Source organism: Pipistrellus kuhlii, unplaced genomic scaffold (assembly GCF_014108245.1).
Source record: "Pipistrellus kuhlii isolate mPipKuh1 unplaced genomic scaffold, mPipKuh1.p scaffold_m20_p_3, whole genome shotgun sequence".
NCBI classification, from domain to species: Eukaryota; Metazoa; Chordata; class Mammalia; order Chiroptera; family Vespertilionidae; genus Pipistrellus; species Pipistrellus kuhlii.
The window spans coordinates 2912552-2982151 of record NW_023425529.1 but is presented as its reverse complement, the minus strand read 5'-3'; the positions used below and the strand labels follow the sequence as shown (position 1 = coordinate 2982151).

The 69600-nt window shown below is 59.4% G+C and overlaps 1 protein-coding gene across 1 annotated transcript; it reads left to right on the top strand.

Annotated features, from left to right (window-relative positions):
- Positions 1 to 9572: 9572 nt before the first annotated feature.
- On the top strand, positions 9573 to 39918 carry CYTH4 (cytohesin 4). Its single transcript, XM_036457945.2, has 13 exons — positions 9573 to 9720; positions 19116 to 19198; positions 20928 to 20992; positions 22342 to 22408; positions 23738 to 23856; positions 25159 to 25239; positions 26648 to 26760; positions 27769 to 27917; positions 33633 to 33744; positions 35958 to 36034; positions 36401 to 36472; positions 36817 to 36971; positions 38161 to 39918. Exons 1-13 carry the CDS (start codon positions 9702 to 9704, stop codon positions 38231 to 38233), a joined length of 1185 nt encoding a protein of 394 aa, XP_036313838.1. The 5' UTR covers positions 9573 to 9701; the 3' UTR covers positions 38234 to 39918.
- The last annotated feature ends 29682 nt before the right edge of the window (positions 39919 to 69600 follow it).

Sequence of the window (69600 nt, the reverse complement as noted above, 5' to 3'; positions counted from 1 at the left end):
CGTGGCGAAGGCATTTTGGGCAAGCTCTGTAGTCACACTTTAGAGTAGGGGTGTCGAACTCAATCAGAGAAGGGGCCAAAATCTAAAATCCAGCCTAAATCGCGGGCCGAATGGTTTACTGAACAGTCATAAACTGTCATTGTGATGGAAATGCAGCGGAGTGCAGTGATGACAGCGCGGTGCGGGCCACATTGCAAGGCCTGGCGGGACGGAGTTGGCCCGCGGGCCTTGTGTTTGACACATGTGCTTTAGAGCAAATAAATGAGACTCCCCAGGAGCCCCAGCCTCACACCAGTCTGGATCCTGAGGTATCTGACCGCCGTCCTGGGAAGGACTGTGAACCCTAGCAGAGTGGCCGCAAGCTAGCCAGCCCCTGTCCCAGAAAGGTGACCCAGCATAACCACGGCCACGCAGAAGTCCGGCCGGAATCCCGGCAGCAGTGCCGGGAGCAGCCTGCCGCCTGCCAGGCCTCGGTTTCCTGCTCTGTGGAGTGGTGACCACCTTAATTTCTACCCGCCCTGGGCCTCCTCTCCTGCAGGGACCACTCCGTCTCTGATGCTGTGACTCAAGTCATGCCCTTTTTCTTCTTCTTTATGTTGTTACCTCTGCTTATTTTATTTCTTTATTTACGAGGGGCCCGGTGCACAGATTCGTGCACCTTGAAAGGAACTGTGAGCTGCAAGGCTGCAGTAGGCACAGCGGCAGGTCTCGGCCCATTCTCCACGCCCCTGCCTGGCCCCTCCCGCTATGGCCCACCCCTGGTCCCCTGTCTGCCTCACCTATTTCTTCCCTAGCAACTGATGGCGCAGAGCGATTGAGGCTGGTGCCAGCAGCGGGTGCGAGAGGCAGCTGCTGCCCTGATCGCCCCTCAGGGACAGGGGGAGGTGCAGAAGCCCTCAGGGGCAATTGGGGCCAGCAGCTGCCACACGCACCCACTGATGGAACTGAGTGATCAGGACTGGCACTGGGCACTGGCTGTGGGTGCGAGTGGAACCGTCTCTGGCAGTGGGTGTGAGCAGCAGCTCCAGAGCTGGCAGCAGGTGCAAGTGCCGGGCGGGACCGTGGCACACAGGAGCAAAGAATTTTCAGTAGCCACCAGAGGCTCACCCCAATGACAGCAGCCGGCACCCCGTCTTGGTCTGGCGCCCCTGCTCACCTGCTCCACCATCCTACCAAGGCCAATGCCCATCATGTTTTGCACATGCCCCCTGGTGGTCAGCACATGTCATAGCAACTGGTTGTTCAGTTGTTCTGCCATTTGGTCTATTTGCATTTTAGCCTTTTATTATATAGGATTTTTGAGGATATTTTTCATTGATTTTTATTTTTTTACACCTTTTTAAAAAATGTATTTTTATTGATTTCAGGAAGGAAGGGAGAAGGAGAGAGGGAAACATCAGCGATGAGAGAGAATCATTGATCAGCTGCCTCCTGCACAACCCCTACTGGGGATTGGGCCCACAACCTGGGCATGTGCCCTTGACCGGAATCGAACCCAGGACCCTTCAGTCCACAGGTCGACGCTCTATCCACTGAGCCACACTGGCTAGGGAGGTCACTTTGTCTTTAAAACACCCTCCTCAGCCTGCCCCACCCCCCTGACTCCAGTGGATCCCATCTCTGGTTTCTTCTCAGCACCTCCTTGTTGATGCCCCCACCTCACCACCTCCCACCCCCAGCGGCCCATTTGCTCCCACACTGGATGCTCAGAGACCTTCACCTCCCCACGAGGAGGCACCTCTGACCACACCTGGGCTTCCCCCTGTATCTCCGGCTGCTCCCTTGGTCCCTGTGGTGCCATCTCCCTTCAGGGCTCCACACGTTGTGTCTTGGTTCCTACCAGCAGCCCCTCCACCCCAGCTCCCTGTCTGGGGGAGCCCACCGCCCACCCGGATGGCGCCAAGGCCAGGCACACCGTTTCCCAGGATCCTTTGCATCCAGCTGTGAGCACGGATCTTGGACAAATGAGGTGAGCTCTGCCCAGGTGTGTCGTCAGATAATTCTGAGACGCCTGGCATCACACAGACACCTGGTGACCATGAGGGAGGTGTGGCCCAGGGAGGCACTGCCTCTGGCTTCTCGGACTCAGCCCTATCCCGAGCGATGGCCCAGCCCCCTGGACTCCCTGAAGACGCTGCTTCCTCCAGGCCCTGCCCGGCAAGCCTGGAGGAGGGAAGAGCCAGGAGCCAGCTCCTTCCGGCACATGATGCGCACAGAGGCGCTGGATGGGCAAGTGTGTATTTCTGTCCCCGCAGAAACCGCTGTTCCAGAACTACTGCTGCCGGGTTGGAAAGGGGAAGTGGGAGCCAGGGAACAGCTGAGTGAGTGTGGAGGCTCAGAAAGGGGGAGGGGAGCCGAAACTGGTTTGGCTCAGTGTATAGGGGTGTCGAACTCAATCAGAGAAGGGGCCAAAATCTAAAATCCAGCCTAAATCGCGGGCCGAATGGTTTACTGAACAGTCATAAACTGTCATTGTGATGGAAACGCAGCGGAGTGCAGTGATGACAAGCGCGGTGCGGGCCACATTGCAAGGCCTGGCGGGACGGATTTGGCCCGCGGGCCTTGTGTTTGACACATGTGGTATAGAGTGTTGGCCTGCGGACTGAAAGGTCCCGAGTTCGATTCCGGTCAAGGGCATGTACCTTGGTTGCAGGCACATCTCCAGTAGGGGGTGTGCAAGAGGCAGCTGATTGATGATTCTCTCTCATCGATGTTTCTAACTCTCTATCCCTCTCTCTTCTTCTCTGTGAAAAATCAATAAAATATATTTTTTAAAAGAAAGAAAGAAGAAAGAAAGAAAGAAAGAAAGAAAGAAAGAAAGAAAGAAAGAAGAAAGGAAGGAAGGAAGGAAGGAAGGAAGGAAGGAAGGAAGGAAGGAAGGAAGAAAGAAAGAAAGAAAGAAAGAAAGAAAGAAAGAAAGAAAGAAAGAAAGAAAGAAAGAAAGAAAGAGAAAGAAAGAAAGAAAGAAAGAAACGGGGAGGGGATGCAGGGTTGGGGGAGGGAGGCAGAGACCCCAGACAGAATGAAATCCAGGCCTGGGCTCGCCCCAGCCCCATCCTCTTTCCCTCGCAGCCTCAGAGGCCTTGCTCACGCCGCTTCCTCAGCCCGGAAGGCCCTGCCCTCCCTGCTCCAAAGCCAGACCGGCCGGCCCTTCCACGGATGCGTTCCTTCCCGTGTGGCCGGAGAGTCGAGCTCCCTGCAGTTCGCAGGAGGAGGTTCTTGCGTTCTCTTCGGGCAATGAACTTCCTGGGGTGCACACAGGCCTGGGCCATGGAGAGAGTGACATGAGCTGCATCTGCATGAGGTGGTTTCTCTGGTTCCGAAGTCCTGTCCCGTAAGGCAGCCCTGGAAGGGTCAGCTGGGTAAGGTGACCGGACGTCCCGCTTTGGGCTGGACAGTCCCAATTTTTAACTATTATATTTGTCCCGCGTCCCTCGGCGTTTAAAAAAAAAATGTCCTGATTTTTTTTTTTAAATCAGGACTTTTTTAAAATGCCGCGGGACGTGGGACACGGGACAAATTGTTAAAAATTGGGACTGTCCCGCCCAAAGCGGGACGTCCGGTCACCTTACCCAGCTGGGGTCCCCCAGAGCCGGACGCCAGGCTGGTCACCGTCCACTCACCCACGCGTGGCATCCAGCATGGCTGTGCCCGTGTCCCCGCCTCAGGAGAGCGGCGTCTGCACTTAGAAGTTTGAATATTCGTGCTTCCCGTGGCCGTGTCCATCCTGGCCACTAACTGTCCCCAGGTGTGACAGGCAGACAGCGAGGCACCTGTCCGCGTCACTCAGACCGACCCGGCTGTGTCTAAACGGCCTTTGTCCGGCCCATTCCCCCATGGATCAGCAGAGAACAGTCTTGGCGAGGTTAAACGCAGCTTTTTGGCAAAACTGTATACATGGCATGCCTACAGTGAGTCTTCCAGGGTTAACTTGCCTACATCTCACAGGAATAAGATGAGGTAGGCACTAATATTATGTCCATCTTACAGATGAGAAAACTGAGGCTCAGGGAGGTTATGTCAACTGCCCAAGACCATGGTAAGAAAGTGACAATGTTGGTGTTTGAACCCAGACAGTCTGGCTCCAGAGCCTGCCTCTGACCCCCTTGCTACAGACACATACACTCAGCTATCTGCAGAAAATAATTTTCCACATCACTAAACATAGTCTAGGGTTGCCAGTATAATAAAAACAAAGACAAAAACGTACCCCAAAATAACAAGAGTAGAGACCTGCTGTTTTTATCTGCCCAGTTTCCCTTCCTTTGAGGAGCTGCCCATCTCCTGGTGGATCTGGTGGGGCTGTCCACTCCCTCACCTCCCTTCTGACTTAGCATGTGACCCGGCCTGACCAACCATGGTATTCCTCCCATGCTGTTGCAGTGATTGGTCCAGAGATGGGCACATGTCCCAGGCCTAGCCAATCAAAGTCTTTCCCTGAGAATTTTTTTGATAGCCCTCTTTCTGAAGTCAAAGGTGATTTGATGTGAGCCTGGAGCTATCTGTGGCCAGCTTGACTGCCTACAGGGAAAGGCCATCTAAGCCAAAAAAAGAAACAACTAAGACAGATTGAAAGAAGACAAAAAAGAAAGGGATAGGGAAGGAGGGAGGGAGGGAGGAAGAGAGAGAGAGAGAGAGAGAGAGAGAGAGAGAGAGAGAGAGAGAGAGAGAAGAAGAAGAAGAAGAAGAAGAAGAAGAAGAAGAAGAAGAAGAAGAAGTAGAAGAAAGGAGGGGAGGGGAGGGGAGGGGAGGGGAGGGGAGGGGAGGGGAGGGGAGGGGAGAAGGACATTTCAGCCTCCTGTTTTCATATCCCCAAGGTTAACCCCATCCGTGACTCTCCAGGAACTGAGCCAGTAAACTCCAGTTTAAGCTAGACTGAGTTATGTTTACTTAACAGCAAAAGATGCTTGAATTCTACATCATCATTATTCTTTTTAATGGCTCACAGGGGCCCGGAGTCTGAATGCTGCATAATTTATTAACCTTCAGTCCCTGGTGAGCATTTGATTCTTCCCCAGTTCCCTGGTTATCAGCGATACTGGGAGGAGCAGCATCTCATTAGGAGCACGTTCTAAAGGTGAACAAACATCCAAGTGTGCAGCACCGCCCTCGACCCCCATCCCTGCCTTTGACATCCCGAATTACAGAGTCTCCCGGGCTAGCCTCCTCCGGCCCCTGTGCTGTAGGCTCTTGGTAAGTCTTGTGGCCGAACCTAGACGAGGAGGCAGGTGGCAGGGGGGCGGGGGGGGGGGCGGGGAGCGGGCACATTTGGAAAGCCCCTGGCTCCTGAAGCCCCGTTTGCTGCTCGGGGCCTGGTGGGGGGGGGGGGGGGGGCGATGCCAGAAAGCTCAGCAGTTCCAAGACAGAGAGTGGCTCCATCTGCCAGACCGAGGCTGTCTCCAGGTCTGAGTCATTAGGACAAATGAGAAATCAGGGAGAAGGATGAAAGAGAGGGACTCAGGTTCTTCATCCCAGACACACACCCTGCCCACACTGCTAGGTCCTACCCAGCTCATCCGATACAACCATGTGCCCCATGAGGGTCAAGGTTTTTGTCTGTCTTGTGCCAATGCCGAGAAGGGCACACACCACATAACAGGGCTTCAATAACTATCGACTGAACGGATGGGTGGGTGGGTGGATGGATGGATGGATGGATGGATGGATAATGGATATATATATATATGTAGGTATGGATGGATGGATAATGGATAGGTGGAAGGATGGATGGATGGATGGATGGATGGATGGATGGATGGATGGGTAATGCATATATGTATGTATGGATGGATGGATGGATGGATGGGCGGATGGATGGATAATGGATGGATGGATGGATGGATTGGTAATGGATGGATAAAGTACTCTAACAGTGCGGCCCAAACAGGCTCAAGGGCAGGTTCTGCCCCTTACTCACTCTGAGTCCCCTCTGTCCCCGGTAAAAGAAGGTCACTAAGTTAGACCACCTCTAAGCTCCTTCTCGCTCTCACCCTGGAGACAGCTGTGCCCGGTGAGGAACTCTGAGCTTCGGGGCAAACAGGAAGCATCACTCATACAGTGTTGCTACAACAGGATTCAGTGCTGGACCTTCCCCGTCTCCCTGGGGGTGGGCCGGCCGCTGGACTTCTTTCTCCGCGTTTCAAGTGAGACGGGCACAAAGGCAGACAGCACAGGGCTTGGGCCTGAGCTTTGCTCCTTCCTCTCTGACCTACCCTCTCTCACTTAGTGTCCACATCTATACAACAGGGCGAGTGCACTTTGTCTGGTTGTGGAAAGGAGTGAGATGTACCATCACTCAGCACCGCGCCTGGCGTGTAGCGAGTACTCCATCATGGCAGTGGTGGTTGGTCGGGGACCTCCCAGACCCGTATTTGGGAACGCTCTGTGCTGCCCCATTCCCAACTCTGAACCCCCCTGCAGGGCACAGGGGTAAAGCGGGGCCCCGTGTGGGAAGAAGGGCTGCCTGCAGGCCAGGAAGAGCCTCAGGAAGGTCCCAATAGCAGGAGCCCCTCACACCTCCATCCTTCCTCCCGCCTGGGATTCAGGCGCAATGGCTGGAGACAGGCAGCCACTTTGGCCCAGGAGGAGACCTGGAGGATGCAAGCAGGGAGTTAGAAGGAGCTTTGATCCCTGGTCACCGGGCTTCTATCACCCGCCTCAGGCTTCTTTATCATAAGAGACAAATATACCTCTGATTTTCTTAAACCCATTGTCACTTGGATTTTATGTTTCATATCAGCAAGCCCAATCTCTTCTGTTCCCATGTTGCAGGTGACAAAAAAAAAAAACAAGGCTCGGAGGGGAGACGTTCACACAACTAGCTAAGCCCGGATTTGCATCTGGGTCTCTCTGAGTCCCCTGCCACTGATCCTACCAAACCCTTTGCCACCCACAGTGGGAGTGTCCCTCCCACCCAGGCTGCCTGCACAAGAGCTGCCAGACAGGACCAGGGCTTATGGGGCCGGGGGGAAGGGAGGTATAATCACGGAAGGCTTCACAGAGGAGGTGGCATTTGAGTCGACTCTTAGAGAATGAGTTACTCACACTCACCAACCCATTCGGACAAAAAGGGACATCCCGGATGCCAAACCGTGGCCCCGGGGACAGCATTAGGGCATGTGTTGGGGTCCCCAAGACCAGGTTCAGCAAGTCACCAGGGGGATTCACACAACCCAACATGCAGTCTTCTCCATCACAGCGGAAAGGATGCAAAGCAAAATAAGAAAAAATAAATAAAATAAAAGCCTGGGTGACAGCCAGAGGGATCCAGGCGTGAGCGTGGTCCTGTCCCGTGGAGTCACACAGAAAGCTCTTCATTTCACAGCAACAAACTGTGAAAACACGTGTGAGGCACTGTCAGCCAGGGATGTGCGCAGAGACCCAGTGCCCCCCGGCTCGCATTGGGGGGTCAGCTACGTGGGCCATGCTCCTCCCCAGACCCCAGACTCCCGGAAGGAAAGCAGATGTCCAGAACAGAGCACCCTGTTTGCACACACAGCCTGGCCACAGCGAGCCCCTTACCCGGGGTGGCAGGAGCCCTCCCCAGGTCCATGCTCCCAGAGGCCGGCGAGGGCCGGACTTGCAAGCAGGGCCCGGTCAGACCTGCTGTTCCGTCGCCTTTCTGCATGGGGAGTCACACCTCTCCCCCGCTTTCTCTTTTGGAAGTGACCTGGGAAATGTCTGTTTGTACCTCACACCCGGATTTGTTGAGAAGAATTTGGTTTGCCACTGAGATCGTTTCAACACGTTTCCTAGAAAATAGCCTTGAGGTATGCAAGAGCCAAGGAGCAGGCTGGTTTGGGGAGTCCAGCGAGCACCCCGCTGAGAGTGCTGAGCTGCCCACGGACTCCAGGTTCAGCTCGGCCCAGCCTGTGCCAGAAACGAGGCTTGGTTTTCTCTTCGGTGAAAGGAAGGCACGGACTTCCTCTGTAGCAGTGAGCTTTTGCCGCGTAACAAAAGTCTGTGGCTTGACACAGTTTCGTATTTCCCACAGTTCCGTGGGATAGCCATCTGGGGTGGGCTCAGCTTAGCAGCTCTTCTTCTCGTGTTGCCTGAGCTCACGCGTGGGGCTGCCACCAGGTGGCACTGAGAACAGCTGGGCCTTCCCCCAGGTGGCCTCCCACCCCCACCTGACTAGCCCAGGCCGGGTCCCCTTGCAGCTGGGCAGGGGTCCAAGGACAAGCGGGGAGCTACCAAACTTCTTATGGCCCAGTCTCAAAAGTCATGCAACGTCACATTCTCATGGTCCAAGAAAGACACGGCCCAGGCCAGATTCAAGGGGAGGAGAACTAGCCCTCACATCTTGATGGGAGCAGTGGCAGTGTAAGGGGTGTGGCTACAGGGAGGGGTGGAAATTATAGCTAAATTCTGCATTAAGCATTCCATTTCCCCTGTGCTCCTTTCACTCATTTCTCCTCTCCTCCTCCTCCTCTTCCTCCTGCTTCTCTTTCTTCTCTTCCTCCTCCTCCTCTTCCTCCTCCTCTTCTTCCTCCTCCTTCTCTTTCTTCTCTTCCTCCTCCTCTTCTTCCTCCTTCTCTTCCTCCTCCTTCTCTTCTCTTCCTCCTCCTCCTTCTCCTCCTCCTCCTCTTCCTTCTCCTCCTTCTTCTTCTCTTCCTCCTCTTTCTTCTTCTTCTTCTTCTTCTTCTTCTTCTTCTTCTTCTTCTTCTCCTCCTCCTTCTTCACTTACCCTCGATGTCCCCAACATTTGCCAGACACAAAGAGCATTTATTTTATAGATATTTATTTACACCATGCTTTCAACCCCCCACAAACGATTTGAATCAACAGAGAAGGTACAAGCAGTAAAAATGTGAATTTTAACCACAGAAGGAAACCAAAACTAAAAGAGGAAAGAAGATCATTTTTTTTTTATTGAGCCTCTTAGGCACCTTATCTCCCTCCATCTTTTCCACGACCCTGTTTGTTACAGGTAAGCAAACGGATGCTCATTGCAGGTAAGTGACTTGCCCAAGTTCACACCAGGCTGAGCGGCAGAGCTGAAAGTTACATGCTGAGTTTGGCCCCCAGATCTGAAGGCTATATTAGAACAGATTTGACTGTGAGTTTCCTAGCACCCTAAGGGAAAAGGGAAATTGAACATGTTGCCCAACTGGTCACTAGACAGGGAAAAAGCCAGACACTTCACTGCGGGGAAGCAAAGCCCGTCCTAGCACGGAGTTAACTTTTATCTCCTCCAGAGGGAACTGATGAAAGAGCTGGTGGGGTAGGGTCTGGGGCTCAGCTTGGACTCCAAGAGGAGCGACCCTGCATTTTAGATGTGAGGGGGTTACTGAGGGCATGCTCCCTGTCCCTGGAGAAGGCTCTGCCTTCCCGTGACCATCTTCGTGTGTGTGTGTGTGTGTGTGTGTGTGTGTGTGTGTGTGTGTGTCTTGCTTTTCCTCCCTACCCATCCCCCCCCCTTTCGTCTCTTTGGCCTCTATCCCTCCCTTGTTCACACCCGAAACGGAGAGAGAGCCTGCTGCTTGAAACTCCGTTTTTTTAGGAAGCGCTACGTCAGGGGCCCACGCACAGCCCCTGCGAGGACAGGACTTCCTCCCCACACGGGCTGGGCGGGGCGGGGCGAGCAGCGGGAAGGGGCCTGCTGCGGCCGAGGTGACACATCTCTGCCTGCCGGGCCAGCAGCAGCGGGGCCAGCAGTTCGAGGGGCACCCACGGGCCACGGTTCCCCACGAGGCTTCGGAATGGACCTGTGCCACCCAGGTGAGCACTGGGGACGGCCTCTCTGGGCCTCGGTGTCCTCTCTGTAGAACGGGGACAATGCACCTGTCGGGGTCCCGGCAGGAATGGGTGTGTGAGCAGCGGTAACACAGGTGGGAATGCAGAAGCTCAGCCCGTGGGCCGGGCTCAGGCCCGCTGCCAAGCTGGGCCCCGGGAGCCGGGAACACAGGCACCAGAGCGGGCGTGTCCCTGCCCCCCGGAACTTGCTTTCCACAGGAGAGACAGACAGGAAGTGCACTCGCGTCAGGTAGCAACCAGCGGAATGAGGGACAGGCAAGCAGGAGGAGGAGGATGGATGGGACAGGTATTGGAGAGGCCCCCCGGGCAGACCTGAAGGAGGACGGGACAGATGGTGCACAGGCCCGGAGGGGGGCTGAGAAAGGTGGTCTGCTGGTCGCTGTGAGCCTGTCTGCGTGTACAAAGGCCCTGAGGCCCCCGTTTGGCCTTTGGGAGGTGAAGGTGGCCTTTGGGGAGCAGGGCACCGTGGAGGGGCAGGACCAGGCAGCAGAGGACGGTGGCGGAGACCATCCCCAGGAAGCAGGACCCTGTGTCCGAGGGAAAGAGGAAGGGAGAGGAACGGGCTGCGCGTTTCGCCGGGACGGAGGAGCGGGGCCGATCCCTGCGCCCGCGTCTGGAGTGCCCGGCGCTGCCCGGACGTCCTGAAGGCCAGGGCTGCAGAAGCCGCCCGGGGCCCCAGGCCCAGAGGTGCCACGCTGGCAGCAGCACAACCCTTTCTGCAAGGAAATCCTAACATGAGGCAGCCCCTCGCCCCACAGACAGGGAACCACAGGTCCATTTCAACAGCCCCAGTGACAGAGGGAGCAGAGGAGGCCTGAGCGGGGGACAGGCCTGCGGGTCACTCCCTGCCTCCTGCCTCCCGGCCGGTGGGCTCTCCCCACCTGGCTTTCCCGGGGGCCAGGGAGCAGGGGCTCACGGACAGTCCGGGCTCAGGGAGCACATATTGGTAAGGTGACCAGATGTCCCGCTTTTGGCAGGACAGTCCCGATTTTTAACAATGTGTCCCAAGTCCCGCAGCGTTTTTAAACAGTCTCGATTCTTTCCAAAAATCGGGACTGTTTTAAATGCCGTGGGACGCGGGACAAATGGTTAAAAAGCGGGACTGTCCCGCCAAAAGCGGGACATCTGGTCACCTTAATATTGGGCAAGAGGAGACCAGTGAGGATCGGCGGGCGCCTGACTCAGGGCCACCCGGCGGATGCGAGGGGCGGAAGAGACAGGGGTCCCCCACAGGCCCGTCTTTCCGTCATTATCACTCTGTTCTTTGGGGTCCTCACCTGCGGGGTCCTTAGGAATGGAGAGGTTGTCCCCAGGATGCGAGGGCGGAAAAGGGCTCCCCAGAAGAAGCTGGCGGCCAGTAAGTGGCAGAATAGGGCCAGGCCTCTGAGCGGAGAGAGAGCCCAGGTTCCCTGGGGCTGGTGTGGGGGCGGGGCAGGGAGGCCAGAGGGGGGTCGAGGCTTTGCTTTAGGCCGGCCCAGGAGGAATGGATTCAACGGGGTCTACAGGAGCCGTCTGTTGGAAGATACGAGGTCTTCGTTGATCGCTTCTTCTATTCTCTCATTCATCCTATCCATGGTCCGCCCTGTGCTGTGCAATGCTGGGACGGCAGACCCTGGTCCAGCCCAGGGGAGCGGCTGGTCTGCAATATGGGGGAGAAGGGAACATATCTGCAGGGCAGTGGCCCAGGACAGGTGTGCAAACGGGCTTAGACCTGGTGCGTGGCAAGAAGCCACTCTTTCCACATGAGCAGGGGAGATCTGGGAAGACTTCCTGGAGGAAGCAGAAGGAGAATGGGACAAGCATTCCTCTGTTGCTCAGACTGGGTCTTTTTTTTTTTTTTTAAATATATTTTATTGATTTTTTTTTTACAGAGAGGAAGGGAGAGGGATAGAGTTAGAAACACTGATGAAAGAGAAACATTGATCAGCTGCCTCCTGCATACCCTCTACTGGGGATGTGTCCGCAACCAAGGTACCTGCCCTTGACCGGAATCGAACCTGGGACCTTTCCGTCCCCAGGCCGGCGCTCTATCCACTGAGCCAAACCGGTTAGGGCCAGACAGGGTCTTAATCACCCCACGGCGAGGTGACTACTCCTCTGAGCTCCAATTTGTCACCTAACGTGGCACCATCCTCCTTGCCTGCCCTAAACTAAATGAGGACTTAGAGTCAGCCAGACCTGGCTCAGTCCCAACAGCTCTGTACCAACCCGCCAGGGGCTAGGATGGGCCTCAGTTTTCCCACCTGTACAATGGGCAGGTCAATGGTATAGGTCCCCCAGGGCTGCCGTCCCTCCTCTAGCCATGGGTGTGCGACGTCAGAAGCAGGCCAGGCCCTCTTCCCTGGGGCCTGCCGGGAAGGTGAGGGGCCCAGGCAACGAACCCCAGCATGACCCGTGGCCGTGCCGGGAGGGGGCGGGAGGCAGGTGCAGTTAAAAATGGAGCGGAGGCAGCTCCGTGGTGGGTAGGAAGCCACACGCGGCCGCTGCTCGGTGCTCACACCCGCGGGGCAGGCTGGGGCGGGAGCTCCCCCAGACAGGCCTCGGCCCAGCGGCCCTCCCACCGCCTCTCCGGAGCCCGAGCTGCTGCCGTGGGGCGCAGGACAGCACCTCCGGGTGCCCTGGAAAAGAGGAACCGGGCCCGCTGCCCTGGGAGCAGGGTGCAAGCAGGACGGGTGCTAAAATTACGCTGGGAAAGAGGAAGGACAAAGGGGAAGTGGGGAGGAGCGGGGCAGATGGCCGGGCTGCACCGGCCACAGGCGGCCGCCTGCCAGGGCAGAGGGCAGCCCCGCGCGGGCCGGGTGTGGCCGGTGTCAGGGTGCCTCTGGGAGGTGTGAAAGGCAGAGCCAAGTGCGGAATCAACAGAGCTCTTGGGGATTGTTATTACCATGCTGGGCTTTTCGTGTTTTACTACTGTCTATTGTTATTGTTATTGTTGTTGTTGTTGTTGTTGTTGTTAAAAACCTACCCCTATGAGCCACGCCAGTGCCTGAAACAGGCTTGGAATGAGAAGCAGACCCTCTCTGCCCATGTCCTTCTCACACTCCCTGAGCTCAGAGTCCTCAAGTCTGAAGTGGGGCGGCTGGGGAGAGAAACCCCCACTTTTTAACCAGTAGGTGAAGGTCAGAAGGGCCTACGTACCACGTGGTGGGGCAGCTGTCTGGGGGCTGTCAGACTGTCCTGCGGGGTCCAATGCACGTGGCCGGTTGCCCCCTGCTGGGTAAGGGCCCCAACAGAGGGACAGTGGGGCCAGAGGACCCATGAATCGACCTGTCAGACCACAAAGGAGCCGAAGTGAGAGAGAGGCAAGCAGCCCCAGGCCCCCTGAGCAGCCCACGCTCCCGGGAGAACCGCTTCCATCCCCGCCCGTGCCTCAGTGTCCCCGCTGCATGCTGCTGGCTTTGCTTTATCTCTCACCCTAACGGGACAGGGGCTGGGACTGCAGGCTTTATCTCTCACCCTAACGAGACAGGGGCTGGGACTGCAGACTTTATTATCCTGCATCTGTCTCCAGTCTCAGTCGCGCAGCCAGGGCCGGCATCCCCGAGTCAGAGGGCCCGGTGCGAGCATCTGAGTGGGTTCCGATGGTCTGAGTGTCGCTCTGGCTTCGAATGACTAACACCAGCGTCAAGGCCTGGGTGCGCCAGAGGGACCCGGGTGCGAATCGCGGCCCCACCACCTGCCAGCTGTGTCCCCGGGGGCAGGTCCCGTCCCCCCTCTGAGCCTCAGGCGTCTTGTCTACACAGTGAGATTAGAAACACCTGTGGTATCCTACCGCTGCCGTGTGGATCACACGAGGCAGCGGATGGGAAGAGCCCAGAGCAGCGGTCGGCAATCGGCGGCTCGCGAGCCACATGCGGCTCTTTGGCCCCTTGCGTGTTGTAACGCCACTTCTTCAAAATAGACTCGCCCAGGTCGAAAACAGACTTCGGCGCATGGGCCACGGAGTTTCAATCGCACTGTACGTACGTGTGTGTGTGTGTGTGTGTGTGTGTGTGTGTGTGTGGTGTGTGTGCCCGCACGTGGTATTTTGTGGAAGAGCCACACTCAAGGGGCCAAAGAGCTGCATGTGGCTCGCGAGCCGCGGTTTGCCGACCACCGGCCTAGAGCACACAGGGCCTGGCACATAGTAGGTGCGCAACTAGCACCCCTTTCCTTCACCAGCGGCGTGGCGAGGTTACGGAGCCACACGATCCCAGGCCTGCTGCAGTGAGCGGGAAGGAGGAGCACAGAGGCACCGAGGACCTGGAGAGGAAGGAGAGGCGCTCCTGCAGGGGGGAAGGAGGGTTATTCCAGGCTCGGGGAACAGCACATGCAAAGGCCTGTGGGAAAGAGCACACGAGAGCAAGTGAAGGGCGGCCAGGGAGGCCTCGAGTCCAGGGCCGGGGGCGGGGCACGGAGTGTGGTGAGGTCCGGGCTGCACCAGCAGGACGGCTGGGCCCAGTAAGATTTGGAGTCTTTATCCCCAGGACAAGGGGACGCCACGGGAGCCGGGTTGGAAGGGCAGAGTGGAGGCAGGGGGCCATGGGGAGGCTCTGCATGGGCCAGGCAGGAGCCGGTGGTCGGGTGGGGGGGAGGGAAGGGGAGGGGGCTCTGCAAACAAAGAAGATGGATGGGGCTTGGTGAGAGAGGAGACTGGAGGGTGAGAGGGAGGCGAGGGTCCAAGTGCCTCCTGGGGCCGTGGCCGGGGTGTCTCAGGGACCATCCTGGAGCCCAGGGGACTCAGGAAGAATTGAGGGGAAATTCTAGGACTTTTGTTTTGGTCCAAATGGCAAACAAGAAGACAGCCCGTGCCCAGAGGGGCAGCAGGGTCTGAAACCCAGGGAGCAGCTGGAGCGGAGAGGCTGTGTGTTTGGTTCTTTGGCCCAAGAGAGATGAGGAAAGCGAAGAGACAGTGGGGGAGGAGAAGGCAGCCTCGGCCCGGGTCTCGGGAGCCCATGGCCCCCCTTTGGCCTTCCACCGCGGGGACTGTGCAGGCTGGCCTCTCTCCAGCCTCTTGAGCATCCACGTGGCCTCCCCCAGCAGGGGTACCCCGGCCAGAGCCCTCCTCAAAACCCAGGCCCTCAGCCAACAGGAAAGCAACAGGAAGTAAACAAGCAAAACAAAGAGTCTGATCTGTCACCCGCGGTCAACTAGGGGTGACTGGGGCTTTCCACGACAGCGCTCAGCCCCGCCCCTCCCCCGCTCCCACAGGAGCTCCCCCTGCCACGCCCTTGCTCCTGACTCCACACGGACGGCCCCTGCCTTCCACCCCCACGTGTCCCCACGGCTGCAGAATCCTGAGACACAGTCTTGGGGACCTGCACACCAGGGTTCTGATCCCAGCACTGCCACTTCTTGGCTGTGTGACTTAGGGCAAGTCACTTGGCCTCTCTGAGCCTCGGTGTCTTAAACTAACAAAGACCCACTTTGCAGAGTGGTCAGGATGAAGTGACAAGTTATATGAAGCTACCGGCATGGAGTGGGTGTGTGGGCCGCCTCCCCCACCTCCTGGAAACCAGGAACTCCAGGCCAGCGGAGCTCAGAGTTGCAGACACAGAAAGGAAAACTCCCCAGTGAGTCACTAGGGGGAGGTAGTGGAGCCCCTCCCCCTCCTCCTCCTCCTCCTACTCCTCCTCTTCCTCCTCCTTCTCCTCCTCCTCCCCCTCGTTCCTGGATCTGTGTAGGTTACAGACTGGGGGACAAAGCACCCCTTAGCGGCCACTGGTACAAAGGATAGTGCCCATCCAAGCAGGATATGGTCTCCAGGCCGACACCGCCCCTGCACCTTCAAGAGGCTCATTGCTCAGGCATCTGCCAGGCCAGCACACCCCCAGCAACTGGTGGGGGAACATGGAGAGGACCCATGGCCACAGGCTCCGCCCACACTTCCTTTCCTGTAAAGAGGGTCCCTCGGTCTAATGTGATGTCATGCGGTGTCCTGTGTCGGAGGATCACACCCTCTGGGAGCCCGTGGGTGCCGACTCTGGCCGAAGGTTTGTGGGCAGAAAAGGCCACACACACGCAGAACATGTGTGAATTCTGGTCAGGAGAGATTGCTGGTCTCTGCAGAAGAGAAGGGACCCTGCGTGATCCACTTGCTGCCGAGTTGCCAGTTGGGTTTCTCAGGAAACAGCGGGTTGCTATTGCTCGCAAGCAGGCATGTCAGCAGCCTGGGAAGCCTGGGCGAGTGGGTCTACCCATAGTCCCTGCCCAGGCCACATGGCTACTTCATGCATGTGCCATCGTACCAGCGCTGGGCTGGCCAGAGACTGGCTGATGTCAACTGGCCAAGTCTCACTGTTCCGTGATGGGTGCATGCTGGGAAACATAAGCGTGCCTTATGTCTTCCCACTCTGCGCCCACTCCCGCAGGCCATCGACTTGCCTCTTCCCCCGATGTCTCTGCTCCCAGCCTTCTAATCCTTCTTGTTAGCCTCCGACCAAGCAGGCAAGCTACTCTCCACTGCCCATGACTGCATGTATGCTCTTACTCCCCAACACTTCTCTTTCCGCATGAGGAGGTTGACCAGGTGCCCCGTCCAAAGCCCTGTCCATTGGGAGGACTCCTCACCACTGTCTCCACAACCCCTTGGAGCAGGGCTCTCGTTCAATCGCTGTCCGGTTTGGACTTGTACCCAAACCCCGAGCCACACGTCCTGGAGCCCAGCTCAGGCATCTCCCTCCTTTGTCAGGAGATCACAAGGGACCCGCCCACGCAGCCCTGGTGTGAGCTGAGGGACAAGCCTTGGTGCCGCAGCAGAGGATGGTATGGGGGTCTGGGCCATGCATCCAGGAGGCTGGTTGGAGCCTCCTGGTTCTGCTCATGTGTGCTGCTAGGTGAACCACTTCCAATGAATGGCTATTGGGCTCTCTTGACTTTACGACTTGAAGGGTCAGACCAACCCATCTTGGCTAGTTGGCCAAGGGAATTCTGACCATATACCCCACTTGCCACAGTGCTACAAGACCCTTCCTTCTGCGGACACAGCATCTTCTTCAGTCCATAGATTTTGGGTTTGATAGCTGGCTCAGGTCCAGAAATGAGGCAAGGGGTCTTGACATTTTGTGCTGAGGCTGCCCTATTGGAGGGACATATCCTTAGGTGAAGCAGCTGCATCTGGCTAAGGTAGTTTCCTGGGGAGGGACTCAGCATTGAGTGACCAGCAGGGTGACACGCCCACCCCCACCCCCAGCAGCTGAGCGCATGGGCACCTTGGTCCTGAAGAAAAGAGCTGCATGGCACAGCCGAGCATCCATTATACACATGTTGGACCCTTACCATACGCCAGGTACTTGCTGGGTGTTGAGCAAAATTCAGCTCTTTTCATCCTGACAACCACACTCTAGGTGAGGGTTAGGGTTCGTGATTCCCAGGTCAGGTCACGGCATTGGTTGAGTTTCAGGTTTGACTGCTGTTAGCAAAAGAGACTCGGAATAACAGGAACAGACACATTCCCAGAACTGATTTCCCTCACACTGAAAAGTCCACATGGGTAGCTGCTGGTGAGGTGAATACGGTGACTTTTCTCCCCACGGTTGCCCAGGGCCCAGTCTCCTTCTAGCTTGCTGTCCTGCCATCTCAATACCCAGCTTCCATCTCAAAGTCCAAGATGGCCGCTCCGTCAACAGGAGGGAGAAGTAGGGAAATGGAGGACTTGATATTCTCTGCATTCGTATCTGTCCTTGTAAAACCGTTAAGAAACGTGAGCAGGCACTTCCCAAAGCTGGGCCCTGACAGTCAGGAAGGGTTTGGAGAGGCAAACAGGACAAGGCATGCGGTGGAGGAACTGCATCGGCAAAGGCCGAGGAGTAAGACAGAGAGTTAGACAGCACAGGGCAGTGAGGAGCTGGCAGGCCAGACTGCCAGGCTGTGGTTGAGAATGGTGGGGAGAAGGCTGGCTGGAGAGGCCAGGGAGACTGGGGAGGACCAGGATGAGGGCTTTTCCTTCCAGTAATGGGGAGTCTACACTGAGTGGCCAGATTATTATGATCTCTGAACGCTTAATAATCTGGCCACTCAGTGTATATCCTATATAATAAAAGGCTAATATGCAAGTTGTCCCCTCAATCAAGATTTCAACCAGCAGGCAGGCCAGCCAACTGCCCATGTCCCCTCCCCCTGGCCAGGCTGGACAGACCCCACCCATGCACAAATTTATGCACCAGGGTATATATATACTGAGTAGCCAGATTATTATGTATTAAAGATCATAATAATCTGGCCACTCAGAGTATGAAGATTTTGACCAGGAGAGTGTTGTGGATGGAACAGGAAGCACCACTGGGGAGTAGAAGCAAGCCAGCTGACCCGGGTATGGGAGTCATCCCAGCACCCTGCACAGAATTCTCGCCAACACACACTCCTCTCCTTTAATTCATTTCCAGATGAAGTGGGAAAAGCTTGGGAGTCATCCCAATCAATCCAAGGTCAGCCCTGGCTCAGCCTTTCACCCCTTAGGCCCTTAGCCAGGTCAGCTCACTGCTCTGAGCTTCAGATGTCCCCCAAAATCCAGTCGCCACACCTCATATAGTAAGGACCATCCTATTACAGGCTCATTTCCCAGCCTCCCTTGCAGCTATGCATGGCCATGTGACTACATCTGGCCAATAGGGTATGAAGCAAAATGATACACCACTTCCTGGTTGTGCAAATAAATAAGCGAATAAATGAGAGGCATGTGGTTTACTAAAAGAGTAAACCGGTTTGGCTCAGTGGATAGAGCGTCGGCCTGTGGACTAAAAGGTTCCAGGTTCGATTCCAGTCAAGGGCATGTACCTTGATTGCGGGCACATCCCCAATGGGGAGTGTGCAGGAGGCAGCTGATTGATGTTTCTCTCTCATCAATGTTTCTAACTCTCTATCCCTCTCTCTTTCTCTCTGTAAAAAATCAATAATATATATATATATATATATATATATATATATATATATATATATATATATATTTTTTTTTTTTTTTAAGAGTAAACTAACGTTCCAGGGAAAAAGGAATGGCTTCCGATGGTATTTTGTTGAGTACCCGCATATCTGGCTCTTCCTAGCTGCTGAGGATGCTCAGTGAACAAAATAATGAGTGTAACGAATGCAGTAGAAAACATGCGAGTACATGAGATAACTTCAGGGCACCTGTAGGAGGGGGGGGTAGAAGGAACAGGAAGCTGGGTCAGAGGGGAAGGTAGGGGAGGGGCTGACTTGGACAGAGTGGTCAGGGAAGGCCTCTCGGAGGTGGTGACATCAGAGCCCAGGCTTGCGTGAAAGAGGCTAGCAGGTCATGGGTTTCCGGAGGGCTGAGGGCCCTGAGAGCTCCCTGGAGTGGCTGGAGCTGAGTGACGGGGGAGGGCAGTGAGTGGGGCAGTGACCACAGGGCCTTCTCTCTCCAGACCCAGCAGAGCTGAGCAGTGGGGAGGCCGAGGAGCTGCAGCGAATCAGATGGCACCGGAAGCAGCTTCTGGACGACATCCAGGTGAGTGCGCGCTCACAAATGAACACATGAGCCACACACATGCACACTGACACACCCTCAGGCCCTGCTATGCGTGGAGCCTGGGGGGTTCAGCCAGTGCTGGTCCCCATCCTGAGCCTCCGCTTCACCCCCTCCTAACACGGGCATCTTAGGTCAACATAGTACCAGTCCGTGCCCGGCACTTGCCAAGTCCCCAGTTTTCCAAATGTTAGCACGCATGGTTCCCAGCAGCCTCTGAGGCAGACTCTGGCTCTGCTCCTAGAATATGCTAAGCCCCGTGCTGCTCCAGGGCCTTTGCACGCACAGTCCCTTCTGCCCGCACAGTCCCCTCTGCCCGGGACTCTCCCAAGCTCTCATCGTGCCTCCTCCTTGTTACTTTACTCTCGGCTCATGTGCCGTCTCCTCTTAGCAGCTACCCCCCCCCCCCCCCCCGAACACATATCTACCTAATGCTGCAGGGCAGAAGGAAGGCACAGAAGGAAGGTGCACTCAGCAGGTGTTTTACTGAGCACCTACCCTGTGCCAGGCATTTCCTGTATGACTGTGACCATTACCTGCACAGTCATTTCATTCCCCTAGACCATCGTGATCCCAACCTCACTAACTGAGCTCTGTGTAAGTGGAGCCTGGGTCCATCTTGCCCATCCCTGTATTTGCAGCCCAATTATAGCCAGAACATAGTGGGTGCTCAGTTAATACTTGTGAGTGAGCCTCCTTCCCCCCCACCCCTTGTTTGTGGGGAAGCCATTCAGTGACTCAACTGAGATCACGTGGACAGGAGCTGACTGGGCACAGATATGGGCTCCAGGCCCCATGCTGTCCTGGGGACCCAGAACAAGCTCCTGGGGCCACCCCATCCCACAGATCTCAGGGAAAGGGGGAAGGGGGGCTGGTGCCTTTTAGGGGCTCATGCTGCTACCCTGCAGGGGAATGTTGGACAAGCTGCCACCTGTCCCTGTCTGCCCAGGGGTGGCAGTTGGCAGAGGCAGGGGTTCTCCGCTGACACTGTAGCCCCCTGCAGGGCCAAGACAGAACATGCCGGGGCGGGGGGGGGGGGGGGAGGACCTGGGAAAGCAGAGGCTGAGTCAGACCTTAGTTGACCTGTCACCCCACCTCTCTACACAATGTCCTCTCTGCGAGCCCCATGGGGATGGCAAAGCCCTGAGAAGAGGGCCAGCGCTGTCTGGTGCCTGGTGCACCCACAGTCCCTGGCACACAGCGGGCACCAGGCCAGGGACAAGTGGCAGAGGAAGGAGATGGAGGAAAGTTGGAGAGGAGCTGGGTCCCTCCCAGGCGGGAATCTGTGCCTTCTGCCTGGGGACGGGGGCAGTGGGAGTCACGGAAGGAGTTTGAGCAGGGGCAGGGCAGGCACCTGTCTGCTACAGAGAGATGGCAGCCGGGTGGAGGAGGGCTGGCCGGTGGGCGTGGCCAGAGGGCAGGGGACTACAGCTGCAGAGAGATGGGAAGGTGGAAATATGATGGGGACTTGGGGACTGCACCCCCACGTCAGGAGATGGTGGGAGAAAGAGTGCAGACGGAAGCTGTTAGGTTGGGGACTTTGAGGACAGGAGACATCGGGGGGATGGTCTGTCAGGAGGGAGCAATGTGGGGGTCACACTGGGTGGGAGTGGGAGTGGGGGGGAGAGTTGTGAAAGCCCTCTATCCTGGCTTCCACCCCCTGACTCTCCCTCCCTGTCCTGCCCCTCTCCCCTCTCCCCGACACCTGCAGAAGCTGAAGGATGAGATCGAAGATGTGTTTGCCCAAATCGACTGCTTCGAGATAACAGAGGAGAGGTGAGGTGTCGGCCAGGGGACCCCGGACGTTGTCGTGGCGTCGTCCTAAGGATGTCACACACCATGATGAGCTGCCATGCCTGTCTGGGCCCTGGGGAAGTGAGGGACGGGGCCCTGGAGGAGGAGGAGGAGGAGGAGGAGGAGGAGGAGGAGGAGGAGGAGGAGAAAGAGGAGGAGGAAGAGGAGGAGGGAGGAAGAGGAGGAAGAGGAGGAAGAGGAGGAGGAGGAAGAGGAGGAAGAGGAGGGGGGGAGGAAGAGGAGGAAGAAAAGGAGAAAGAGGAGGAGGAGGAGGAGGAGGAGGAGGAAGAGGCAGGACAGTGAGACAGGAGCAGGGCTGGCTGGTCCCTGCTTCCAGGCACCTCCCTCTCTTGAGAGACAAGCCCATCCTCCCACCCTCTCAAGTCTCTTCCGACCTGCCCTGACCTACCCCTTGACCAATCACCGCCCAGGAGCATCCTGGGATGGACAGGAAAGCCAGGGCCTCAGGGGGAGGAGCCTGTGGCAGGTCAGGGGTTGGTCCACTCCACTCCACCCTCAGGGTGTGGGTCACCTGCCCCCTCCCCACCGCTATGGGAAGCCTTCTATGGCTGTCACCTGGGGCTGGCCCCTCCCCTCTCTGGGCCTCAGTTTCCCCACTTGTGAGGTGAGAAGGTTGATCCTGCCATAATCCCATAAGGCCCCCGTGTCCCAGGAAATCCCCACCTGCCCCTGCCACCCCTTGTCTCTCTGCCGCCTCTATCTGCACTGTCTAGCCCCACACACATGCACACAGACACTGCCATGCACACCCACGCCACCTGTCTCTAGGTTCCCTGCTCAGGGCTCAGGCCCCAACAATAACACAGGCCATTTCCAGAGCCCCGACCACCAGCTGCTCCAGCAGTGCTGGGAGCAGGTGTGGTGCTGCCCCATTTTACAGATGAGGAAACTGAGGTCCAGAGAGATGAGTGCCTCTCCCTAAGTGGCTGGCCAGCCAGGGGTGGGGCCGATTTGAGGCTGGCTCCACCTGCGCTCTCACCCCCGCCCCCCTCTGCCTCCCTGTCATCCTGACCGCACCCCAGCACGGGCCCCTCAGCTCCTCCCCAGAACTGGGTTCTCAAGGCCATGGCGCTGGGCCCAGTGGAGGAGGCTGCTGTGGCGGCTCCGGGAGGGCCAGACCCTGCATTTCTCACGCTCACAGGCCTGCCACCCCCCCGCCGGCCCCCCTCCCCTCCGCCACCTTGAGGCCCCTCGGGAGCACGGGCTCTAGCTGAGGGGACGGGAGTCCTCGAGGTGTCTGAGGGCCCTTGGAGACTGGAGGGGGGTGTCCTGGGTCTTGGGACAGCCACCTGACCCCTCTGTGTCCACAGCCGGATGGCCCAAAAGGAGAAGGAGCTGTGCATCGGGCGCAAGAAGTTCAACATGGACCCTGTGAAGGTAGGCGGCCGGAGGGGCTCGACTCCTGGGGCCAACATTCATAATGCCGCCTTGCTCCCCTCTGCTGACACAATGACCCGTCCTACAGATGAGGAGACTGAGGCCAGCAGGGCTCAGCCTGCTGTCCAGGCACGGCTGGGGGCTCTGTCACTGGGCACAGCAGCCCAGGCATGCGGTGGGAGCCAGGCGGTGGGGGTCTGTGATGGCATGGACCTGGGCTCCCTGGGTACTAGGCCTGTGTCCTCCTCTGTGGGGAGGGCATCAGACAGGGAGACCCTTAGATTCTGGGCTCAGACACGGGGCGGGGAGCCAGATCCAGGTGCAGGCGCAGAGCACTGCAGGGCGCAGCTACCCTCTCCCCTCCCCCACCTGGCCTTTGGCCTGCCCAGGGCTGTGGCTCCTTTCCTGTGGGAGCACAGACGGGAGGAAGCGCGCCTGACCCAGGATGGAGGGGTCAGGGCAGCCAGGAGGCCTGGAAACTTACCGCTCCGGCTGCAAAGGCTGCCTCCCCTCCCAGTCACAGGCCCACAGCACCACCCACCCACCCCCTCCCAAGCCCCCCACATTGGCCCCGTCTGCCCCATACCAGGGACCACACACACACACACACCACACACACACTCATATGCCACCAGAGCACTGAGAAGGGCCACTCAGGGGCCCCCAGGACCCTCTGCCTGGCATTCAGAGCCCCCCCACTCACTGCCCCCATCTTCCAGAAACCTTTCACCAAAAGGAGCATGAAGGAACCACAGAAAACCAGGGGGCAAACTCCCCAGTTCCTGAAATGAGGATGATAGACTCCGAGGGCCTGATCAGAAATGGCGCGGAAGGCGGGACACGCTCCCACTCCGTCTAGAAAGGGCGGGAAGCCACCGCCACGGTGACTGTCTGCCTCCGAGCGGCAGGACTTGGGCAGCTTCTTCTTGGATGTTGTGTTTTCCTAATTCTTATACAATGGACATCGATGACTTGCAAGAAAACACGTGAAACACTGTTCAAATAATGTGAACTTTTAGGGGACAAAAGGAATGGCAGAATCATTGAATCTTAAAATTTTAAGTCAATGGAATCACTGAAGCTTATAGTCAGACTGAGGGGAGCCTGGGGAGCACCTGGCATGAACCTGGTGCGTGGCAGACACCCCGTCTCTCCTTGCATGCCTCCAGGGATGGGGAGCTCACCACCTTACAAAGGCAGCTTCTGTTAAGGAGGGACACAGCGTCCCAGAACAGGCTGTGCCAGGGCCAGACTGCCAGGCCAGGGCGTGGGCCGCGGGGATCCCCCCTCCTCCCGGGCTGGCTGCTCATGCCCGTGTGCCGCTTCCAGGGCATCCAGTACCTCACTGAGCACAAGCTGCTGACCTCCAGCGCCCAGGACATCGCCCAGTTCCTGTACAAGGGCGAGGGTCTCAACAAGACGGCCATCGGTACCTACCTGGGGGAGAGGTAAGGGGCGGGGCCTTAGGGAGGCAGGGAACGGGGGTGTGCAGGTGTGTGCCCGCAGGTTAGTGTACATGTGTATGTGCAGTGAGTGAGGAAGTGAATTATGTCAGGAAAGTGGTAATGCCTGCAGCTCAAGGAGGCTGTCCCTTCCCCCCAGATTCTGACCCCAAGCCTGCTTTCCTTCCCTTCTTCCTTCTCTCTCTTTCCTTCCTTCCTCCCTTCCTTCCTTCCTTCCTTCCTTCCTTCCTTCCTTCCTTCCTTCCTTCTTTCCCTCCTTCTTTCCTTCCTTCCTTCCTTCCTTCCTCCAACAAGTAGACATTAGTTAGTATCTATCCTTTGCCAGGTACTGTTCTAAGCCCCGGATTTACACCAGTGATCAAGACAGACAAAACTCCTGCCCTCGGGAAGGACAGATTCCAATGAGGAAGACAGATTCCCAACTATGTAAAGCCTGTTAGAAAACTGTAAATTCTTTGGAATCCAAATAAAGCAGGGACGGGAGGGGAGAGGGGCTAGGGACCACAGGGCCAGGGCTGTGACTCTGGCGTGGACAGGAATGTCCCGTGGAGAGGTGAAGTTCGGCTGAAGCTTCAAGGGGGAGAGGAGGGTAGACATCTAGGGGAAGAGCATTCCGGGCAGAGGGAGCAACATGTGCAAAGGCCCTGGGGCAGAAGCATGCACAAGGAAAGGCTGGTTGGTGAGACTGGAAGAGAGCAAAGGGAGGAGGGAGGATGTAGTAGGTGACAAATGGGGGTCCCCAGGAGGATCTGGGCAGAGGAGTGTCTGAGAGGACCCCTTTGGCTGCTGGGTTGGGGGGCTGGGCCAACAGGCCGGCCACTCTCCTGGCAGGCTCCCCAGGGGACCCATTCTCCTGAGTGAGCGGGGAACACAGCTGGCAAGCCGGGCAGCACCCCTGGCCTGAGAGCGGGAAGAGGGTCGATTGTACAGATAGGACACTGGGGCTGGGAGAGATCAAGTGGCCTGAGTGGTGTCGCTAGGCAGGCAGTGACCGAGGGAGGGTCTGACTCAGGGAAGGCCCCTCCAAAGCCAGACTCACATCCCCAGCGAGAGCAGCGGCGGTGAGCTGTGGGCGTGGGAGGGGGTCTGTTCAGGTGTGGGAGGGCACGGCGTGCCGGGGGAGGGGGGTGATGTGGGGTCAGGTGTGAGCAGGCCAGTTAGAGGCTGGACCTAGAAGGAGGACATCTGTCCCCTCTTGTCCCTCCTCCACCTCCACCCCCCCCCTCAGGTGGAACGTACCAGAATGTTCCCCAGTGCATCCCACTCTCCCTTCCGCCCCCTCCCCAGGGACCCCATCAACCTGCAGGTCCTCCAGGCCTTTGTGGACTGCCACGAGTTCTCCAACCTCAACCTCGTCCAGGCCCTCAGGTGAGTGGTCCAGGGCCCGCCCTGGATGGTGGCACAGCCAGGGTGGGGGCTGCTGGGGGCATCAGGGGCCACATGGCTAATAGCACCCAGTGTGAGGAGCCAGAATGAACGGCAGGCATGCCCGCCCCGTGCAGCTGAGGCTGGTGACACAGTTGGCGTGGACCACCTGGACTGGCAGCACCTGGCTTGTGTCTGCTGCTGCTGGCATTATTGTACTACAACATTACTATAATAACATTTAATCATTGTGATCGTTATTGCGATCATTACTGCCATTCCCACTACATACTTTTCAGAATGGTGCTTGTTTTGTTTATTTTGTTAATACAGCTTAGCATGTACTATGTTATTATTTATTATCCTATATAATGAAAAACTAATATGCAAATTATCCCCTCGACTGGGAGTTCGACTAACCAATGGCGGCCCCTTTCCCTGGCCCACCCCGCCCGACTCCCAACCACCCACACACACCCAGATGAGGGGGGGGGGGGGTCAGACAACCAACCGCCTGCGGCCCCTCGGCCCAGCCATCCAGCTTGACCAGCCCAATCCGGACAGGCCAGCGGACCCCAACTGTGCACGAATTTGTGTACCAGGCCTCTAGTTTTCTAATAGAATATTATTTTATTTTTACAACGACAGAGGCATTGTAGTATATCTGCTAGGAGCACAAACTCTGGAGCCAGACTGCCCAGTTCATATCTCAGTTCTGCCACTCTCCCCCTGTGTGGCTTTGGTCAAGTCCCCAAAAACCTCGCTGTGCCTGTTTCTTCATCTGTAAAATGGGGATAATAATAGCACCAGCCTCATACAGTTGTGAGAACTACATGAGAAAGTGCTCAGAATTGGGCCCACAGTACGTGTTTAGGAAATCTTAGAACATTAGCTCCCCAAAGGGGGCATTTGAGCTGGGCGTTAAAGGATGAATAGGAGTTTTCAAGGCAGAGAAGGAAGAAGCCACCACTGTCCAGGCAGTCTGGCTTCCCTCTCCCTGCCATGCTCTCTGAGAGAGAGGGCTCCTTTCCAATGTTCACTCGCTTCCTCGTCACTCATTCACCAAGCCTTGTGGGGCAGGTCCTGGGTGCAGGGGGCTGGCCCAGGGCCCACAGTCAGATCGTAGTACCTGACGGCCAGGCAGGCAGAGCTCAGAACCGGACAGGCAGAGGGTCCGTGCCTGCTGAGGTGTGAGGACTCAGACGGGCAGAGGGCAGCACAAGCTCAGCTCTGCGTTCTGGGAGGGAGAGTCAAGGCATTTCTCGGAAACGTCCTGTGTGCTGGTGCTTGCGGAGCGTAGCTGACATTTGCAGGATAAAGAGGCTGAGCCTGGGAGAGGCAGAGCGGCTAGTGCAGGGTCCCCCGAGAGCCCGCACCCAGCCTGCTGCCCACAGCCCTGCTCCTCCCCCAGGCAGTTCCTCTGGAGCTTCCGGCTGCCGGGCGAGGCCCAGAAGATCGACCGGATGATGGAGACGTTCGCCACGCGCTACTGCCTCTGCAACCCGGGCGTCTTCCAGTCCACAGGTGCCCGTGTGGGGGGACCTGGGGCCCCAGAACCCCTTAAGCATCGCCGGGCACAGATCTCCCTCCCCAAGCACCATGCCTGCCCCAGCCCTGCTGGTCTCTCCCAAGTACCCAGACCCTGGGAGCCCAGTCATTCCAAGCCCTCGCTGAGCATCAGCTCTGTGCCAGCCCCTCTGTGGGGCGCTTGTTGGGCAGAGCTGCCTCTGGGCATGCTCCTTGGGGGAGGAGGCAGGAAACGGGGCACAGGGTGCTAGGGCAGCAGCACACCCGTCTGAGGACAGGGCCTGAGGAGTCCGAATGTCCAGGATGGCTTCCCAGAGGCAGTGGGGTCTGAATGGGGTTTTGAAGGGTGAATAGGAGTTCTCCAGAAAGTCCAGGGGATAAAGGGTGTTTTGAGCAGGAGTTTTGGTTCAAGCAGAGGTCCTGGGCAGGACATAGGTGGACTTCCCTGGCTCTGGACACACGCCACAGAGCAGCAGTCACCTCCCTCCCACGTGCTCCGCCCAGCACACAGCCTCGCTGCCTCGCCCGTGAATATCTGGATCTGAGAACGGGAGCCCCCGATGCAGCCAGATGCCCAAGCAGCACTGGCTAAGCCCTGAGCAGTGCTGCCAACACTAAGTGCCCTCTGAGACCCAGGGCGGGAGGGGGGGGGGGACAGAATGGGCAGAGGGGCTGGCAGGCTCGGTGGGAGGAACGCTGGAGCTGAGAGGAGGACTCACCTGATAGAAAGGGGGAGGGGAGGGGAGAGCACACCTGGCAGGGGCCCCACAAGAGCGAAAGCGCAGGGTGGGAAGGCACCGCGGGCGCCTGGCCGTGACCGCGGGAGTGGCTTTGGAGCAGGGAGACCAGCAGGAGTGGAAGGTGAGCCCGGGGCCTCGGATGCCAAGCCGGGAGGATGCGGGGCCCTGGGCCCTGCAGAGGCTGACCTGGACACCTAGGAGGAGTTGGGGCAGAGGAGGGGAGACAGCCAGGGCCGGGACTCTGACCCGCCGTCCCGGCCCGCAGACACCTGCTACGTCCTGTCCTTCTCCATCATCATGCTCAACACCAGCCTGCACAACCCCAACGTCCGGGACAAGCCGCCCTTCGAGCGCTTCGTGTCCATGAACCGCGGCATCAACGGCGGCAGCGACCTGCCCGAGGACCAGCTGCGGGTAAGGGGGCGGGGCCTCACCGCCCGGGCACTGACGGCCGGACGGCCGAGGGGGCTCCTCTGAGATGAACCATGGGGTTGGCGACTGTCTGGGCCCCCACAGGAGGCTGGTCCTGGGTGCCCCTCCCCCGTAGCCCTGAGCCTAAGAAGGGAGGACGGAGAAGGACCCCTCAGGAGGTCCTGCCAGGCCTCCAGCTTTGAGGGACTCTGGCACCCATCACTCACACCTTCCAGAAAGGGTTCCTGTCTATTTCTTGGAATCCCAGACTCTCAGGTTCTTAGTGCGTCAGAGCTGAAAACCCTCACGCTCACCCCCGCTTCCGAAGGGAGGAAGCTGAGGTCTCCCGCCGGCCGCACGGCAGCTCCAGAGCTGAGCAGAACCCAGGGCTCCGTCTCCTCGCCACACAGCACCCACCCTGCCACCCTGCACTCAGCCCGTGAGGTGCAGCCCTGGTGACTCCTGCTGTGCTCATCATGGGAACACGGCCATGGAGACACAGAGCACACTACCGCCCTCTCCTGGGGGCAGGGGCCGGGTGTCCTCCTGGAAGGCTCCGCGGAGGAGGTGACTTTTGAACAGGGCCTTGCAGATGGAACAGGCGTTTCCCGGGAGGAGAAGCAGAGAAAGGTCACTTCCGAAGGAGGACGTGGCCAGCACCCAGGCCTGGCCTGGTTGGGGCAGGGAGGGGGGTCCAGATTGGCAGGCTGGGGTGTGGGTGCCTATGGATAGTGATGGGTGGCAAGGTGGGGCCAGAGGATCCAGGTCTTTGTGAATGGCCTCCTCGGGAGCTGGCCTGCTTGCTATGGGCAGCGGGAAGTTGGGAGCAGGTCTGCAAACACTGGCGTGAGATTCAGAGCCTGGCTCAGCACAGATGGATGGACAACTCCTTTCTAGGACTGGATGTGCCCAGAGCTCCATAGAGCTCCAGTCCCCTCCAGGCCAGAGCCCAGCCAGGGGGAGGGAAGGGAAAGTGTGAAGCCAGCTCCCAGCCTAGCACCTCGGACCTCCTGCGGAAGCTGGGAAGCCTGGGTCCGGAATGGCGCCCCTCCTTGTCTGAGAAGGGCCATTCGCCCCCCACCCTTCTCTGTCCCAGAAGAGAAAACTGATGGTGGTGGGAGCCCTGGTCAAACCTCCCCTCCCCCACCCGCCTGCCTCCTGCCGTGTGACCTTGGGAATGACTCAGCCTCTCCCAGCCGCCAGGCCCTCAAACAGCAAACAGCGGGGATAATGGCGCTGTGTCACCGAGCTGCTCTGAGGGCCGGCGCCTTAAATGCGAAGGGCACAGCCAGCGCAGGCTCCAAATGGCGGCTCATGCCACTCGTAAGAAGAATGGGCAATAATGTTAATGTCCGGCACTTAGTAAAATGCCTCAAACATAAAAGGCACTTGAGAACTGTTGACTCATCCCATCACTGGCAGGCACTCCCGGCAGGAAGCTGGGCACGGCGGCCGGCAGTGAGTGGGTTAATGACAAGCCCGTCCCGCCCATCTTGAGGGGGGAGGGAGCCACATGGTAGCGTCAGCCCCCAGGGAGCCTTCCCAGCACCCCCCTCGGGATCTGTCCTCAGTGTTGATGATCACAATGGGCGGCATTTGTAGAGCATGTAACTTCCTCCTGGCTGGGCTTGCTGGTCTGTTACCTCAGTTTCCCTCAGACTCCGCCTGGGAGGTGTGGGAAGGGCTCACCTCCCCCTTGGCCGCTGAGAGAGGTCAGTCCACACCCAAGTTCTGGTCCCCATGTCCCTGACATTAGGGAAGTGGCCCCAGCTCACAGGGTCAGTGTAGGCAGGTCAGGTACTGAGCAAATACCCAGGGCACACACAGCCCACACAGCCCGGTCCTTGCTCTCCAAGGCTCCACAGGTGGCTGCTGGGGATGGCCAGGGAGGAGGGGGAGGGTGGAGTGGGGTGTCTACTCGCCTTCTCTCTGGGCCTCCTCTTCCTCGTATGTAGAGCCAGGCCTCAGCTTTAAGCTCCTCCGGATATGCCAAGTTGGACCCTTTTGAAAGGATTCCTCCTGACGCTATTCCAGCCCGGCCCTGCCGAGGACCCGTAGTGCTTTGAAGAAAGCCTGTGCAGGAGTTAAACTGCTGCAGGTGCATCCCTAAAGAGAGGCCAGCCGAGGGCGTGCGGACCGTGAGGGTGCGGCGCAGCTGGGAAAGGCTTGGGGGGGAGGGGGCGTAAGGGAGGGGGGCAGTTGAGGGTCAGGTGGGTCTTCCCCGGCCCTCATGATGGGACAGGGCACAATACCTAAGAGACTCGGGGCAAAGGTACGGGGTGTGGACTCGGGGTGGAAGATCAGATCCCAGCGCTGCCTGAATGGCTGCATGACCTTGCGTCTGGGCCTCAGTTTCCTCACCTACAAAGTGGGCTGATGGCACTGATCTCACATCATTCTCCTAGATTCTAGGACCTAGGAGCAGAGTTAATGCACTTTGAGCCCCTGGCCCTTGGCGGGTGCTGGAGAGATGAGAGAGGAACCAACCCCCAGAGGGGGAGTGAGGGTGGGAGAGGAGGAGGAGGAGAGTTACAGGTGGGGAAACTGAGGCCGGGCAGGGGAACAGCCTCCCAGGTCAGGGCATCTCTCCTGTGGAGTCCAAGTGGCTCCATCAGAACGGACGTGTCTGAGCCCAGTTCCAGGGACTCCACTAGGTTCCCATTAAGTCTCTGGCCACCCCAGGACTCCGACCCGCTGTCCCAGCCGGCAGAAACCGTCCCCAGTTTACAGGGGAGGAAACTGCGCTTCGGGAGGGGTAGCTGGTCAGGGAGGGGCTTCATAGTTTGTGAGCAGTTCAGATTCGAACCCGTGTCTGTCTGACCCCAGAGGCCTTCCCTCTGCAGGGACCAGGGGCACGACGTAGGGACAGAGGACTTGGCTGTGTGTCCCTGCTGACAGTCACTTCCTGGCTAGGGGAACCTCAGCTCGTGTAGCAGAAAAGATCAGGCATCCATTTGTCTTCAGATCAGTCGGCTTCAGGCTTGGCTCGATCCAGGTGCTCAGAGAGGTCAGGGCTCGGTCCTGCCTCTTGTGCTGTCCATCACCCTCCTCCATGCCAGCTTCCCTCTCAAATGGGCCCTCCCCAGGCTGTGGCCGGGATGGCTGGGCAGCTTCGGGCTCCCATTTTTGCCTACCAGTTTAAACTAAAGTCCCAGAATTCAGGCTGATTGGCTGGCTTACGTCACCTGTCCCTCCCTGATCCAGTCACTGAGACCAGCAGGACAGCTGCTCTGATGAGCCAGAAGGGACCAGTTCACACCCGGCCCTGGAGCCTGGGGTGGGGCAGCGGGTGTCAATACCCCTGGGCAATCTGGACAGAAAGTGTGTTTGGGGTGGGGTGGGTCCCCAGAGGGACCCAGGGCGTGGAAAGGGACAGATGCCTGTGTCTGATTGCAGCCGAAGTCAGCCTGGCCAGCGGTTGGTGGTGGCAGGAGCAGGGCTGTTGGGTTGGGGGGTGGGAGGCTGGTGTTTGGAAGGTACAGGAAATGTGGGGCGCTGAGCGGTTTTCCTTGAGGGGGCAGAATGCTGCCCGCAGAAGCTGCCAGGGCCCCCGCGGGGTGTCGGGAGGCTCCCCAGCCTGCCTCCTCCGGCTTCCAAATATTTGTCTGTGCTGACAGCTCCGCTGACAAGGCCTTCCTGTGCAGCCCTTGTTTAACCAGCCGGAGCCTCCCGGGAGCTCCTGGGCCAGGCTGGGAGAGGCAGCGGCCTTCGCAGCTGCTCTGGGGGCTTCAGGGGCTCCAAACAGAGCCAGGGCCCTCCCTTCCCCACCCCACCCCACCCCCATTCCCCAACCCCCAGCCAGGCTGCGCCCAGGGACTGTCAAGCCCAAGAAAACCTGCTTCCGGCTGTGCCTCCCCCAGATCAGGTCAGAAAGACCTTTCCTGAGCAAACACCATTTCTAAAACTTTGGGGGAATCAAAGCAGCACTTGTTAGATTTTTCATTTACAATGTGGAGGCAGCCATCTGAGCAGCGGCGCGCACCAGCGCGGCAGAAGGAGAGATTTAATTATCCTGCGATGGAGAGCCAGCACTGCGTCTGGTTTCCATAAGCAGAAATCAACAGCTCGGGCTGTTTTCCCAAACGCTGGGGAGTCTGGGCGGGCTATTGCCAAACGGAGGCCCAGAGAGTCCAAAACACAAGGGTGACCCATCACCGACACCCACACTCGCTGAAGGAGGTGTGAGCCCAGCGTGCACCTCCAGGGACAGGCGCCTGTCCCCTCTCAGGCTGCTCCTGCCGTGTTTCAGCAGCTCTGACTGTAGGAAGCCCTCCACAGAGACCTGAATTCTGCTTTCTGAACACACCCCCACCCCCCACCCCCAACAATCAGAGCCCACCCAGCACAGGTCCTTTGCCTGTGAGAGCCAAGCTCAGCATTTCACTTGAGTGTCTCCTTTAGCTGGACCAGCCCAAATTCCCCGGGGCTCCTCTGTGTTCCCCCACCGGCTGCACCCAGAAGTCCCTGCTGCTGCGCCTGAGCAGGGGGGACTGCCCACGGAGGCGCTGCCCTTGGCTGCTATGCCCAGAGTGTGCAGCCATGTGGTCTGTGTCTGTATCTGTCTGCGTTTCTGTGTATGTGTGTGTGTATCTATGTGTGTTTCTGTGTCTATTTGTGTGTCTTTCTATGTGTGTTTCTATGTGTGTATGTTTCTGTGTGTGTTTCTTTGTGTATGTGTTTCTCTGTGTGTCTGTATGTGTCTGTGTTTCTATGTGTGCATGTATTTATGTGTCTGTTTCTATGTGTGTGTGTATTTTTATGTGTCTGGGTTCCTATGTGTGTGTTTCTGTGTCTGTTTCTATTTGTGTGTGTATTTTTATGTGTCTGGGTTCCTATGTGTGTGTTTCTGTGTCTGTTTCTGTGTGTGTGTTTCTATGTGTGTGTGTGTGTGTGTGTGTATGCAAAACATGCATGCACAGGTGAATGTGTGGGTGGGTGTACAATCCCAGCCACTGAGTGTCCTTGTCTCACCACGTCGCCGGGGGATGGTCTTGGGCTTCTCACCTGCCCTGTGAGCACTTGGCGGGGGGCGTGCAGGCAGGGGCTGTGCTCCTCCCGCCTCGTCACCGTCCATGACGCGGAGAGGGGCTCCGACCTGTGTGGTCCACTTACCGCCCCCAGAGCCCGGCCAGGCAGCCTGTTCTCTCGTTTGTTGGTAAGGACACGGCAGCTCAGAGAGGCTGAGGGACATGCCCAGGGTCACACAACCATTGAGGGACCGGCTGGGATGTTAACCCAGATGGCCCAGTGCTCCTGTCCCACCTGCCTTCATGCCGCTGGCTGGAGTTCCGGGCGGGGGGTGGGGAGGGTGGGAGTGAGGGTGGGGAGCAGCATCCGTTCAGTCAGCAAACAGTTGCCAGCCTGCTTTAGGCCAGGCCCTGGGGAAGCTCGGGGTGTGACAGCCAGGCCTGCCCTGGAGGAGCCCCCTAGGAAGCTGGAATACGGACAGCGGGGGGCCACATGTGCAGCCGTCCGCCCAGTACCTGAGGCGCTGACCTCCTCTCGCCCTGTGCAGGGGGAGGCAGGACATGGGGGTGGGGCGGGGAGCACCAGGGTCTGGGGGAACCAGGGAGAGTTTTCCCAAGGAGGCCAGGGACCCCCGGTGAGCCAGCAGGAGAGGAGAGTTTGCCTCAAGGTCCAGTGACCTGCCCGAGGCCACACAGGCCAGGCCCAGCCTGGGCGGGCGTCACAGCCTTTCCCTCCCTTCTCTCGGGCCAGAACCTCTTCGACAGCATCAAGAGCGAGCCCTTCTCCATCCCTGAGGACGACGGCAACGACCTCACCCACACTTTCTTCAACCCCGACCGCGAGGGCTGGCTGCTCAAGCTGGGTGAGGCGCGCACGCACTCAGGCACGCTGGGCACACGCAGGCACACACTCAGGCACGCTGGGCACACGCAGGCACACACTCAGGCACACTGGCACACTCAGGCACAAACTCAGGCATGCTGGGCACACGCAGGCACACACTCAGGCACACTGACACACTCAGGCACACACTCAGGCACACTGACACACTCAGGCACACACTCAGGCATGCTGGGCACACGCAGGCACACACTCAGGCACACTGACACACTCAGGCACACACTCAGGCACACTGACACACTCAGGCACACACTCAGGCACGCTGGGCACACGCAGGCACACACTCAGGCACACTGAGAAAATGGCTGACACACACAGGCACGCACTCAGGCACGCTGCGCACATGCAGGCACAGTCAGGCACACTGGGGCACACTGACACACTCAGGCACACTGGTACACACAGGCACACACTCAGGCACACTGGGCACACTCAGGCACAAACTCAGGCACACTGGGGCACATGGCCGACACACACACAGTTGACATGCAACCTCAGGGTGGAGTCGAGCCGGTCCCAGGCCTCCTGACCCCCAGCGCAGCCGTCTGCCTGCCCATCTCTCCATCCGTCTGTCCTGGGAGTGAAGGGGGTGGGGGGGAGGGGAAGGACAAGCAGGAAGGGGGGCAAACGCTGACAGATCCACAAACTCTTCAACTGCCGCCCCGGCTCCCTTCCCGGGGCCACTGAGGAGGCTGAGGCTCCAGGAAGCGAGGGCTCCTGCCGAGGTCACAATGGCCAATGGCAGATCGTTGTGGGCAGAGGGTGGGTGTCCCTGAGGACGACAGGAAGTGGCTCAAGGGAGCTCCCCTCCCCGCCATGAGGGCCTAGACCTGCAGAGAGGAGCCTGGTGGGAGCTGCGGCGGTGTGGGCGGCGGCTGCAGAATCCAGAATCGGGTAGGGGAGCTGCAGGGCCAGCCCCGGCCCCCACTCCTCCCACTCCTGGGCGCCCCCTGCAGGGACCGCTGAGCCAGGCAGTGGCCCTCTGAGGCAGGCACAGGGACGGGGCCTGGGCTGCCTGTGCACGCCCACGTCCCACCTGTCCTCCCACAACCCGCAAGGCAGCCTTTCGAGCCCAGCCGACAGCTCTAGGCCTCAGGGAGGCTCTAAGCCTCAGATCCCCGCTCCTCCCCCGGGTGCTGGTGGTCTGGTTGCTCAGCCTCAGCTTCCGCGGCTGTGAAATGGGGAGAATACTCACTGGGAGGCTTGACTGTGTAGCAAAATGGCTAACCGCTTGCCTTTAGAACTCCGCCCCTGGAGGGTTCGAATCTCAGCTCTGCGGCAGGCTCTGGAGCAGACTTGGTCTCCTCATCTGTAAAGGGGGTTAATAACGCTCTCCCCCTCACAGTGGAATTAATAAGGGAATATTATTTAAACCCTCTAGAATGGTGCCTGGCAAATGCAAGATGAAATGCTTAGCCCGGTGCCAGGCAGGAAGCAGCCAAGGATGGACTGAGCGGGGAGGGTGGCAGGACAGCCAGGGAGTGGCCAGCCACTGTCCGGGGTCTCCCACTGTCCGGGTCTCATCACGGAGGAGCCTCGCACGCTGGGTCCGGCAGCTCAGGGAAAAGCTGGGGTAACGGAGCCACTAAGATTTCTTAGAAAGGAAGGAATAGATCTGGGGGAAGTGCGGCTGCTGGGAGCTAGGGGCTCAGGAGGGGGAAAGCATCCAAGGCCCTGCTCTTCCATGGGGAGTGTCTCAGCCTGGAGGAGGAGGAAGAGGGAGAGGAGGAGGAGGAGGAGGGGGAGGAGGGGAGAAGGAGGAAGAGGAGGGGGAGGAGGGGGAAAAGGAGGAGGGGGAGGAGGGGAATTAGGGGGAGGAGGGGGAGGAGGGGGAGGGGGAGGAGGAGGAGGGGGAGGTGGGGGAGAAGGAGGAAGAGGAGGAGGGGGAGGAGGAGGAGGGGGGGAGGGGGAGGAGGGAGAGGAGTAGGAAGAAGGGGAGGAAGGGGAGAGGGAGAGGGAGGAGGGGGAGGAGGGGAGAGGGAGGAGGGGGAGGAGGGGAAGGAGGGGAAGGGGAGGAGGGGAGGGGGAGGAGGGGGAGAAGGAGGAGGAGGAGGGGAGGGGGAGGAGGGGGAGGAGGGGAGGGGGAGGAGGGGGAGGAGGAGGAAGAGGAGGGAAAGGAGAGGGGGAAGAGGAGGGGGGGAGGGGGAGGACTGACTCCGCTTTGGCCTCTTGCAGGGGGCCGTGTGAAGACGTGGAAGCGGCGCTGGTTCATCCTGACGGACAGCTGCCTCTACTACTTCGAGTTCACCACGGTGAGCCTGCCTGCCCCGGCCCGCACCCCCTCTACACCCCTCTGCACCCCCTCTGCACCCCCGCTGCACCCCCACTAAGCAGTGGCCTCACAGAGCTGGGCCCTTTGAGATCACAAAACCCACCTCTGCACCCATTTTACGGATGAGGAACACTGAGCAAGAAGAGGCGGAGGGGCTGGGCCAAGAGCCTAGAGATTACAGTTGTGTCTCCTAACTCCCAGCCAGGACTCTCTGTGCTGCCCCCCCTCCAGGGCTGGACGGGGTACTCCTCTTGGTTTGAGGGAGCCCCTGTCTACAAGCTCACTCCCCCGTCCACACCTCAAAGCTCAGTTGCTGATCATGACCTCCCCTCCGGTTCCCCTGCAGGACAAGGAGCCTCGGGGAATCATCCCCCTTGAAAACCTGTCGGTGCAGAAGGTGGACGACCCCAAGAAGCCGGTGGGTGTCGGGGTGGGGACCTGGGGGCTGGAACAGCTGGGGGACTCTCTGAAACCGAGTAGGAGGCGAGGGCGGTTGGCCTGGGTTCTCCAGCAGGCTAGGCCAGACCCCGCCCACCTGGGGGGGATATGGGGGGCTCAGGGCTGCCTCCATCTCCCTCCTGGGGCCGTGGACCCTCCTGCCTGCCCCTCCGCCTCTCAGGGAGCAGGCCTGGGGCCGGGTGTGTGCTGCTGCTTGTCCAAGCGTGTCTTACCCAAGAGTCTAGTCCTCTCTGACCTCCTGGAGCGTCCAAGCACCCCCTCTCCTCCCTGCCCGCCCTCACCTGGCCACCTACCTCCCCACAGTTCTGCCTGGAGCTCTACAACCCCAGCTGCCGGGGCCAGAAGATCAAAGCCTGCAAGACGGACGGGGACGGCAAGGTGGTGGAGGGCAAGCACCAGTCTTACCGGATCTCGGCCTCCAGCGCCGAGGAGCGGGACCAGTGGATCGAGGCCATACGGTAAGGGATGCCCAGCTGCTAGGGATGGGCCTCCTGTCCCTTCCCAGAAGCCCCTGCTTCTTTCGGGCCTGCTTTCCTGTCTGCAAAGGAGGGCAACTCCAGAGTCTCCCTCCTGCTTCTGGCACGCAACTCCCTCCCACCCATATTCTGTGAGCGCCTCTCTGTGCCAGGCGCCGGGGCACAGGGGAGCGTGGCACCAGCTCCCGGGGGCTGATGGGAGGAGCCGAGGAGAGCTCACACGTAAAGCTCTTTGCCCAGCCCCTGACAGGGGTCAGTGCTTGGATGGCGCTGTAGTTAGTGTCAGGATCACCTGGCACAGAGGGAGGGACAGGTGTCCCCGGCAAGGGGACCCGTGTGGGCAAGGATGGGAGAGCAGGGCAGGGTGTGGCACAGTCCTGGTGGCTGGTACTGGGCAGCATGGGGCCTGGCTGTGCGGGGACAGGGCACTGTGGGCGTGGAGCAGTGAGAGAGGGGGCTGCAGAGGATGGCAAGGCCTTGGCTGCCATGGCAACGAGCTTGGATTTCTCGGGGGCCCTGGGGAGCCACAGACTGGTAAAGAGAGAAGGGGTGTGCCAGGTGAGGAAGGCTACAGTGCGGGGGCAATGGAGGGAGGCCATGGAGAGGGGGCAGGAGAACAACCTTGACTCTGAGCCTGGGGAGGCGCGGGCAGGGCCAGAGGAAGTCACAGGGCCAGTCTCCGGACTGGGGCCATGTCCCAGGAGCTTGAAGGGTCTTTCCCCTCAAGCGTTGCAGCAGCTCTGTTAGGCTGCCGGTTCGAATCCATTCTCACCTCCGTTGTACAGATGGAGAAACTGAGGCCCAGCGAGGGGAGGGACTTGCCCAGGGCCACACTGCCAGTGGGGGACGGAGCCAGGCCAGCAAGCAGGCCTCCCTCCATCCGGGATCTTTCCACCTCCTTCTGAGAGTGTGATGGAGCCAGAAGAGGGGTGCAGGGACATTTGGGGGGCAGATCTCCCCAGGCTTTCAGTTCCCAGGCTCCTCCTTCCAGCCCTGATCCTGGGCCTCTGGGTTAGGCCAAAGGGGCCAGACACACCCGCCCCTGTCCGGGGTCCTGGTCGGGGTCATCTGGCCTTTCCCTGCGAAACCTACGCCCCTATAACCAGCCGGGGGAGACAGGACCCCCTGATGCTAGCTCCGCCCCCAACTCTCTCACCTGCTCCCCTTCCAGGGCCAGCATCACCCGTGTCCCCTTCTACGACCTGGTCTCTGCCCGGAAGAAGAAGATTGCCAGCAAGGACTGAGCTCCCGGGACGGGGTGCTGGGCCCGGCAGCCCGGACCCCATGACTATGGAACCTGGAGACCCGCCGCCCAGTGCAGGGCACGCTTTCCAGGCCTGCAGACACCCTCCCTCCCCATGGCTTGGAGCTGACAGGACGGGAGGCGGGGCTCAGGAAGGTGGGTGGGAACAGCTGAGGACCCCGAAGGTCAATGAGGTCCCTCGGCACCCAGCTGCTGCCAGGAGAGGCCTGAGGAAGCGGGCGAAGAGAAGCCAGACACCTCCCCACCCGGTCCTCTCTCTGGGCCTCAGTTTCCCCTTCTGTGAAGGTCTCCTCGCACTCTGGAAAGCCGTCAGGCCTCACGGCAGGAGGGCCGTGGCGTTCCTAAGCCCCATCTCCAGGGCGCTGGGTGCCTTCTGCCCAGGTCTCTTTCCTCCTCTGGTTCTGGGAAAACTGGGCAATGTCTTGGCCCCTCTGGCTCTGTGTGTGCTCCTCGCCATTCCCTACGGTGAGGGGAGCCTCAGCCCCTGGCTGCCTCCCGCCTCTCGGACTGCTTCCTCCAGGCAGGCGGACGGGATTGCACCAGGTCTCCCGAAGGAGCTTCCGGCTGGAGATGTCTGCACGTGTTTGCTGAGCCGGCGGGGACTCTGGACTGAAGGCTGCTGGGGAGCTGAGAGCAGCGTGGGCTCCACCCTCGGGGTGTCCATTTCAGGGGAGGCGCAGGCAGGACTCCTCAAGAACATGGCACAGCACATCCCAGGCGGACGCACTTGGTGGTGCAACCAAGAGGCCCAGAATGGACAGCGTGTGGGTGTGGTTAGCAGGAAGGCTGCCTGGAGGCGGCGGCCATGGCAGCCACGGCGATGAGTGACACAGAAGCTCATGGCAGTCTCAGCCAAGGCTTCCCTGCGAGACCACGGAGCGGGATTCCGTGGTGGCGAGGGGCCGCCCAGCGGGGCCTCGCACCTTGAGCCCCTCTCTCTGTGGCAGCACCGGCACCATGAGAGCTGAGCCGACTTCCCGGCGACCGGCAGGCGCCTCTGTCTCCTGGGAGGCCCTGGCCTGGGGGAGGATGCCTCCCTCGAGCAGGCTTCTCCTCAGAGGCACTTCTCACCCCCTCACCGGGTCCTGGGGGAGCCCCGAGGGAAGTTCCCTGAAGGAAGCAGCATATGGGGCTGCCTCTGCCCGCTGCCAGCCTGTGCCAGCCTGAGTGGGCGAGCAGGAGCTCCGGGGGTTCCCCAGGGGAGGGGAGGCAGCCTCTGCTTCCCCCACCGCCTCTGCGTGCCCACCTCCCCGGCGTCAGGATGGAGCGGCCGCCTGGTGAAGGGAGACCCGTCTCGGGAGTGTGCAAGGGCCTGGCGTGAGACTGCACGGAGAAGGCGCTGAGCTGGGCAGCTGCGGGAGGCCGCCTTGCAGGAATGTCAGGACGTCCCAGCCCCCGGGTCAGCCTGGGAGCTGGCCTCCACCTCTGCCACCTCTGCCACCTCACCGGCTCAGGAAGGGGCAGCCAGGGCTCACGGGAGGAGCCCTGGCCTGGGGGTCACGGGGCCTGAGGTCCTCTCCTGCCACTGTCCCCCGCTGACTGTGATCTCAGTCCCCTCCCGCCCCCTCTGTCCCCGGCGCCCCCCTCACTGAGGGGAACGGGTGCTGTCTGGGCGCGGGAGCATGAGTCACTCAGTTGAGAGAATAAAAGTCATTATGCACCTCATGGGTGGGCCCTGTCCTCTCACTGTGACCACGTCTGCCATCTTTGACCTTCCCAGCGGAGGGCAGCAGGGCCAGGCAGGGAAGAGTGGGCACTGGGGGAGGGGGGGAGGCGCCTGGACCCTCACCCTCAGGACCCTTGAGGCGGCCACACTGGACAGACATCCCCGAGGGCTGGGTGTGCCACAGGGCTCTCTCAGAGCAGGGAGGGGCGAGCCGGCTCTGCCCAGGCTGGGGAAAGGCGAAGGAACTTCCCAGCAGGCAGTGCTGCCTAAAGAGAGAGCTGCTGCCTGGGGAGAGAGGTGGTGAGCTCCCCGTCTGTGGAGGGATGCAAGCACAGCTGGCTCTGATGACCCTGTGGGTGTCAGAGAAGAGCTTGACTGGTAACCTTCCTCTACTTGTACTTTTCACAACATTGATTCAATCCCTCCCGGGTCCCAGGCGCTGTTCCAGGCACGGCTGAGCCGCTGTCCCCTGGGGCTTACATTCTAATGGTTCTGGGTTCTAGCGCCCTGGGCAGCCCCCTCCGGATGTGTGGGGCACCCAGGTGGCTCCCGCACCCTAACCCAGCCCCCTCTCTGAAATTCCTCCAGTGAGCCACCGCCTCGATCACCTTACCCACATAGGCCCCTGCTTACCGAGTAGCTGCTATGTACAGGCCCCACGCGCAGAGCCAGGAAGGCAGAGATGACCAAGACAGAGCCCAGTCCTCAAAAGGAGCTCAGATCAGGCCGGGGAGACGGGAGTGAAAGAGCAGGGACAGCCTAGGCCGGCCTGTGCTGTGATGGGGAGCACGGGGGCCCGTGGAGCTGGGCTGGGCTGGGCTGGGCTGAGGGGCAAGCTGGGGAGGCTCCTCGGAGGAGCTGTGCTGGAGTGTTGGCAGCAGGCAGGGGTAAGGACACGCACCTGAGAATGCAGGGAGCGCACCTCGTGCCTGTTTCCCAAACCACACACACACACACACTCACACACACACACACACACACACTCACACACACACACACACACACACACACACACACACACACATGCGCGCGCGCGCACCGTGAATTCCTCACAGGCCAGACTGTCCCCAGCTCAGTGCCTAGGACACAGTAGGTGCAAAATAATTGTTGGTTAGACTGGCGTCAACTGAGAAGTCAGCTCCAGCAGGTGCACATGTCTGGAAGCGTAGGGAACAGGGTGTGCTGCCAGGAGTTGGGGGAATGAGGGGAAAGGGGGCAGGCAGGGCCACATCACAATCCAGGATGGGGAGGGGGGCTCAACTCCCTGACGCAAGCCCCCTGGCTCCTCCCCTGGGCAGCTCCTGCCCACCTTCCCACCATCCCGCCACTCCTCACTCCGGACAGCAGGGGGCTCCCCCCACACATGGATGAGAGGTTCCCAGGACGCAGCCCCAAAGCCCAGACCGCCTCCCCTGCAGGCAGGAGCCTCAGTCAGAGCAGAGCTTTGGCCTGGGCAGCCTTGGGCAGGGAGAGGAGAGGAGAGGGGCGATCTTGTCTAGTTGAACCAGCAGGCTCAGGCTCAAGCAGCCCAACAGGCAGCCATGGCACAGGTAAACACAGCCCCCGCCTCTCCCCTCCTCCTCCTTCAAGCTGGGCTCAGCCTGGGAGTCAGGACGCCCAGCTCTCACTTCCTGGCTGTGGCCCCTGAGCTTGTGGCTCACCCTCCCGAGGCGCCATCTTCCCCCCTGAGGGCTGAGCCAGCGGACCCCCATCACACAGACCGTTAACGGGACTTCCACGGGCAAGGGCGTCTCCGCCACGGGTGCAGCACAGCCCCGCCCTGCTGGACTGGTGCAGACAGGTGTGGGAGAGGGGGTGGCAGGGGAGGAGGTGTCACCGAAGTGTGAGAGGCCACGGGAGCAGTCCTGAGAGCCACCCAGAGGGCCTGGGTTCAAGGCCCAACTCTACCCTGTGTCTGAAGCAGATTTCCTAAGCTCTGTGAGCCTCAGCTTTCCCATCTATAAAATGGGAACAACTAAATACGCACAAAAGCACTTAGGACAGTGTTGAGTGCCTACTCGAGGTTGTGATAAACACCAGTATGTATTACTGCTGTTGTTATTACCAGGCAGAAGGTGTGCATACATGCCTTCATAGAGATTCTAACCAGGCTGAGGCCATTGGGGGAAGAAAGACTCATGGGGGTGGGGGGAGTGAAGATCTGGGAGGGCTTCTTGGAAGAGATGCCCTTTCAAGATAAGCAAAGTGGAAGCCTGGTTCTTCCAGCCAGTGGGACCGGGAGGAACCGAGACCAGGATTCCTTTGGATCCCAAAACAAGCCGGGGGGCGGGGGGGGGGGGGGGGGCGGCAGATACAAGTTTGAGGAAGGCTGGGTTCTGGCAAGAGCTGGGCTGTGTGCACGATGGTGCAATCCCTAGCACCTCCAAGGCCACTGAGCCCCTTGTCATGAAGCTCTGACTGGGGATCCAGAGGCAGGGCTGAACAGAGACCATCGCAGAATGGGGGGGTAGGCAAGCTTGGCAAAGGATGCCCTGGGATGGAGAAGGAGAAGGCACGGGGGCTCTGAGAAGGCACGTGGGACCCCTGCCCAGTGCCTGAGGACGGGGAGCAGCCTGGGTAACCCAGAGCTGGCAGGAGCCGGGGATGGGGGCAGGCAGCCAGCAGCCTGGCGGCCGGTGTGAGAGACCTGGAGAAATTGATTTATTAGGGACAATGAGAGGAGCTAAATATGTTTGCCGGCTCAGCGATGACTCAGACGCTCCCCCGGGGGTCCACAAAGCGTGAGCATCAAAGCAGCAAAGAGGCCTCCGCCCACCAGGGCTCTGCCAGCCTGGAACCCGGGCTGCCCCGGGATGGAAGGGCCTCCCGTGGAGTGTCAGGAGGGCCTGGCCTCTGAGAGGCGGCAGAGATCGGCCGCCCCACCCTGCATGCCCGTGCCCCCCCCTCCTCCTCCCAGGCCTCCCCGGAACCGCCTGGGGAGACACATCTGGGCTGCAGCCCTGGCCCTGCCCCAGCTGCTGAGTGATCTGGGACAAGCGGCTGGCCCTCTTTGGACCCACATTCGCCAGAGAGGATGGATCCCCGCGGAGCCAGGGCCCGGCGCCCCTCCCAGCCTGGCAGTGTCATCCCCATCCGTTCGCTTCTTCCCGACAGCCCAGCACGGCCTCCGCTGCCTAAAAGCACCAGGAGAAAAGCCAGCTCCTCGGGGCCTGGCGGGGGAGACACTGCCTTCCGGTGCCGGGTTCCAGGCCGGAGCTGGGCTGCGGTGCCGGGCTGCGGGAGACGCAGGGATGACTCAGAGTCTGAGGCCCGAGGCAGGGCAGCCAGAGGAGGGAGCAAGCAGCCCTTTCCTCGAGGGGGAACGCGCTGGGGGCTGCCGTGGGGGTGTGGGAGGGACCTGCAGGGCGGGGGCTGGGAGGAGCGGAGGGGAAGGGTCCGCAGGGTGACCTGCGGAGACCCAGGCCCCCCCCCCCCCCCCATGGCACAGGCTGGGAGGTGCACCCTCCCCCATCACCAAGCCCAGGGAGCTACTCTGACCCCAGGCCTAACCCGGAGAAGGGCCACTTCTATGGGTCACAGCAGCGCCCGCCCCTCCCAAACCCACTTGGCCCTCCCCTCCTGGACCCACAGTGCTAGGGGCCTCAGGCCCTGCCAACCTGTGCCCCACAGGCGGTATTGATGGAGGTTTCCCTTGTAGTCTCCTGTGAGTGCTTAGCAGCAAATGATCCTCAAAACAAGCCACAAAGACCCAGTGCCCCGGATTTCACCCGGACACCCCTGCCCCCACTACCCAGCATGCCCAGCAGCAATATGTCATGGCCAAGGCCATCATTCATGGGGCACTAACGAGGACCAGGGCCTCTGCCAACATGCTGCCTTCGGACCTACCGCCACTCTCCGCAGGAGGCACTGCTACCCCGCTCAGGTAAGGTCCTGAGCTCACGGGGGGCGGGGGGTGTAGAGGGGCGCCACGGGGCCCAGCTGGGCTAGGGCAGGAGCCAGCAGGGAACCCCGCCATCCGACTTGAGACCTTGATGGATTCGGGTGGCCCCTCTGAGAGTGCTGGGTTAGAGGGGGTGCTGGGACAACGGGGGTGACCAGGACAGCCACGGGCACCTCGAGACTTGTGGTCACTCCAGGCCTAGGGTATGGACATTTCTGCCAGAGCCTGCAAGGCAGTCGGGGCACCCTAGGGGGCCCTGTGGGCTGGCAGGGATGTGGCCCATGGCTGTTCCATCCCGGGAAGCACAGGGCAGCTACTTCATCCAGAGCGGACCCTCCCGCCATCCAATTCCAATGAGCACTCCCCCTTCCTAAGTCCTGCCCCAAAGCTGGTCCTGAGTGCAGGGAGCTGGCCCACCACCTGCCCCCTGCAGACATCTGATGGGGCCTCCCCTGCAGGGCTGAGAGCAAGGGCTCTCGTCAGAAGCACCATGGGTACCAGGGGCTGTCCCTCCCAGCCTCCTGGGAGCAGCTGAAGCCTCCCCCTTTAGGAAGTCCTCCTTCACCACCCAGCCCCCCCCCCCTCTGCTTCTGCAAAGGACCCTTCGCCGGTCCAGGAACGCCTCCACCTGTGAAACCATCCTGCCCCTTCTTCCTGGGGAAACCGAGGCTCACCAAGGCGATGGGACATGTTCTAGGTCACCCAACGTGGAGGACGACAGAGATAGGAGACATGTATCGAGCATACGTCATCTCTCTGGTCCTCCCCACAGCCCACACGGCAGACAGGATTGCTCCCATTTAACAGAGGGGAAAGTGGAGGCCCAGAGCCACACAGGCCGGGACATGGCGGCTAATCAACTTGTTTCCGTTGAGCTGTCGAGGCCAGGAGGACCGGGGACCGCAGGCAGTTCTCAGCAGAGGAGGGGGGATTAACGCCTGACCTTTCCAGTCCCTGTGATCCTTTGAAGCTGAAGCTTAACTCTCTTCTCTTCCTCCCTCCTCCCGGGGATTTGCACTTCATAAAGAGCAGCCTGGGGAGGAACCAGCTTTGATGCAAAGACATTTTTTTTTTTTTTTTTAAGAAAATGTCCCCTGAAAAAAAGAAAGAAAATGTCCCCTGTTTAAAAAATAATAGAACATGCTCCTTGGAGGAAATTGGAAAATGCAATGATCAGGAAGAAAAAAATGTAGATCAAGAATTCTTCGACCTGATATTATAAACATTCCAGGTTATTTCCAGCACATCTACCTGCTTTCTGTGTTACATTGCCCTGCAACTACCTACCGTATTTTCCGGCGTATAAGACGACCCCCTAACTTTACAGTTAAAACATAGGTTTAGGCCTATATTCGCTGTATAAGACTACCCCCCCCTTCCGAGGCAACACCAGTTCTTTTTTTTTAATAGACTGACTCTGGCCAATCTGAGCAGGCTTTTTACTAGACCACAGGGTCGTCTTATACGCCGGAAAATACGGTAGGTATAATAATTGTGTAACGTGCCCTGAACACCATGGAATTCCTATTTCCCCGCTGTGTACCAGTCAGGACAGGCTAGGTTCTGCTGCAGTAACAAATAAGCCCCAAATTGCAGTGGCTTCACACGTAAGACTTAGGTCTTGCTCACAGTGTCTACTCACGGAGGGGTCTCTGCTTATCACAGTCACTCAGGTCAGGGACCCAGGCTGAGGAGGGGCCAGCCTGGCAGGCCACCAGCAGCACTGTCTTGACTTGACAGATTGCTTCCGCTCACATTTCATTGGCTAAAGCAAGTCACATGGCCACCTTACTTCAAGGGGGCAGAGAAGTACCATCCTACCACCTGCCCACGAATAAGGGAGACCAGAAATATGTGGTCAGCAGCTCTGAGGCTGATTATCTGTAGGGCGGCTCATTTGTCACGACCAAGAGGTTTCCTGCAGGACTGTCAGAGCTGAAACTGAGAGGGTCTGGACAATCAGGGACATGTCGCTGATTTGCATTGTATCATGCCATCCATTCTTCACAAACTCACTTCCCCGTGAAGGCACAACAGTCCGTCTAGCTCCGTGGTCAGCAAACTGCGCCTCGCCAGCCACATGCGGCTCTTTGGCCCCTTGAGTGTGGCCTGGGCGAGTCTATTTTGAAGAAGTGGCATTAAAAAAAAGTTTAAGTTTTAAAAATTTGGCTCTCAAAAGAAATTTCAGCCAAAACCGGTTTGGCTCAGTGGTAAAGCGTCGGTCTGCAGACTGAAAGGTCCCAGGTTCGATTCCGGTCAAGGGCATGTACCTGGGTTGCAGGCACATCCCCAGTAGGGGGTGTGCAAGAAGCAGCTAGTAGATGTTTCTCTCTCATCGACGTTTCTAGCTCTCTATCTCTCTCCCTTCCTCTCTGTAAAACAATCAATAAAATATATTTTAAAAAAGAAAAAAAATTTTCAATCGTTGTGCTGTTCATATTTGGCTCTGTGGACTGAGTGTGCCGACCACTGGTCTAGCAGATGAGTCGTGGTTTTTCTCCCAAATCCCCAACTGTTGGACGCTTAGATTGCTTCCGGTTTTACATGTTTATAAATGCCTTGTCTTACATGCCTTCGTGACTAAAACCTCGTCCACCTGCCCTCTCAGAAGTGCAATTACTGGCCACTCTTCGGGCTCAGGATACCTGCTGCCATTCATCTTTCAAATGGGTTGGACCAACGCATGTCACCTTCCACAGCATACGAAGGTGCCCACTTCTGAGCACTCACTGGAGCCCAGAGCAATCCTTCTCAGACCGTGGCATCAGGATCCCCAGGATGGGCCCTAACCGGTCTGGCTCAGTGGATAGAGCGCCGGCCTGCAGACTGAAGGGTCCCAGGTTTGATTCCGGTCAAGGGCATGTACCTTGGTTGAGGGCACATCCCCAGCAGGAGGTGTGCAGGAGGCAATTGATGTTTTCTCTCATCGATGTTTCTAACTCTCTACCTCTCTCCCTTCCTCTCTGTAAAAAATCAGCAATATATATATATATATATATATATATATATATATATATATATATATATATATTTTTTTTTTTTTTTTTTTTTTTTTTTTTTAAGGATCACCAGGATGGCTTGGGCAGCATGGACTGTGGGCCCTGCCCCAGAGTTTCCTACTCAGTAGGGCTGAGGGGAGGCCTAATATTTGCATTTCTAACAAGTGCCCAGCTATGTGAGTGGCCCTGATCTGGGGCCACACGGTGAGAAGCACCGGCCTGATGGTTAAGCATGCCTGCTTTGTAATCTGGCGGGTCATTCTGCTCAGCTGTGTAGCCTTGTGCACATCCCCCAACCTCTCAGCCTCAGTCTCCTCATCTGTGACAGGGAGCCACGGTGAGGATCAGCCACCGCTCTGAGGGTGTGGCACAGAATTCGGTTCAGGAGAGCTCCTGTTATTCCGCAGTGGATTAAATACTCCGTGTTGTATAATATTTGTTCATCTCAATGGAATTGCACTTATTCAAGTTCCGTGCCTTTTATGTCTCTGAGGGATGGATTTTTTTTTCCAGGTGGTGATGAAGATCTGATTTCCCTTTTTAGTGTGAATTGTCTGCTCCTGCTCTTTGCTCGGTACCTGCGGGTTTCTGTCTTTCCTCCCGGTCTGTCTGGCTCATTATAGAGCAAAGATGACAAACCCCATTTGCCTCAAAATGTCCCAAGGTGGCTGAGGTCACTTTTCTGGCTTACGGGATGGTCAGCTTCACCTGACTTTGCCACCTTTATCTCTGCTGTCACTGTTAAGCATCTTGTCTCCTTTCTCCAGGATGTGGGAAATGGAAAGGACCTGGGTTTTTGAATGATGGGATTGCGTGACCTTGACAGCCCATGTCGGGGGGAGTGCCCCCCCCCCCCATTTCACCTCAAACCCTCTGGTCACCTTACAAGCACAGTCAGGACGGTGGGACTCTCAGCACCACCCATCACCGAGCCCCAGACACAGCCGCAGTCTGTCCCCCGGCTGCAGGGTCCCCGCAGAGCGAGGGCGGGTCGGAGTCCGATGGGGTCATTGGAAGTCCCGGTGGCCCTTCCTCCCGTCCTCCCACGGGGATGAGAACTGTCCGCAGGCAGCCGGCAGCCTGGGGTGCACTCTCCTCCGGTGCTTTGCCCCTTGAGTTTTGCCCTCTGGGCCTCTACTTTCTCATCTCTGGAATGGGAATGATAATGCTGAAGGGTTTACTAGTAACAGACCCACAGCCACGTGTGCTTAGCAAAGTGCACGCTCCGTAAGTGGGATTGTCTTTATGCCCAATTCCGTTCCCAGGGCGGGGCGTGAGCTCCTCAGCCTCTTCCTCTGTTTGGACTGAACAGGCAGCAAGACCCTCCGCCCCAAAGTGTCAGGAAATGAACCTCGGGGCCTCAAAGCCTCCCCAAGCAGCTCAGCCCATTATGCGGGGCAGGAACAGCGCCTGGGTCCTCCCCACTCCGGACTCCGATGGGCCATGCTAGAGCCCGGAGCGTGCAGGGGGCTGTGGCTGTGACGCCCTCCCCTGCTTCCCCTGTCCCAGGGCCCCGCTGAGCAAGGCGCGCCACCTCCCTCATCTCCATCCATAGTCAGGCCGGGCTCCCGCAGGGCTGCGGGGCGCAGCCCAGCCCAGCACTCTGCCGCCTGGGGGGAGCCTCGTTTTTAAAAGCTTTTTAGAAGCCTCCTCGCAGGAGGCAGCAGGGAGATGCTCAGGATGTTCTTGGCTTTAAAGGGCGGGGAGGGGGTGAGGGGAGAGGCCCCTGCACGCATGCCTCACAAGCTCAGAGGCGAGGTGCAGAGGAGGGAAACTGAGGCAGCTGAGGGGCGTCCCCAATGTGCAGTTTCCAGACATATTCTCTCACAGTGGCCCCACAGCGACCCGGGGGCAGGCTCTCTCACTTTACGGGAGTGGGGGGGGAGCTGAGGCCTGGGGCATTTTGTGTGTTCCCCAACGGTGAGTGGCTGGGCAGCACCCCTTCTTGGTTGGTGGATCCAGAGCCCAAGGCCTCCCGCATAGCCTCATGCCGCCCGGAGCCGGATGGGCGTGTGCGTCTGGAGGGGATGGGACGGCAGGAGCAGAGGAGGGACAGGACGGAGCCCAGCCTGCCGGAGGCTGAGTCTGTGCTCCTGGAGCCTGACTGGTCTGAAAGTCCAGGGCCTTGCCTTGCCGAGTTCAAACCCAGCTCTCCCTCCTCCCAGCCGGGGCTGGGCCGACGGCAGCTACGGCCAGACTTTGCCCGCCAACTGTTTCTGAACAACCAGAATTAAGCATGGTTTTTACATTTTTTAATTTAAAAAAAAAAAAATCAAAAGAAGAAGAATAGTTCCGACATGTGAAAATTATATGCAATTCAAATTTCAATGCCATGCATACACATTAGTTTTATTAGAACGCGGCTATGCCCGTTAACTGCCGGTCCTGAGTGCGGCTGCCTTCCTAATGCAGCGGCAGAGGGGAGCACTCCTGACCCAGGCCTTCGGCCCCGAAGCCAAAAGCAATTACCACCTGGCCCCTTCCCGGAAGCTCATCCATCCCGCCCTAAGGGACAAGTGCTGGCGCCTCTGAGCCTCGGTTTCCTCATCTGGACAAACGTGAACAAGCAGAGCTGAGGGCTGAATAAGGACACAGCACAGCACCCTGCAGTAGCTCCCTCCCGCCTCCCACTCCTCTTTCAGCCCCTGCCGCCTCCTCAGTCCTGAGCCGCAGCCCCCTGGATGAAAGACGGCACCTTGAACTCAAAGCGTCCATCACCCACCCTAATCCTGTGTGTCCTCATTCCATGCTCACCACGCGATCCCCCAGCCCACTGATCGGGCCTGGCTGGTTCCACCTCCAGCCCAGCTCAGCCCCTAGCACATAGTAGGTGCTCAGCAAACATTTTCTAGGTGGATGAATGGGTGGCTACTGGGCCATTGTTCCCTTTTCCCCATAATTTCCCCAGCTCAGACCTTCATCATCTCCTGCCAGATCTCCCTGTCCCCCCCAATTTCTCTCCATTTCATTTCCCACCTGCAGAGACGGTGGCCTGCCCATGTTACCCCTCTCCACGCCCTTTCCCCTCAAACCCCCCACCCCCGCCTTCTGCCTCTCTGTTCAGGCCATGCTGACATCGGGAGCTGAGCTTGCACCCTTCTTCAGTCTTACCACATACTCATGCTTCCCCTGCCTAGACCTTTCCTCCTTACCTTTCACTGGGCCTGACACCCTCCATTCGACCCCCCAAGACTCAGCGCAGGCCCCAACCCCGGGGAACCTTTCCAGATTCCCCCCACCTCCCCCGCCCCAGTTTACACAAAGCTCTCCTGGCACCAGTGCGATGTCAATGCCACGATGAATATTCATGAACGCAAAAGCAAGATTATCCGGGTGAGCCGACAAGTCCCTGGAGGACCGAGAGTGTGATGGTATTTCTGTATCGCTGGTCCCGGCAAAAAGCACGGCCCAGGGAAGGCGCTTAGTAAATTTTTAATAAACGGATCAATGAAGGAAGGAAGGAATTAATAAAGAGGGGATCTCGTCCTCCCTTGCTCAATAACTTGCAGGGGCTCCCAGTTCTCCGCTACCCAGCCTCCCCGCCTCATCTGCAGGCCCCATCTGAGGGGGCCCAGTCTTTTATTATTATTATTATTATTATTATTATTATTATTATTTCAGAGAGGAAGGAAGAGGGAGAGAGAGATAGAAACATCCATGATGAGAGAGAATCATGGATCAGCTGCCTCCTGCAAGTCCCCCCAGGGATGGAGCCCACAGCCCCAGCATGTTCTCTTGACCAGAATCGAACCAGGACCTTTCCGTTCACAGGCCATCACTCTATCCACTGAGCCAAACTGGCTAGGGCTCACCTCCCAGTCTTGTTTCAAACTGCATCCCCCAAGCTTCGTCCCTACACAGGCCCAGCTTCCACGCCTTTGTCAAGAGCCCCCCTGCCCAGGGTGCCCTCCTCCTCACTCACCCGCATCTGCGCCTGTGGGAGCCCTGACCGTCCCTGGAGACCCATGGGCCTCCAGGGACCCAGGGGCCGACTGCTCTCCCCAAACCCCACGGCTCAAGGCAGCGAACAGGGGCTCTGAGGAGGATGCCCTGCGGCCAGGGGGAAGCCCCCAGACTCAGTGAGGAAAAATCAAACCCCCATCCGTCTGACTGAGGCCCGCACCCTCTCTGTTGCCGAGGGGGGCCTGGCGGCGCCTCTTGGAGGACAACGGAGACGGACACCTGCCACGGAGGGCTGTTCGGAGGTGAGAGCTGCTGTTGTCTGAAGTGCAGCACACAGTAGGTGTTGGCACACAGTAGGTGTTTCATAAACAGCCATTATTTCCAACCCTGGGAGCAGACCTGGAGCTCCCGACCTGCAGCCCTATCCCTCTCCTCACTCGCTCCCTCGCCCCCGACTGCGCCTGCAGCCAGCGACTGATGCTGCCGGGGACAGAATGGCAATGAGGTCAGGACCTGAGCCAGCCCATCTGGGAGGCTGAGGCTGGGACAGGGACTCCGAATGAAGACGGATCCGGACAAGGACAGGGGCTGGGAGGCCTGGGGCAGGGGTAGGAGAGGGCCCGTGGCTGGGGCAGTTCCAGATGAAGATAGGGCGGGGTCAGGATAGGAAAGGGGCAGAGCAGGGCAGGGCCAGGGTGGCCAAAGCTCAGGATGGGGGCTGGGACGGGGCAGGGCTGGGGACTGAAGGGGGGACAGAGGAGGGACAGGGCTGAGGCAGGAGCCATATGGAACGGCTGGAGCAGGGGTCAGTTTAGGATTGAGATGGGGCTGGGGCTGGGGCAGGGATGAGGGGGGCAGGAAAAGAGACTCAGAGAGTCAGGGTCAGCCCAGGCCAGGGGCGCAGAGAGAGCAGTTTGAAGAGCAGGGAGAGAGGAATTCAGAGGGTGGTGAGCAGGGGAGGCTGGGGGAGTCACTAGGGCAGCGCACCTGGGCCAACCTCCCCCATTGGCAGGCGGGCTGGTGCGTGGCCAGTCAGGACCAAGGACTCCCCAGGCCCCGGTAAAGGGGCGGTGCGTTCAAAACCAGACCCAGAGAGGAGGCAGGAGGGAGGGTGAGGTGGGGGCTGGGCGTGGCCGGCACAGAATTCTGGGGCTCACAAACCAGAGAGACCGCTGCCCTCCCTCCCAGCTCATTCAAGCCCCTGTCACAGATGGAGGGTCAGCTCTCACATGCCCTGCTCACCCCACCTTCCTGCCTTTGCCCACGCCAGTGCCCCAGCCAGCATGCCTTTACTTCCCTACTCACTCCAAACACATATCCCCCCAACCTCCACTCCCCCCCCCGTCTGTGTGCCCTGACCCTTCCGGCCTCAGACACTCCAGCCCTGACCTCCCTCAGCAAGGACAGTCTCCCCTTGTCCCCCAGGGCTCCACGCTACCAGAGCTACATGCCTGTGGTCAGGGGTATGTGCTGGGCCCCCATAGATGTGCTTAGTCCTCACACATCACCAGGAAGCCTCACAGCCTAATGGGTAAGCCCTGATCTTGGGACTCTGCTGGGCCAGGTTCAAGTCTCACAGCTTCCCTTTCCTACAGTAGGCGGCCCCCTCTTCCCCTCCGATCGGTGGCTGAGACACACACAGAGCAGGTGCCCAGCAGCTGAGAGGCCCCTCTCTCCATCCCGTCGTCCCCTCTCCGTTTCCAGAACCATCCTGGGCTGGCCTGAGCCGCGCTTCTGTCCGCAGGGCGAGAGTCGTAGGTGTCTCCCCTGCCTTGGCCGCCCAGCCCAAGCCCAAGCTGTCCAGCCTGGGAGAAAGGCCCATTGCTCATTCCCCTTGAGTCTCCGCAGCGCCAGCAATCAATCAGTCACCATGGAAACCAGACCTCCAGTCAGCGGCAGGCGCTTCTTGACTGAGCACCACCCACCCACTCACCCACTCAGGCCAGGCTGTGTGGGACCCTCTGGGAGAGACAAGAGGCACCCTAGCATAACCTGGGGGTGCCTGCCTCCTGCATCCTCAAGATTCTGGGAGAGAGAGAGAGAGAGAGACAGAGAGAGAGAGAGAGAGAGAACGTGCATTTTTGGGGGTGGATAGCAACCTACTCCAGCTCACCCCTGCATTTTACAAGGTGCATCCCTATACATCACTGCCCTTGGTGTTAGCCCATTGGACAAAAGAGACGCTGAGACCCAGCTGCCCAGCTGGGAGCCAGTGAAAGCTGGGCTTATACCCACCCCGAGGCCCGCCCCCCAACCCCTCCTCCTCCTCCTCGCCAGAGGATTGGAAGAGAGTACTTGTCCCCATGACAGCCAGCACCAGCCTTCCCTCTACACCCACCCCTGATGCCTCCAGTGCCCATTAGCGCCAGGCCCACCAGGAACCATTTGTCAAGATCCCACCCACCTGCCCACCCACCAGGCCGGCTACAGCCTCCAGCCCTGGCCCCCGTTTCCCCGCAATGCCAGGCACACGGGATAGACCCGGACTCTGAGTCAAAGAGTTCCAGGTTTGACAACTCCTCGCTGAGGAGCCTGAGAAGGCCAGGTAACCACTCTGAGCCTCAGTTTCTCTGTGTGGAGAATGGGGATCATTGTCTCTGTCTTTTAGGGGAGTGCGGAGTCAACCAAAGGGTATGGAGACTTGAACACTGGGCTGGGCGTGGCTCACACTCAGTAAACAGAGAGGCCCCTCTCTCCATCCCGCTGTCCCCTCTCAGCTTCCAGAACCATCCCTCGGAACTGAGCTCAGCTCCCTGTAGGGCACCCTGGCTAGGAGGAGGCAGGAGGCCAATGTTGCTATCTATAATAACCTATAATAATAATAAAAGCATAATATGCTAATTAGACCGATGTCCTTCCTAAGGAAGCCAGGCTGCGAGGGGAGCCCAGGTCCCGGGTGCCAGAGGGAAGCTGGTGCCCGCAGCCTGAGGAAGGAAGGCCTACTGTTGCACGAATTTCGTGCACCGGGCCTCTAGTTATTAATAACCAGCCCAGGAAAATGTAAATTACAGGTGAGGCTTAGAGAAGGGCAGCAACTTGCCCCCAGACACTGTGAGGAAGAATCGAACCTCTGTCTGTCTGACCGAGACCCGAGCCCTCTCTGTCGCAGCCAGAGCTGGTCAGTCTCCCTGAGCCACGGCTGCCCACTCTCCACAGAGTCCCACGCAGACTGCTCTACCTGGCATGGAAGGTATCCACTACCACATACACCATCACCATCACCTTCACCATCACCACTATCACCACCACCATCATTACCATCACCTTCACCATCACCACTATAACCTTCACCATCACTATCACCATCACCACCATCACATTATCATCACCATCACCAACTCCATCACCACCACCACCATTATCACCACCATCATCACCATCATAACCATCATAATTACCATCACTATCACCATCACCACCATCACCATCACCATCTCCCTGGCAGACATTTGCTTACTCATTTCAGGCACTGAGAGAGCAATCAGCATGGGTTACTCTTTTTTGTTCTCTCAACCATCCTAAGAGGGACCTGTCCTCCCCCCACCCCCCAACCCTTACAGAGGAGCAAAGTGAGGCTCAGAGAGGAGTCTCTCACAGGCAGGGACGCTGTGTCAGGATTCGAGCCCAGAATGGGTCACTGCACAGGCTTTAGGGCTGGGCGGGGCCTAGGAACCAAGCTGGGGTGGCAGCCCCCTCGGTGCTCATTATCCAGCTGAGGAGGACAGGGGCAGGGAGGAGCCTCAGAAAGCTCAGGACAACCCCACAGCAACCTGCAGCGTCAGCAGCAGAATAGCTGGGAATGAGCCTCAGGGTGTGGTTATAGGGCCTCCTACTATTAGACCACCCCTCCTCCCAGCCAGGGGAGGGGGCCGCAGGGAGAAATGTGAGTGCAGTGTGTGTGTGTGTGTGTGGCCTCCCAGGAGGCAGAGGCCTTGGTCACCTGGACCTTCCTCACCACACACCCATTTCACAGGTGGCTCCACCAAGATCTGAGGGCGGGAGCGGCTGCTCTCCACAGGGTTTCCAGACTTCATTAAAAGGCTGGGAATTGGGGGGCAGGGGAGGGTGTGAGACCTGACAAGCCCCAGGAGGGGAATGCGGAAGGGAACATTGGAGGACTGCCAGGACTGAGGGGCAGGAGACGGAGCTTCCCCCACCCCAGCGCCTCTGCGGCTTCCCCTCGCCTGCCTGACTGCCTGTCTTCCCTCCCTGCCTCGTGCCTCTGCTTGCCCCTCCTCACTTTCCCCAAACAGACCCTCTCCCAGCAACCCCCGTCCCACCCCACGGGTTAACCTAACCACTGCCCAGGTCTCCATTCTTGCTGTGCCACCCTAAGCCAGTGTCTTAACCTCTCTGAGCCTTAGCAGTGGTCTCCAGTATAACATAGATTTAAGGGGAAGGAGGACAGAAGACCCGGGTGATGGAATGCCACCTTTAATGGCTTAAAAAGGAGGAGCCTGTGTGTGTACATTTGCTTCCCTGTGCGTATGTCTGTCTCTGCGCAGACACCCTGCCAGGGAAGTGGAGTCACGGGCACAGCCATACCGGCTGCCTCCAGGGAGGGGAGCCTGGTCCTGGGGGATCAGGACGAGGAGAGAAGCATTGGTATTCGCACACTCACCTTTTAAAAATGGAAATGTATAAATGCATTAGCAATCCCATACAATACATGAAATAAAATGCAAACATTTACCAAACGAAACTTCAGGAAGAATATTCGTACCTCGAGGGGTTGTGAGGATTAAGTGAAATAATGAATGCAAAGCAGACAGAACGCAGACATTTCCGGAAACCACCCTATTTCAGTTGTCACTGCTGGCTCTCGAGAGCTCTCCATTTCTCTCCCCCTTTTCTCCTCCACCTCCCCGTGCTCCCCTGTCCCCTTTCCTCTCCTCCTCCCTGCAGCCGCCCTGGGCTAAAGGGAGCTCACCGGATGCCTGACTTGCTTGTGTCCCCACGCTCACACTGAGCACACTAAAGGGCATTCCCAGTTCCTACGCGTCTCCCTGCCCCTGGCCCTCTCCCAGCACATACACACACACACACACACACACACACGCACGCACGCACGCACGCACGCACGCACGCACTGAGCAGGGGAAGCCTGAGGGGCAGGGACGGGCACTGTGTGGGCATTGTGGGTCACCTGGAGGCCACAGCCCTCAGGCCCCGTTGCTGGGCTAGCCTGGCCCCTCCTCACAGGGAGCCCCAGGGAGAGGTGATGTCAGCACACCCCGAGGCAACCGCAAGCCAGTCGCCTGGGTCGCTGTGGAAAAGAGAAAAGAGACCCTGGGGCCTGCCGAAGGGCAGGGCAGTCCCCGCAGGCTCCCCATCAAACGCTGGGGCTGGCCCGGCCCCCAGCCCCCAGCCCCTCCCCGCCAGAGGCACCCCCCCCATGCATGAGCCCTGCACTCGGAGTCCATCAGTCCAGCACCTGACCCCCATGGACCTCGGGCTCACAGCTTCCTCTTCCTCAGCGAACTGGAGGCGTGACAGGCGAACTGTGATGCTCACAGGGCTGTGAGGGGACAGGAGAGGGAGGCGGGGAGGATGCGGCGCAGGGCAAGCTCTGGCCTCAGTTTACTCGTCTGTGAAAAGGTCACCTGATTGAGCTGAGCCCATTCAGCCAGGCACAAAGGAACACACACTGTCTAATCCCACTTACCTGAGGTGCTTGGAGCAGGTGCGCTCCCAGCACAGCGAGAAGAATCTTGGTGTCTGGGCCGGAGGGAAGAGGAGGCGGGAGGGAGCCGGTGTAACGGAAGACGGAAGGCTCTGGTGTGGGTGCCGGGGATGGGGGGCACCTGGGAGCGCGCTCAGGGCCACGGAGCTGTGCACCGGGAGGCGGTGAAGATGGCGAGTGTTGTGTTAGGTCATCTCCGTCTGCAGCCTGGGGCCTGGGTCATCAGCCCATTTTCCAGGAGAGGAGACTGAGGGCCCCTCGGAACCTGCAGCCACTCCCGAGCCTCCTCTGCTGCACGGACCCCCAGCCCGCACGTGGGAGCTGATGTGCACAGGCACTCCCTGGTCCAATCCTGCCCGGACGGGCTCTCCTCCCCGCCCCAAGCAGCCCCCTCGACCCCCCAACCAGTCCCTCCTCCCTTCTCCACGGAGGCTCCCTGAGAAAATCCTCACAGAGCAGAAAGGGGGAGAGGAGACTCTGAAAAAAGCCAAACAGCCCAAGTAGTTTGGCTCAGTGGATAGAGCATGGGTCCGTGGACCAGAGGGACCGGGGTTCGATTCCCGTCAAGGGCACGTACCTTGGTTGCAGGCTCCTTCCCGGGCCCTGCTCGGGGCGTGTGCAGGAGGCAGCCAATCAATATGTTTCTCTCACATCAATTATTTCTCTCTGTCTTTCCCTCTCTCTTCCACTCTCTCCAAAAAGAAAAAGAAAGAAAGGAAAAAGCCAGATATCCCTGTGAGAAGCTGCTGCTAGCCTCGGGGGCTCTGCAGGAGAATCAGCAGGAGTGGGGAGCTCAGGAGCGGGGCGCCCGGGCCTCCCCCGCCAGAGGGAATGTGGCGTCTTTGGCGGCGGGTGGGAGGCGCTGGGAGCCTGATGATTTCTGTCACCAACTCCCATCCCCATCGGGCAGCTGCCACCGAGGGAGCACCTGCTGAATGTTCGGGGTGTCTGCGGTAAAGCCTGTGAGGCCGGCGCCTCAGGCACGGACCCGGTCGTCCGGAGGAGAAAAAGGAGGCTGGGGCAAGGCAATGGACACTCGGAAGTGGCTGCACAAAGGCCAGACAGCCAAAGCACATCTGTCTTCTGAGCTAATAAGATCTGAGGGGGGAGAGAGAGAGAGCTGATGGAGAGAGATGGAGAGAGGGAAGGACGAAGAGATGCAGAGAAAGAGGGAAAGAGCAAAGGAAAAGGATGAGAAGGACAGTCATCCCCTGCGGCCACCACCAGCCCTGGGGCAGCGACGTGAATGGAAATTTGGTGCTGACGTGGGTCCATGTGGCAGCAAGGAGAGGCCGGAGGGGGGGGGAGGGGGGCTTGGAGGGAGCCAGGCTTGCCTCTGAGGCCTCTAGCTGTGGCTGGGGAGAGAGGGAGGGTCCCCAAGAGCTGAAGAGGGCTCAGTACCCCACTCCATTGCTGCCCACTTTTCGTCACTGTGGCTGGTTGCATGGCACTTGCTCTCCCCACCCCCCTCCCTTCCTGGGCCTCCCATCGAGCTTCAGAGCCGCCCCCGCCCTTCCGCCCGGCTCAGGGCTGAGTCCCCAGGGACCCAGCTGGGCCCAGAGCTGGAGGAAAGTCTGGACGCCTGGGTCTTGGTCCTGCTCTGCCACTGTGTGGCCTCGGGCAGGTCACTGTCCCTCTCTGGGCTGTTCCCAAGATGGCTGGCCATTTCCCAGGGGGTTCTGTTTCTGGGGCTTTCATGGTATCTGGCCCAGCAGAGCTCTGTGGCACCGTCTGGAGAGCACTGATTCTGGAGTCCATATCTGGAGTCCAAGGTTCACATCCTGACTCCCTTCCATTTATGAAGCACCTACTGTGTGCCCCACCCTGGTCCAGAAGCCAGAAATGCTAGCCCTGGACAATTCTGAGTCTTGGTTTCCTCGTCTGTGTAAACGGGCCAGAGAGGGCGGGCGCGGCACAGATGGGCCGTTTAGGGGAATTCCTCGCTGAGACAGACCGTAGCCGGGATGTCTTCCTGCCAGCGCTCTGCAGTCGGACAGACCTGGGCTCACCGCCAGGCTCAGCCACTTGCCGCCTGCATCGCCCGGTGGGAACCCTGAGATCGTCTGGCATGAGGGTGGCGCTCCATCTGTGTGAGGTGGGGGCCAGCCCAGCCTCCCCTCCCCCCCCTCCTGCTTCCTGCAGCCCCCAGCCCTCCCCAGGAGAGGGCGCAGGCATGGGCCCTGGGAGACTGAGACTTCCTTCAAGGCCCCTAGCCTGGCGGGGTGAAGAGGAGACAGGTGACAGGGCGCTCTCCTCACCCCCATCTTCTGCTCAAAATCTCCTTCTGGCCCTCCACGTGAGCCCGCTTCCCCCAGCTTCCAGAGCCTTCCACCAGCATGCCCCTCCCTCTATTTCCCCTCCGATCCTGCTGCCTCCCCTCCCCTTGCCTCCCCAGGCCTGTCTCCCAGCCTCCTCGGAGCCTGCCAGTCTGACATGCCAGTCCACAGGCCGTTCCCTGCCTCCCGTCTCCTGTGGGAGGAAGGGTCCGGCTGCGGGAAGAGAAGGCAGTCCCGGCCCTGGGAGGCCGGCACACTGCTGCGTGTGGCTGCCCCTCCCAGCCCCCCTCCCCCAGACCCCACAGCCGCCCTCCCCCAGACCCCACAGCCCTCCTCCCCAGACCCCACAGCCCCCCTCCCCCAGACCACACAGCCCCCCTCCCCCAGACCCCACAGCCCCCTCCCCAGACCCACAGCCTCCTCCCAGAACCCCACAGCCCCCCTCCCCCAAGACCCCACAGCCCCCTCCCCAAGACCCCACAGCCCCCCTCCCCCAGACCCCACAGCCCCCTCCCCCAGACCCCACAGCCTCCTCCCAGACCACAGCCCCCCTCCCCCAGACCCCCACAGCCCCCTTCCCCAGACCCCACAGCCCCCCCCCCCAGACCCCCAACACCCACCTCCCCCCAGACCCACAGCCCCCCTCCCCCAGACCCCACAGCCCCCCTCCCCCAGACCCCACAGCCCTCCTCCCCCAGACCCCACAGCCCCCCTCCCCCAGACCCCACACCCCCCTCCCCCAGACCCCACACCCCCCCCCCCCCCAGACCCCACAGCCCCCCTCCCCCAGACCCCACAGCCCTCCTCCCCAGACCCCACAGCCCCCTCCCCCAGACCCCACAGCCCCCCTCCCCCAGACCCCACAGCCCCCCCTCCCCCAGACCCCATAGCCCCCCTCCCCCAGACCCCACAGCCCCCCTCCCCAGACCCCACAGCCCCCTCCCCCAGACCCCACAGCCCCCCTCCCCCAGACCCCCACGCCCCCTCCCCCAGACCCCACAGCTCCCCCCTCCCCCAGACCCCACAGCCCCCCTCCCCCAGACCCCACCGCCCCCCTCCCAGACCCACAGCCCCCGCCCCCAGACCACAGCCCCCCTCCCCAGACCCCACGCCTCCTTCCCAGACCCACGCCCTCCTCCCCCAGACCCCCTCCCCAGACCCACAGCCCCCTCCCAGACCCCCAGACCCCTCCCCCAAACCACAGCCCCCCTCCCCCAACCCCACAGCCCTCATCCCCAGGGGACCCCCTCCCCCAGACCCACAGCCTCCTCCCCCAGACTCCCTCCCCCAGACCCCACAGCCCCCTTCCCCAGACCCCACAGACCCCCCTCCCCCAGACCCCACAGCCCCCCTCCCCCAGACCCCACAGCCCCCCTCCCCCAGACCCCACAGCCCCCTCTCCCAGACCCCACAGCTCCCCCCAGTCTTCCTACCCGCTCCTCCGGAAATCCACTCACATTTCTCTGGGGGCCTGGGAGCCTCTGGGCTTCACTGCTGATTTCTCACCAGTGATTATCGGTGGCAGAATTTGTCACCTGCACAATGAAAGGAAAATGAACCTTTCATCAGAGCCGGCCTGCAGGGGCTTCAAGAGCTGGGGAGCTGGATGTGGGCAGGGGAGGGGGGCGGGGGGGGGGAGAACAGGGGAGGGAGAGGAGGGGAGGGAAGGGGAGGGAAGGGAGCCACATTCCTGCGTCCACTCTGTGCCAGGCCTGGTCAGACAGGTCCATTTCCAGCCCCTCTGGAGCAGAGAAACTGGGGCACAGACTGCCTGAGAAAATTGCCCTGGTCCCACAGCAGCTAACAGGCAGTCCTGGGCAGGGCGCTCCGCTGTGCCCACTCAGCACCCCGTTCCTGCGGACACGGTGGGTTTCATGGGTTCAAGTCACAGAAGCTGGAACAGACGTAGCAGACGGCCCTCCATTTCTCAGAGACAGAGACCCGTGGAGGGGCAGGGACCCGCCAAGGACTGAGGGCCCTTCCTCTGACCAGGAATGAAGACAGAGGCCGGTGGGTGTCTCTGGACCAAGGTCTAGATGACATCCCTCTCCTCCCTCCAACCCTCCTCATTCCCCCCCCCCCTCCCTCAGAGCCAGGGGCATTGCAATCCCAGCTCCGACACCTGCCCACCCTGAGCCTCAGGCTCCCCATTTCCTGGTCCGCTGTGAGGACTGGCTGACCGGCCTAGAGGAGGTGCCTGCCGCCCTGCCTCCCCCCAAGGCTGCCTCCCCCCAAGGCTGCCTCCCATTGGGGGTTCTGTCTCTCAGCCCCCCTCCCGCCCCCCTGCTCACTGTCTGTGTTTGCTGCCTCCTCCACCTCCACCTTGGCCCGCTTCCCGCACCGCCGCACCCCACCCCCCAGGGCGCCTGAGGCTCAGTGCTAAGAAGATGATCAAAACCCTGCTGCCAGCCATCGAGGGAGGAGAGGCAAGAGAGCAGCCTCGCTGGCACTTTTCATCTCGACTGCGTACCTCATGCCCACAGCCGCGCGCGTGTGTGCGCGCGCGCGCGCGCACACACACACACACACACACACACACACACGTCTTCCCACTGACCTCCAGCCACCACCCACTCCTCCTCCATCCCCTCCATGCCCCACCTCCTCCAGGACCTCAACTCCTTCCTGTCCCCTGTCTCCAGCCAGAACCCCCTTGCACCCCCTGTCTACTCCTCCATCCCCAGAGCCCTCCAGCCCCTCCCCCTGCAGATCTCCCCAACCTCTTCCCCTAGCCACCCTCATCTCCTCTGGGTCCCCAGGCTGGTCCCATAGGGGATGAGGCAGGGTGGGGGAGGGGAAAACAGGGAGATCTGGGCACTGTTCGCCCGCCTGTCACCCGACAGGACCAGAGGCCCTGAGCCACACTGCGGGGGGCAGCCATGACACCACCCCTCCCGCTGTCCAGTCAAAAGGCCACCACCCTCTCCCTACCCTGAGTAATAGGTATCCTTCTGCACCCGGCTGGCTGCACCTTGTGGAGACCCATCACCACCACCACTACCACCACCACCACACACACACACAAACACACACAATCCCGTGGACACATCACACATTCACACAAACCAGAAGACAACTCGCGCACACACAAATCTGTGCACACGTGCACCGCTGAGCCGGGAGCTCTAAGCACGCCACAAAGCCCTGCCACAGCTGGCTCTCAGGGCACTGGGAGCAGACAGACGGGGCCTGGTCTGGGGCGCCCTTGTCACACCCTAGGAAATTCTGCCTCAGAGTCCTCTTCTGCTGCCCCCAATGGCTGTCTTCCTCTTCGGGTTCTCATTCATCCTCCCACCTCCGCCAGGAACTCCCTCTGCAATGCTCCTTCCCCGTCACCAGAAGCCACCTCCTCCAGGAAGCCCTCCCCACATGTCCTGCAGGGCACCAGGACGGCTTTGCACCCAGGGTGATCTGGATTCTCTCCCTGGTTGTGACCTCAGGCAAGCTGCACCACATCTCCGAGCCTGGTGTGTTCTTTCTGTGCAAAATGGATTGTTGGTGTCCAAGCCCCTGGCACAGTAGGTGCTCAGCAAACCCTGGAGCACACCTCTTCCCCCAGGAAGGGCCATCCACCCGCTCTTTTCCCTGGCCGTGGCTACGACTCTCCAGGGGCACAGAGGACGCCTGGTCTGTCAGCCCCGCCTTGGCCCCAGGTGCACCTGCTGGCATTTCCGCTCCACGGCTCCCTCAGGAAAACCCATGGACCTCCCTGGGCCAGGGCTGCTTTGTGGTTAGAATGGGGTGATGATGCTGACCCAGAATCGGCAGGAAGTTTAAATGACAGCGTGGAGGCCACCGTTACACTCGGGTGTACTGTGGAGACCCCGTCGGCCCCACAGAGCTTGGCCTGTCTGTCCGGTGGGCACTTCCGAAGTCTCCCACACCAAGAGCCTGGGGAAGGGGCCCGAGAGCCCGTGTGGGGGGCAGGCTGACCTGACAGAGGGTGGGGAGCAGCAACCAGCCCAGCCAGGGCCCCGTGCCCTCCGGCCCTGAGCCTCCTGCCTGCTCTTCACCCTGCTCCGCCCGCCTCCCCTCCCTCCGCCCCTGGAGGCCTGGCAGCCACTCTGTCCCCACCCCATGCCCTCCCGCCTCTCTCCTCTCATTTCTCTTTGGAATCACTTCTCCCAAAGTTCATTTACAAAGAAATCGATTTTTGAGCTGCTTGGAGATGCAATTTGGTTTTTCATTTTGAAGAAATGATGGTGAAGGCAAAGTTTGGAGACTTAATCGCTGTGGAAGGCCATGGAAATGAAGAGTCCCTCTGCCCTCGGCCAGAGACTGTGGGGCCTGCGTCCATCTCTGCGTGTGACAGCAGAAAACAGGAGTGCACGGGAAGGCACAGGTACACACACATGCACACACCACATGCACACGTGTGCACATGTGCGCGCTCACGTGCGTCACTGGGCCTGCAACCTACTGTAGCGATCCATTCTTTTGCATCTTGGAAGAATTCCAAGGTTTTTCTCTAAAGATGCAGATTCCTCTGGGAAAGGCACAATGTCTGAAACTCTAAGGCGGGAACCCTCAATTCCTTGGATCTGGGGCCAGACGGGACCCTAAGTTCCATCTAACCCAACCCTCTGCTATCCCGATGCCATCTGTAAATCCATGCCTCCAGCCCGGGCCTGTGCTTGCACAGCCCAAGTGCAGAGCCGGGGGGCTGAGGGGGGCGGGGGGTGGAGCAGCCTCCATCACTGTCCTACCTGCATTGAGGGGGGAAGAATGAAGGCTTCCTGAGACAAGAGACAGGAGAAAGGCGGAGAGGATCCTGGGCCTCTGATTCCCTCCAGGAGGAGACAGAGACAGCCTGTGAAAGGCCATGGTCCAACCCACGGAGCCCTGGCTGCTGACCCTGGTCCTGCCACTGAGCTGCCCGGGCGGGAGATGGGCTTATGTCACCTCCTCGGCCTCAGCACCCTCCGGACGGAGCTGGGGTCAGCACAGGGCTGTGCATGGTGAGGGGCAGGGCCTGACCAGTGGGTGGCCAGGCAGCTCTGCCCTGGACTCCCCCAGCAGAGACGGACAGCCGGGAGGCACCGGCCCAGGAGGCACCGCCCTGGGGACCAGTCAGGCCCTCGGCCCAGATTCCCTGCACCTGCCCCAGTTTGGCGGGCCGCCCTACTTCTGTTCAAGGATGCTTGGAGGTTCCTGAGAAGCCCCTAGGGGCCCTGCCCAGCCCCTTCCTCCCTCTCCCCCCCACCCCCCCCAACTCCCAGCCTCAACACCATCCTAAGCCCACACACTCACCTTCCAGCTCGGCCCAAGGTGAGCCCTGGCCTGGGACCCCCTTTATGGACCTTCCTCCTGGTGCCCCAGACCTCAGCCCCTCCCCCATTTCTCCTCTGAGAACCATTGGCCATTTGGGGGGCACCAATGCCTGCGGGACCCTGCAGGGCCCAGGTGTCAATCGCACTGTGTTTACACCCCACTCCCACCACCACCAGCTTACCCGGCCGGCCAGCTTTCTCCTGCTCAGACAGTCCATGCTCACCCCCTTCAGGGCGGGGCTGTGTCCACAGGACGTAAGGCTCAGCTTTTGGTTTCTAAATAAAAACCTGAAACTGGTATCAGGGAGCAGCGCTGAGGGAAGGACATTCCGGCCTGACCAGGGCACAGGCGTGGAGAGGAAGGGCTGTCGGGAGGTCAGGGGCTTGGGACTCCTGTCCGGGAGAAGAGAAGGGACCCGAGGGAGTGAGAACCCGAGCCCTGCCCCAGGGGACAGGGTGCACAGTGCCTGGCAGCCTCGGGGTTCCTGGTGTGGGTGCTTCCGGGCAGGCAGGGGAATGGGCAAGGAGGCTTTCTTGGGAAGGACACAGGAACAGGGAGGAGCAGCCAGCACTGACCTGTGACCCCTGCCCCTGCCAGGGGACTCTGCCTAGCTTATAGCCCTGAGCCAGAGCCCACAGAGACAGACCCCAAGAGTGAGAACCCGATGCTGCAGGGAAATCCCATGTGGACCAAGTTCATGGACCAAGTTCATCTAACCGGGACCAAGTGCAGACTCAGAAGTCAGTTCCTGGAAACTCCACTTGAGTTTGGGGCCTGAACGAAGTCCCTCCTGCCCCGCAGTGTGCCGCTCCGTGAGCAGAAGGCACTGGGCAGCTGCAGGGGACATGCTGGCCTCACTGCAGGCTGAGGGGACAGCGGACGCTCCAGGCCCAGAGGCTGAGCAGATGCCCACGACTGGCCCAGCCTTGGCGGGGACACCGTGAGGCAGACCCAGCCCCCCCCCCCCCTGCCCCCGCAGCACTGCACCCCACGGGTCTGCATGTGTGTGTGATAACAGAGCCCCAGTCCTGCCATTAGCGCTAATTACTCCAATCAGCACCGTGGGGGGTGGGGAGCAGGGGCGGCTCTGGCACCCACCTCTCCAGTCTCAGCGACAGAAGTGCCAATTATCCTGCTCGGCAGCTCTGCCACTCCAGGTGGAGAGGGCCCACGGGAGCCGGGGGAGGGGGGGAGGCAAAGGCGCAGGCAGACAGCACTCTCCCTCCCCCGCAGCCCAGCACGGGGGCCGGGCCACTCCGCCTCCCCTCATCCCAGGAGCCCCTTCCCTCCTCAGCTGGATTCTGTCCCTCCAAAGCCAGAGTCAGGAGCTCCTGGCTCCACCTGCCGCGCTGTGTGACTCCAGGTAAGTGCTTCCCTCTGGGCTCCCCTCTTAAGCCGGGGAGGAGGGGGCATTTCCCCCCTCCCTTCCAGCTGCACTGCCCTGCAAACCTTCCCCCCATCAGTGTCAGAGTCCACCTGCGCCCTAGGGTTCAGGCTGCTCCCCCACAACTCTCTCTCCTCCAAGTCCTCTCTTCTCCATCCACCCTCACCTCCTGCCTCCTCTCCCTCACCCTCACCTCCTGCCTCCTCTCCCTCACCCTCACCTCCTGCCTCCTCTCTTCTCCATCCACCCTCACCTCCTGCCTCCTCTCCCTCACCCTCACCTCCTGCCTCCTCTCCCTCTCCCCCACCCTCCATCTCTGTCCCTTTCCTCCCCCTTTCGTCTTCCACCCCTGCCCCCACCTCAGCCGCCTCCTCGCTCCCTGTCAATTAGATGCTCTGGAAGATGCTCAGAGAGCCTGTCAGAGCACCCAGCTGGAAAATTGGGTGTCTGGAGCTGCCTGGAATCCTAATGCCCAGCCCTGAGCTCCCCCTCCCTCCCTCCCCCCTCTGTGGGTAACGCAGGGCAGAGGGCACTGGGGGCAACCCCAGTCCCCCTGCTGCTCTCCCTCCTCCCAGGCCTGCAGGCTCCTCTCACTGCCCTGAATGCAAGCAAGCCCCCCACCCCACCCCACCCCCAAGCTACACCCACCCCCTCCCTTGAGCTCTGGCTACCAGCGGAATTCACAGCTTGGAAGAGGGGGCTTTGGGCTGTGTCCCGGCCAGTCCCCCTCTCTGTGCCTCAGAGTACCCATCTGTAAAGTGAAGCCCGCCTGTGTACCACCAGCTGAGGCCGTGCACAGACGTAGCAGTGTTTCATCCGGAGCTGCTATGGTGCGGCCCAGCCCTGGTCATGTTTCCTTTTGTTTTTACTACGAACGCCTTTGGGCCAGGCAGAGTGCCAGCTGCCGCAGACCCTCTCCCCGGCGCTGTGGCTAAGGCCGCCTCGTTCCCCTCTGCTCCTGTGTGGCCCCGATGAAGACAGCGTCCCTGATGAAAAGCGGAACACAGTCTCCTAGGACCCTCTACCCCGTGCACTTCCTTTGCCCTCCACTCCATCCTTGGTTCTTTTTCATTCTTTCTCTCCACCACAGGCCTGCTCCCCTTGCGCCCATCCTTCTCACGGGCAGTCGGTCCTTCGCAGCTTTGTCCAGGCAAGGAAGCGGGCCTCAGGGCCGGGGGGGGAGAGGAGCAGAGCCCTCCCGGGCGTCCTGTCCCACACAGACCACGGGACTTTCCCCACAGCAAAGATCAACCCGCTGCTCCCTGCCCTGCACCTTATTCCACTACGAGTGCCTGTTACCTGCTCAGCCTTGAGTCACGTGACCGAAGCTCTCCCTTCCGTGACTTGAGCCCAGGTGACGTCAGGTTCCAGAAAAGGATGCAGCACAGTCAGGGGAGGAAAAGGCGAGGCGTGCAGCGGGAAAGGATTTGCAAACAGGACCAAGTTACAAGTCAGTGAGACAGACACAGCCTAAACGAGAAGTGGGCAAATGCCTTGAATAGGCGTTTCACGGAACAGGATGTCCAAAGGGTCCGTAAAGATATGAAATAGTGTTCAACTTCGCTATCAGAGAAAGGCACCGCAAATTCCAGGGGTTTCCAGCGACACCCCCACCAGAGAGGTAAAAGGGCATTGCCAGACCGTCAGGAGTTGGTGAGGATTAGTGCAACCAACACGTTCACACACAGAGGGTGGGGGAGCATGTACATGGAGCAATCACTGGACACTCTTGGGTCGTATCTGGTAAAGCTGAACTGACACATATCTTAGGCCTGAGCGATTTGTTCCTCGTACATCCTGACAGGAATGCGTCTGCACGCTCAACAAAAGACACGGAGAATACTCACACCAGCTTGATTCCTCACGGCGTCCGATTAGACACAACCCCAATGCCCACCAACGGCTGATGAGTGAGCGGTGGCGGGTTTCAGAGCAATGAGGACAAACTACTGTGACACCTAGCCTGAGGGACTCGCTCCCCATACCGCTAAGGGGAGGAAGCCAGGCACAAATGAAGGTAGGTGCGAGGCAGGATTCCTCTGGCCACGTGAAGTGCGAAGCAGGGGCCCGTGGGAGAGCCTGACCTGGTGGGCAGCCCTTGCTGAGGGGCCCGGGGCCTCGTGGGACACTCCTGCTCTGACCCCTCCCCCGCCCCCACCAGGCAGCGTCATGGGTACGTCCACTTTGTGGAAAATCCATCACTTTGACCTGTGTCCTTCCTCTGTGCCTGCACGTGGTCATTGACTTCAAATATTAACATTAAACATATTACAAAACACCACAGATGTTGTTAGCATGAGAAGTATGTCTGCTCCCCACCCCGGACGGCTGTGGAGAGAGAGCTTCCTCCATGCAACTGCAAAGCTAATTGGATTGATGTTTGTTTTGTTTTGTTTTTAACACAAATGGGTTTCTACCGCATCTAATTGGGCTGTTGTCCTCCATCGAATGCAGAGCATGTCAACCGTGGCGCTGCGCCATCTCAGGCAGGCTCACTTGATGCCCTGCAGGGGGCCAGAGCACCAGGCCTCTGCCCACCAGTGCCCTCCCCCTCCCCCCGTGGTGACAACCAGGAAGGCCTTCAAATGTTGCCCAATGTCCCCCGGGGAGTAGGATCACCAGATAAAAGACAGGACTCCCAGCTGAAACCGGTTTGGCTCAGTGGATAGAGCGTCGGCCTGTGGACTGAAAGGTCCCAGGTTTGATTCCTTGGTTGCAGGCACATCCCTGGTAGGGGTTGTGCAGGAGGCAGTTGGTCGATGATTCTCTCTCATCGATGTTTCTAACTCTCCCTTCTTCTCTGCAAAAAAAAAAAAAAAAAAAGGCAGGACTCCCAGCTGATATGCATTCTCTGGGATATTTTTTACTGTATAGAAATTATCTGTTGTTTACCTGAAATTTATCTGTTGTTTACCTGAAATTCAAATTTACCAAGGAGGCCTGCATTTTGATGGCAGGATCTGGCAACCGACCTGAGCGACGAAATCATCCCGAGTTGAGAACCAACAGGGTCTCTTGTGGCCGGTTCCTTCTCGGGCCAGAAGGCCACCCGGCGCAATGGCTCCAGACGTGTCCCGACGTAAGCCTTCCCTGTGCCTTCGGAGGGCCACTCTGCTTGTTGTCCATCTGGAGGTTTCCTGCTGCGAGTGACTGGGACCCCTGCTCAGTCTGGGTTGGACCCCGGTTCTGGGCAGCGGGAAGCCTGGGGAGAGCTTTGGGTCCAGCCTCTCCCCTCGTCCTGCTCGCCCCCATCTCACTGGTGCCACCTCCCAGCCGGCTATGCCCCAGGACTCCCAGCAGAGCCTCCGACCCCTCGACTCTCCCTGGTGTTTCATTGGCCAGCGCTGTCACGTGCCCGCTGCCGGCCTATCACTACCAGGGGCGTGGTCATCCTCAGACCAATCAGGAGCACCCTCAGTGGTGGCCGTTCTCACGACCTGCAGCACCTGTTGTGTGCGGTGTGGACACCTGTTAGGCAATGGGTGGTGAGGGACAAGCAGAGAGCGCTTCCAAATCAGATAGATAGTGGCTCCCTCCAGGCCCCTGCCCCTGGAAGCTCATCAGTACCCCCTTTTGCTCTTACAAACCTGAAACTCACCCTGGGCCTGCTCCCATCCCCCTGCCAGCTCTCTGCCTCCCCAGCGGTTTCCTCACTCCTCCTCAAACAGGTCAGACCCCTCCCTGCCTCAGGGCCTTTGCAGCTGCTGTTCCCTGTACCTGGATCAGCATCCTGGCCTTCTCGTCAGCCAGGTCCCTGCTCAGACATCGCCACTGCAGATGGACCTCCCCAGAGCACCCCACAGAATTCAGTCTTGTCTCCCCAACCTGGGACCTCCTTCCCCACCTGGGACCTCCTTCCCCACCTGGGATCCTTCCCCAGTGTTAGCAGAGGCCAAATCACCTTATGTAGCTGTCCTTACCCACAGCCATGAAATCCAAATGCTTGAAACACACACACACACACACACACACACACACACACACACTTTTTTTTTTTTAATCCATTTGGCAACAAACCTGACCCAAATTGATGTGAGACTATTTAGTCTGTTTACCTCACAACTGTGCCTATGTATGCCGCTTGCTGAAAAAATATTGATGTGTTTCATTAAGGGGGTTATCTTAGGCTGGGCTCCCCAAAAGCAGAATCAGCGAGAGGACTGGGTTCAGGTGGTTTATTTGGTGGGGGACTGGCCAGAATGAGACAAATGCAGGGATAAGCTGAAACAAGTGTCATTGTCATGATCACTGTGAAGGACAG

Bases quoted from the DNA above. Each gene is read 5' to 3' on its own strand.
- CYTH4 (XM_036457945.2), top strand. The intron at 25,240-26,647 runs GTGAGTGGTCCA...CTCCTCCCCCAG, and splicing joins AACCTCGTCCAGGCCCTCAG to GCAGTTCCTCTGGAGCTTCC. The intron at 26,761-27,768 runs GTGCCCGTGTGG...CCCGGCCCGCAG, and splicing joins GGGCGTCTTCCAGTCCACAG to ACACCTGCTACGTCCTGTCC.